The sequence below is a fragment of the Lathyrus oleraceus genome, chromosome 6 (assembly GCF_024323335.1).
Source record: "Lathyrus oleraceus cultivar Zhongwan6 chromosome 6, CAAS_Psat_ZW6_1.0, whole genome shotgun sequence".
Lineage (NCBI taxonomy): Eukaryota > Viridiplantae > Streptophyta > Magnoliopsida > Fabales > Fabaceae > Lathyrus > Lathyrus oleraceus.
Window position 1 is genome coordinate 105,104,981 of NC_066584.1, and position 72,089 is coordinate 105,177,069.

The 72,089-nt window shown below is 36.9% G+C and overlaps 2 protein-coding genes across 3 annotated transcripts; one reads left to right on the forward strand and one right to left on the reverse strand.

Annotated features, from left to right (window-relative positions):
* Positions 1 to 30,800: 30,800 nt before the first annotated feature.
* On the reverse strand, positions 30,801 to 31,519 carry LOC127094237 (uncharacterized). The gene is made up of 3 exons (XM_051033097.1): positions 31,324 to 31,519; positions 31,195 to 31,249; positions 30,801 to 31,077 (listed from the first exon to the last, which is right to left on the reverse strand). The coding sequence occupies exons 1-3, from the start codon at positions 31,517 to 31,519 to the stop codon at positions 30,801 to 30,803; spliced, it is 528 nt and encodes a 175-aa protein (XP_050889054.1).
* An 8,888-nt stretch (positions 31,520 to 40,407) lies between these two features.
* On the forward strand, positions 40,408 to 43,485 carry LOC127098654 (protein IQ-DOMAIN 2). Of its 2 annotated transcripts, none has more exons than XM_051037303.1 (6): positions 40,408 to 40,649; positions 40,768 to 40,882; positions 41,054 to 41,365; positions 41,851 to 42,072; positions 42,172 to 42,291; positions 42,471 to 43,485. In XM_051037303.1, the coding sequence occupies exons 2-6, from the start codon at positions 40,808 to 40,810 to the stop codon at positions 43,143 to 43,145; spliced, it is 1,404 nt and encodes a 467-aa protein (XP_050893260.1). In that variant the 5' UTR covers positions 40,408 to 40,649; positions 40,768 to 40,807; the 3' UTR covers positions 43,146 to 43,485. The 2 variants fall into 2 exon arrangements, with proteins under 2 accessions (XP_050893260.1, XP_050893261.1); XM_051037304.1 differs by having other exon boundaries at positions 40,439 to 40,649; positions 40,772 to 40,882.
* The last annotated feature ends 28,604 nt before the right edge of the window (positions 43,486 to 72,089 follow it).

Genomic DNA, 72,089 nt, shown 5'->3' on the forward strand with positions numbered 1-72,089 from the left:
TCTGTTTAAAATTCACAATGTCATACCTCTTACGGATATACACAGAAGCAGGAAAATACTCATTCAAGAATCCTGTTTCCATTTGTTGCCATGTAGTAATGCTTCCTGCAGGTAGGGAATAAAACCATTCCTCAGCATCCTCAGATAACGTGAATGGAAACATGACCAATCTCTTTGCCTCTTCAGAATGCCCATCAATTTTTAATGTAGTCATAGTAAGAAACCTCTGCAGATGCTTGTTTGCATCCTCATTGATCTTTCCTGCAAAAGGTTTGCTTTCTAACTGACGGATAGTTGAGGGGTGTAACTGGAAGTGAGCAACATTAACAGGTTGGTTAACAATGGTCAACCGCACTGCTGGATTATTATGTCTGCCATAGTCACCTAAAAGTCTTTCCGCTGGAGGTGGGTCTGCAGCCATGTTAACAGTGTCTGGATGGGAATTTGTGTCTGACTCAGATTTTTCGGAGTGAACAGAGGCTGGTGTTCTAGGTGTGGCCGGTTCTTCGGTGTTAGAGTTTGCCAGTTTCTTTCTTCTAGCTTCTTTGAGCTTTGCGCGCAATGTTCTCTCTGGTTCTGCGTCAAAATGAAAATTAGCTGAGGACTTACCTCGCATACACAGATTAGACAGAAATTAGTTATAATAACAATAAAAATAAAATTAACAGTAAATAAAATTTTGGATGCAGAGCAACAAAATTCTAATTGAAAATAAATTAATAAACTCTATTATCTTTGGCAGTCCCCCGCAACGGCGCCAAAAACTTGATGGGAAAATAGCAATTGTACTATTTTTCTCACTGTAGTAATAAAAGGGAAATTCCCCGTTTGTCGATCTCAAGGACTGCTTGACGATACAGAGTTTATAGATTGTTTCAATTAGACAAAAGCCTTTGGTTTTTGTGTTGTGAGTAATTATATTACCAATTGCAAAGAAATAAAATAAGTAAAAAGGTTGAACGAGATACAAATGAGAGAAGATTGCTAGGGTTCGGTGAATGAAACTTCTTGTAACAGATATAATTTATGAAGGCTTAGACAATATTCCTGTCCAATTAATTCCGGTCCTCAAGGGTATCTATTCCTAAGTCCTTAGTGAAAAGACCTTTGATTATGTAACCTAATTACTATGTCCATAAATAATCAAGTTCATACTCAAGCATTTCGAATATCAAGAATTTCCGGTCAGATAGAAAATCCCTAGTCCTAGGTTATTTTTACTATCTAAAGTTCTTATCCAGATCAATGAATAATCGCTGTCCAGCTTAAACTATTCATATTAATCATCATTCGTTGGTCCGACGAATAAAGCATAAAGAACGGTAATAAGAACAAATCAATGGAAAAGAAGAAATAATCAATGCATTCATAAACATCAAATCTGTCACATTCAGAATCAGGGTCACCCCCCTAGCAATGGGGGGGTTTAGCTACTCATAATCGAAATAAAAACAAAGATTAACATTGTTGTCATTACAGAATTTCGTGAGGAATCAATCTTCAATCGTCGGAAAACTCTTGAACATATGAATCCTTTGATAATCGTGGAGTCTCCAGCTCTCAAAACACGTCTTTTTCTCTCCAAATCGTCCAACCCCCGGAAAATCGTGTTCTCCCCTCTAAATAGCTATGCAGTTGGGCTTTTCCTGATTTTGGGGGCCATACGCGTATTGCCCAGTCTGATACGCGTATTGCCCAGTCTGGTACGCGTATTGCACGTAAGCCAACCTCTGATACGCGTATTGCCCAGTCTGGTACGCGTATTGCCCAGTTTGGTACGCGTATCACCAGAAGCTTGTATTTTTGCTTGATTTTCAACCCCTCTGGGCATTTGCGTATGATACGCGTATTGGGAAGGTCCATACGCGTATGAAGTAAGGCCATACGCGTATGGACAGTAGATTCTCCAAGAATTTGGTTTTTTCTTCCTTTTTCTTGCTCGGGCTTAATTTGACATCTGACGTTTGATCCCCTGAGCTTCCAGACTACTTTTTGACCTGCTAACATACCCAAAAGTGTAATATGTCCTCAAGAAATTCATAAGTAACAACATACTTCATATTATAGAATTGAGCTTATATCTAACTAAAAATGCTTCAGTTTACGCAGTTTACCTGACTTATTTACGGTTAAACAGTGGAATGTCTAGCATAAATGATGACTGATCAGGTGCAATGCCTCCAACTTTGCTGATGTGGTCTCTACCGGAGAGAGGGTGGAGAATTACCTGAAGACCTGCAAGATCCAAAATGGAGTTGGATCTTCATCAGGGGTAAAAAAGTCGTTCATTGGAGAGCATAAGCAGAGAGAGGGGGGAGTGAATTCTTTGACTTCCTATCAGAACAGAGGTGTTAGAAGGAACAATTTCCAGAATTATCATCAAGAATCGTATGTTACGGCTATAACTATTCCAACTGCAGCACCACTACAACAACAACAACCACAACTTCAACCAGCTCAGTACCAACAACAACAACAACCGGGTAACAGACCCGTCTATCAACAAAGGCAAAGGATGATGGACCGGCGTTTCGACACTCTTCCAATGTCGTACGCTCAGTTGCTTTCTAGTCTTCAACAACTACAACTTGTGCAATTGCGCACTCTGGCTCCTCCTGTTGGTAGACTTCCGGTGGGTTACGACGCTAACGCTAGGTGTAGCTTCCACTCTGGGGCACCTGGCCATAACATTGAGAACTGCAAAGCTTTTAAGCACGTAGTTCAGGACCTCATAGATTCAAAGGCCATCGACCTTGCACCAGCTCCGAATGTCGTTAACAATCCCATGCCACAACATGGTGGGGAAAATGTTAACATGGTTGAAGGAGAAGCCAAATCAGTTGGCCAGATATCAACAATCAATGAAGAGGGTGGGGATAGTGATTGTGACATCGACAACTGGGTGCGTCCGAGGATCCCGGGTGAAGTCATCAACAATTGGTCTTCTGAGGAGATTGTCCAAGTCACTTTTCTGAAGGAGTAATTTTCTTTGTTTATTCATGCATATCCAAGTCTTACGTTCCGCCAGGGCGTAATGACTCATTGTAGGGCTCATCTATGTGACACTTGCATTTTTTATCATAAATAAAGGACGTCTTTTTGCATTCAAATATTTCGTTCCCTGTCTTTCTATTTTTGCAGTTTTTCAAAATAAAAAAAATGGCAATGTTTTGTTTAGTTTCCACTTTTTTCTTTCACACTCATAAGCACATACCATCACTCATGCAGATGCACGTCACCGGATCCTATTGATAACGGTTCTGCTATGGCTCGCTTCGACTTTGAAAATCCAATCTTTCAAGCTGAAAAAGAGGGTGATGAAGACTGTGAACTCCCTGAAGAACTTGCCAGGTTCTTAAAACTGTAGGAAAAGGTCATTCAACCGTATCAAGAGCCTACTGAAGTGATTAATCTCGGCACCGAGGACGCCAAGAGAAAAATCAAGATAGGGGCTGCTTTGGGAGATGATGTGAAGAAAGGGCTGATTGAATTGCTGCAAGAATACGTTGACATCTTCACCTGGTCTTATCAGGACATGCCCGGGCTGGACACAGACATCGTGGTACACCGCTTGCCTCTCAAAGAAGGTTGTCTTCCGGTCAAGCAGAAGCTCAGAAGAACAAGACCAGAGATGGCTGTCAAGATAAAGGAAGAAGTGCAAAAGCAGTTGGATGCAGGGTTTCTAGCAGTCACCAATTATCCGCCATGGGTTGCAAACATCGTCCCAATACCTAAGAAGGATGGAAAGGTACGGATGTGTGTCGACTATCGGGATCTGAACAGAGCTAGCCCTAAAGATGATTTCCCATTACCTCACATCGACGTTTTGGTGGATAATACAGCTCAGTTCTCGGTATTCTCCTTCATGGATGGCTTTTCTGGCTATAACCAAATCAAGATGGCACCAGAGGACATGGAAAAGACAACTTTCATAACCCCATGGGGCACCTTCTGCTACAAGGTGATGCCGTTTGGTCTGAAAAATGCCGGAGCAACATATCAACGAGCTATGGTGACTCTGTTCCATGATATGATTCATCATGAAATCGAGGTTTATGTTGATGATATGATTGCCAAATCTCAGACAGAAGAAGAACATTTGGTGAATTTGCAGAAACTGTTTGAGCGTTTGAGGAAATTCAAGCTGAGGCTTAATCCGAACAAGTGTACTTTTGGGGTGAGATCGGGAAAATTGCTGGGTTTTATTGTTAGCGGAAAAGGGATTGAGGTGGATCCTGACAAAGTGAAAGCAATACAGGAAATGCCTAAGCCAAGAACAGAGAAGCAAGTCTGTAGTTTCTTAGGGAGGTTGAACTACATTGCAAGGTTCATCTCTCACCTAACAACCACGTGTGAGCCAATTTTCAAATTGCTGAGGAAAGATCAGGCTATCAGGTGGAATGAAGATTGTCAAAGGGCTTTCGAGAAGATAAAAGAGTATTTGCAGAATCCTCATATCCTTATGCCTCTAGTCCCAGGGAGACCGCTGATTATGTACTTGACAGTACTTGACAATTCTATGGGTTGTGTTCTCGGTCAACACGACGAGACAGGTAGGAAAGAACATGCCATCTACTACTTGAGTAAGAAGTTCACAGATTGAGAGTCGAGATACTCAATGCTTGAGAAGACATGTTGTGCACTTGCATGGGCTGCTAAGCGATTGAGACAATACATGCTGTCTCACACAACCCTACTGATCTCCAAGATGGATCCAGTCAAATACATATTCGAGAAGCCAGCTCTCACCGGAAGGGTGGCTCGTTGGCAAATGGTACTGACAGAGTACGATATCCAGTATACATCCCAGAAAGCCATCAAAGGGAGTATTCTGTCAGACTATCTTGCTCAGTAGCCGATTGATGATTATGAGCCGATGAAGTTTGATTTTCCAGATGAAGACATCATGTTCCTCAAGATGAAAGACTGTGAAGAGCCAGTTGTTGAGGAGGGACCTGATCCAAACGAAAAGTGGACTTTGTTGTTTGATGGGGCTGTCAATGCTAGAGGAAATGGAATTGGCGCTGTCATTACTACTCCGAAAGGTGCCCACATGCCTTTCACCGCTCGTTTGACTTTTGAGTGCACAAAAAATGAAGCTGAGTACGAGGCCTGTATCTTGGGTATTGAGCAAGCCATTGATCTGAGAATCAAGACTCTGGACATCTTCGGAGATTCAGCTCTGGTGATCAATCAAGTGAATGGTGATTGGAACACTCTCCAGCCCAATCTGGTCCCCTACAGAGATTACACGAGAAGACTGTTGACTTTCTTCACAACAGTAAAATTGTATCATATACCTCGTGATGAGAACCAGATGGCAGACGCACTTGCTACTCTATCCTCCATGATCAAGGTAATTCGTTGGAACCATGCTCCTAGGATCGATGTGATGCGCCTTGACAGGGCCGCGTATGTGTTTGCTGCTGAACTGGTAGTCGATGACAAGCCCTGGTATCATGATATCAAGTGCTTTCTGAAGAATCAAGAGTACCCTGCAGGGGCATCCAACAATGACAGAAAGACTTTGAGAAGATTGGCAGACAGCTTCTTCTTGAACAAAGATGATGTGCTGTATAAGAGGAACTTCGACATGGTTTTGCTCAGATGCGTGGACAGACACGAGGCGGACATGTTAATGCAGGAAGTTCATGAAGGTTCCTTCGGTACTCATGCCGGCGGACATGCAATGGCTAAGAAATTATTGAGAGCGAGTTATTATTGGATGACCATGGAATCAGATTGCTTCAAATATGCTCGGAAGTGTCATAAATGCCAGATTTATGCTGATAAGGTGCATGTGCCGCCAAATCCTCTGAATGTGATGACTTCGCCGTGGCCGTTTGCTATGTGGGGCATTGACATGATTGGAAAGATTGAGCCGACTGCTTCCAATGGGCATCGCTTCATCCTTGTTGCCATCGACTATTTCACCAAGTGGGTCGAAGCAGCATCGTTCGCGAATGTCACCAGACATGTGGTTGCCCGTTTCATCAAGAAAGAAATCATTTGTCGCTATGGGATTCCCGAAAGAATCATTACTGATAATGGTTCTAATCTCAACAACAAAATGATGAAGGAGTTGAAGGAGAATTGCGGTCCAAAACGCAGCGGAAATTACAAATTTCTCCTTTAGAGATCCTTACGAATGGTCATGATTAGTGATAGAATATTTACCTCTTGTGACGATTGAAACCTTTGGTGCAGATCTCTTGTGACGATCAAAACCTTTGATGCAGATCCACGAAGCGATCACGAACGTTGAACGATGACAACGTCTCTACTCAGTCCACACGAACGGGTTCCTTCAATCTCAGTGCTAGCTGGTACGAATGAAGGCTTTAAGTGAGAGAGAGAGAGAGAGAGAGAGAGAGAGAGAGAGAGAGAGAGAGAAAACGAAAATAATGCAACCGCAATGAATGCTTCTGCACAAGGGTTCTATTTATAGAACCACTTGTGTGGGCTTCAAGCTAAAAGGCCCACTTAAGTGTATTTTGGCCCATATCTTATAATATGCCCAAAATCACTTAAGCCCATGGTACCTTACCATTTTTCGTATTCTACTCAAGTACACCGTACCTTACGATGTTCTATAACTCACTTAAGGGCACCGTACCTTACGGTATTCCTTAGTTACTCTATCTCTCATCAATCCGTCCTTTGTGTGTGACCCTGTAGGTTTTCGCGGCGTTGGTAATTATATTAAATCATGTATTTAACATAATAAACAGTGAGCGGTATCTAGCAACACATCACTGCTACCCAAGACACGAAAATGTCATGTGATCTGACAAAACCTTCTGTGATAATAATTATGTGTATAATTACCCTTTTGCCCTTATGTCTATATTGAACACAAGGCATAGACCGTGTCATCCTTGTCCAGTTCAATATTGGGCCCATAGACATTTATCCTGTTATGCAGGATGGGCAAATTCCATCTAGGTCACTCATGTCCCTCAGCATGCTTCGTGGAGTACCCATCAACTGTCTTTATGGTTATCCAGTTACGGACAATGTTGGATCAACAATAAAGCACTTGACTCTACATCTAGGGTCCATAGTGGTTTCAGGTCGAAGAGTGGAATACACTATTATCACCATGAGAATAACTTATGACACTTTGCATAACTTTCTATATAGTATTCTCATAGCGGGTCAATCCGGTATAAATATTACTCCTAATATTCATACCTATGTTTAAGACTTGATAACTCTTTATCCATGATCCATGAGATGTGATCATCATTCTACAAATATAATAGTCTTAATGCTTTAATGTTATCCCACTTCACACTAAAGCTCGACTACGGATACTTTAGGAATAGTGTCCTTATGTTTAATGTGTTCTCATGATTAAGTCACACTTAATACATTAAACGAACTATCTATTCCAGGGACTTTATTAATCAACCATAATAAAGAGAATGCCTTTTATTATTAATAAATAATTCGATACAAGTACCAAAAAGTATTGGCCTTTAGGGCTTACACCAACAGGAGTTGTGTCAGAACTTCAACATTCAGCATTACAGTTCTTCCCCTTACCGCCCTAAGATGAACGGCGCTGTTGAGGCGACAAATAAGAACATAAAGAAGATTGTGCAGAAGATGGTCGTCACGTACAGAGATTGGCATGAGATGCTACCCTTTGCCTTGCATGGGTACCGTACTTCAGTACGTACGTCGATTGGGGCAACCCCTTATTCCCTTGTGTATGGTATGGAAGCAGTCCTACCTGTCGAAGTGGAGATTCCTTCTCTAAGAGTCCTGTTGGATGTCAAGTTAGACGAAGCCGAATGGATTCAGACAAGGTTCAATGAGTTGAGTATTATCGAAGAGAAACGAATGGCAGCCATTTGTCATGGGCAGTTGTATCAGAGTCGGATGAAGAGAGCCTTTGATCAGAAAGTGCATCCTCGTTGTTTCCAAGTCGGAGATTTAGTGTTGAAAAGGATCCTTCCTCCTCAGACAGATCACAGGGGCAAGTGGACTCCTAACTATGATGGACCGTATATTGTCACCAAGGTTTTGGATGGTGGGGCCTTAATGCTTGCAACTATGGATGGTGAAAACTTCACTTCCCATGTGAACTCAGACGCAGTTAAAAAATACTTCGCATAAAATAGACCCGCTGGACAGTAAAAAGAATAGTCCAGGCAAAAATGGGCATCCCGACGAACCAAGAAAATGAAAAGGTTCGGGCAAAAATTAGGGATTAAAAATGAAAAGATCGTACACCCGGTAAGTTGAAAACCTGAAAAGGCAACTTAGGCAAAAATGGGTATCCCGGTGGATTGAAAACCCGAAAAGGGCGATCCATGCAAAAGTTAGGGATTAAGCGAATGACTGCGTTCTGAGTTAGTTCTGAATCTCATCTCATGTCGATGACTGGAAATTTTCGAAAGGTAGGAAACAATCCAATCACCTTTTCAGAAAGCTGATCATCTGGAGGATCTTGAAGACGGGCAAGTCATAGCAGAATTGGAACCCAATAGAAATCCATTTCACATTGCCATTAGATTTTTTTGTTTTTATCTTTTGTGCGATTACCTCTTTCCAGGGATTGCTTCCTGATGCAAATGCCTATTCAGAGGCCATTCAATCAATAAAATCGTGTTATTCAGTATATCTCTGTTTTCATTTTCATTTTACTGTTTTGTTTGCAAAAATGACGTCCGAATTTTTGATAAACATTGCATCATGACACATAAGGGCTTTACAGGTACATGCTTAATAAATATTTAAAATTGCTGTAAATTTTAAGTGCTTTGGATCGTCTATTCAGAACAGATACCCTCAGGGCATTTCCTTAAAATCCCCTGCGGATGATCGTGAATATCTTCCCCAGTGAAGTCGCCAACAGACGAATCCGGTGTCTTATCCCTGCAGAGCTGATCAGAGTGTTGGATTCTTCAATCCCCAGCAGGTTCTCACCACTGTACTTCCCTAAGCGTTTGTTTCAGGACATACACTCCCCAATAGAGTTGACAGTGCCAGACTATATATTCCCAGCGGAGTTGACAGTGCCAGATTGTATCTTCCCAGCAGAAGTGGCTGCTCCTTAGAGTTCGAGGCCAGATCGATAATCCCAATGCCAGATCCATAGTTTCTTTCCTTGAAGCAGAACCTCGGTACTGTATCAGTGTTTGCTTCCCCTGCTGAGTCATCTCTCACAGATCGTGGTTGCCAGAACCACTATCGCTTTCCCCAACAGCAGGTTTTCAGTGTCATTCTCTCCCCATTCTGAATCTCGGCATTTCGTCATTGCTAGAACACCGTGTGGCGGGTCATTTCCCCACATAATTCTTTGTGTTGTGCATCTCCAGCAGCCTTGCCAGGGTCCAGAAGATGGTGATCATTTCCCCAGCAGATCCCCTTGCCTCAGCTTGGCATTCTACCCAGCATTTCGCATCCCTGCATGTAGAATCATATTGCATTGCATCCTTCCAAATCGCGTAGCATTTCCATTTTCATGGAGCATTACGCCATTGAAAAATTCAAACATACGCATGTAAGCATAAAACATTCTCGGTATCCCAAGTGATAAGCTAGAAGTTGTTTCCAGTACTCAGACTGAAGATTGTTCATGACTTACCTTTGTTATCCCCAGCAAGTGTCATTGGCCCATGCGTCGCCTCTATTATCTTACCCTATTTCTGCCGATACTGACAGGCATGAAGTTTTTCTGGTATTCAGACCGAAGTGGCATTCAGGCCAATTTTCCGGTATTCAGACCGAAGTGACATTCAGGCCAATTTCCGATATTCAGATCGAAGTGGCGTTCAGGCCAGTTTCCGGTATTCAGACCGAAGTGGCGTTCAGGCCAGTTTTCCGATGTTCAGATCGAAGAAGTTTCCGACGTTCAGGTCGATGCAACTTGTGGCATTCAGGTCAATTTTCCGATGTTCAGATCGAAGAAGTTTCCGACGTTCAGGTCGACGCAACTTGTGGCATTCAGGCCAGCCTCTCGGTGTTCAGACCGATATTAATAATCTCATATCTCCCGATGTTCAGATCGAAGTCATTTCCAGTATTCAGACTGATGAGCGGCATTCAGGCCATGGTTATTTCTGTGTTACCATTTATTTTGGGTATCCAAGTTAACATTCTTTTTCGGAATTCAAACTGACTCTCACCGTACCAGACGGATTCTTCTTTCAAGACCACCTCTTTGCCGATTCTGACAGACATTGTTACTTCACTTCACTTCAGTGCAAATTTTTGGGCTTTTATTGTATTCAATCCCTTGATACCTCGAAAGCACGAAAGCCGCTGCTATCTTCTTTCCAGGTCTCCAGTTGATTGAATAGGAGCAACTGTAATACCCCAAAATTTACCCTTCATTTTTTCTGGAAGCATACGCTTTACACCTCATGCATGCATTCATTTTTAGGTCATTTAACATTAGATACATTGCATTTCATCATGTCAATCAGAATTAGATCCAAGAAACTTTATTTTAAAAATAATAATAATAATAAAAAAAAAAAAAAAAAATTAATAATAAATAAATAAATAAAAGAAAAAATCTCAGACTTGGACCTCTCTCAAAAGCCCACTAAGCTACCAATATTAGGCTATAAATACTAGAGTTTCAGTGAAACATTCTTTGATTCGATTCCTATTACCCTGAGGAATAAGATAGTGAGAGAAGAGCTAACAAAGTTCAGGGCAGCCTCCAAACCCTGAAGGGAACTCAACTGCACAGAATCACCTCTGCCTCACATAAACCCTAAAGATTGTTTTGTAAACCTCACGGGTGCAACTCAATTTCAATCAAGCTCTCCAATTATCTTGGAAGGATCCCTGGGTTTCCCATTCCTCTAACCGCTGTTACTTCGGATCTTCATCCGCGTGGTACTTTTACATTTTTCCCGCATTTTACTGCTTTCCTAGCTGGAAGACCTCGATAGGAGGCAATGTTTTTGTGTGTTTTTTTTACAGGTTCCTTCGTCAAGGACTGCCTTTTTGCATGAGTTCACCAAACCCTAACCCTTCATTGATTTTTCTTCTCCTAAACACACGTTTACTCCTTCTACTACAGGTGAGTAAGTCTCCAAAGGTCGAGCATCCGGTAGATTGCGTAGTAACGTCGTTCGCCCCAAAACCCACTCCATAACCCCGTAGTTAGCCGAACTACGGCTTGCTCTGATTCTCATTCCAGATGAGATACGTAGGCATAAGACGCGATGTCTTAGCAAGCACACCTCCCCCCAACCCATAGGTCAGCCGAGCTACGAAGACTATGATTCTCATATTCAGATGAGATACGTATGCAGTGGATGCGACATCCGCGCGAGTCATTTTCATTTAACCCTTTTTTCGGTAAACAACACAAGATAAACTCACACCCTTTAGACAAGAACTACAAAAGTGGATCCCGTAGAGTACTACGGATGCGTAGGGGTGCTAATACCTTCCCTTCGCATAACCGACTCCCGAACCCAAGATTTGGTTACGAGACCCCGTCTTGTCCTTTCCTTTTTCAGGTTTACTTCGAGCGTTTCCTTTCCCTCCTTTGGGATGAATAACGCACGGTGGCGACTCTTCTGTCATTTTCTTTCGCCGGTTGTTTTTTTCGCACACTATATTTTTCAGGTTGCGACACACAGGCCAGTATGCTATTATGTAATGAATAACGGCTGCATTGAAGAGCAAAACGCATTCCTCGAAAGGCCATGCGAAGGCATTAAAAACCATCTAAAGCCTTCGTTTATTAGATGAAAGGTGGAATATGATGTATCTAACAAGATTCTAGTAGATGGTGGGGAGGCAATTAACTTAATGTTGCACTTCATGTTAAAAAGGATTAGTAAATTCGACACTGACCTGAGACCACATAATATGGTTTAATCGAATTATGAAGGAAAAATTGGCCATACTTTGGGAGTAATTCAGGTTGACCTAATAGTTGGGTCTATTACAAGGCCAACTATGTTCATGGTCATAGCATCAAGGTCCAATTATAATCCACTCTTGGGTTGTGAGTGGATTCATGGGATTTGAGCGGTACCATCTTCGCTCCATCAAAGGATTTCGATCTTGAGAGATGACGGCATAGTGGAAAACATTGAGGAAAACCTAAGTTATTTTATGGTTGAGGTTAACCATGTGGATAAGCGCCATTTTGACAGAAATTTGGCAAACATTGCACCTTACAGCCCTGCTGATTTCCTATACATGCCTTTTGATAAGGCATTTTATTTTCTAAATCTTCACCCAACCCATGGTTTCAACTGGGATAGAGAGATCATGGGGGAATTAAATGAAGTTGAATGGGTTCCAAGACTCTGACCTACTGGTTGGGGAGACGAAGATAGTGATTATGTCTGAATCCGACACACTAGAAAAGATTTCGGCTTTCATAGCCGAAAACAAGTTAAAAGCATTCTTAGAGGCTGAAGTAAAGTACATGGTTGTCGAAGCCAATGACACTGAAGTACACCTTGAAGGGATTATAGTGGATTTTGAACTAGAGTCTCTTGATAAACAACATGTTGATGTGACTAGCCAGAGGCTCGACGTCATATATCATGACGAGCCTTTGGGTTTTGAGAAGGATCTCGTAGCACCTAACATCAAAATACTGGCGTAGGATCCCCTAGAAGAAATTGACTTGGGAGATGGAGTAAGCAAAAGGCCAACGTATATCAGCGTCAACCTTAGCCCAGAACTCAAGGTCTAAGCAATCCAACTTTTGAAAGAGTACAAAGACTGTTTTGCTTGGGATTACGATGAGATGCCCAGATTGAGTAGGGATTTTGTGGAGTTAAAACTGCCTATAAAGTCTGGGAGAAAGCCAGTCAAGCAAACTCCAAGGTGTTTTACACTAGAAATCCTGTCGAAAATCAAAGAAGAAATCGAAAGGCTTCTTAAATGTAAGTTCATCCGCACAACAAGGTACGTCAAATGGATTGCAAATATTATTCCTGTTATAAAAAATAACAGAACTTTGAGGGTTTGCATTGACTTCGGAGATTTGAATGCAACAACCCCAGAGGATGAATCCCAATGTCAGTGCCAGAAATGCTTGTCGATTTAGTAGCAGGTTTTGAGTATCTTAGTATACTTGATCGCTATTCTGGATATAATTAGATTTTCATTGCTGACGAAGATGTCCATAAAACATCATTTTGTTGCCCAGGAGCCTTGGGAACCTATGAATGGGTGGTCATGTGATCGGTCACCATTTACACGTAGTTTTCATCATCTATCCAGCATTGAATCTTCATGAATCGGTAACATTTTGCTCTTTATTTTAGTGATTTCTTTAGTTTATTGTATTTTATGAATTTCCGCTTGTTTTATGTTGCATTAGTAGCTTTTCTCTTTTTTTGTCGCATTCTATGCGTTTCTGTGTAGTATTGTTTGGTTTCGAGGTCAAATAACAAGTCTGAAAGCTGCGTACCGGAAGAATGAAGGTCAAAGACGTAATGAAAAGCGAAAAATAGACGAAAACAGGGGGCTGACACGGGTGCCCGTGTCAGCTGACACGACCCGTGTCAGCATGGGAGGCAGGATAGACTTACAGTGGAGCCAACACAGGCAGCAGTGTCACCTGACATGACCCGTGTTGGCCATTTCGCCCCATTTGCTGATTTTTCTTGTTTTAAATCCTTTGTAAGTCCAGAGGGCAGTTTGGGCATTTCGCAATGTTTTTAGTTGTTTGGAAGCTATTTAGTTTGAATTTGGGCACAGAGAAAAGGGACTTTTGGGATCGTAGAAGAAAAGAGACGGAAAGAAGAAGCGACTTTGCAAAGTGTTTAGAGGAAAAGAGATCTTCAAGATCGGAAGAGATTGAAGATCAACCTTCATCAACAACAAATTGTAATGTCTCTATTTTGTAATTTACTATCTTTGAATATTATGAGAGGCTAAACCCCCCAATGCTAGGGGGTGTCCCTGAATTGCTACTGTATGAATCTTTTATCTATGTTCTTATAATCATCGATGTTTTATCAATTCAAATTATTATACAACGCTCGTAATGCTTTATTTTATTGGACAAATGAAATGATGATCTCTGGTTAAGGTTTAGGTCGGATAAACCGCCTTATCGTTTATTGTATAATAAAACCCGTGTTTAATCACTTAGGAATGAGGATCAAACAGTGGTCACCGTTAATTCTTGATCAATTACATATTTCATAACAGCAATTTGAATAACTAAGGAATTAGGATTGAAATTGACTGTTAATGGTTTTCGACTAAGGAATTAGAGAGAACAACTCTTGAGAAACGGTTTTGAATTATTACAACATAGATGTTATAAAATATGGAAGAAGTTTATTACACAGCAATTCATACATCTGGCCCTAGCATGCTTTCTCATACCGGTTAAACAGTTTTTATATGCTTTATATTTTTATTTCTTATTATTTGTGAAAACAATCATCAAACCCCATATGAACTTTTGTTCAATTGAGTTATTATAGATATTGGTACTTACTACGCAGTCCTCGAGATCGATACTCAGGATAACTCCCTTTTTATTACTACATTGGTGCAAATAGTACACTTGCTATTTTACCGATCATCATGCCCTTTGGTTTAAAAAAATGTTGGGGAAACTTATCAAAGAGCAATGAATTCTATTTTTCATGATTTCATTGATACTTTTATGAAGAGTTACATTGACGATATTGTTATTAAGTCTGTATCAGGAAAAAGTCAACATTACCATCTCCAATAGTCATTCAAAAGAATGAGGAAACATGGTCTGAAGATGAATCATCTAAAGTGTGCGTTTTGTGTGTAGGCGAGGGATTTTTTAGGCTTTGTGGTCCATAAAAAGGGGATTGAAGTCAACCAAAATAAGACCAAGGCCATAATGGAAGCGAAAGCCCCATCAACGAAGAAGGAACTACAGTCTTTGCTGGGAAAGATTAACTTCTTAAGGAGGTTCATCTCGAACTTAAGTGGCAAAACCCAAGCCTTTTCACCTCTTCTTCGACTGAAAAAGGAAGGTTTTGAATGGGGACAAGCACAACAGGAAGCATTCGATAAAATCAAATATTATCTTGTTTGTCCTCCAATTTTATCACCTCCTTGTAGAAGAAAAAGTATGAGGTTATATATTTATGCATCTGATGAAACTATAGGGAGAATGCTTGCTCAAGAGGATGAAAGTGGCATATAAAGAGCCATTTATTATCTTAGTCGAGTCCTTAATGATGCAAAAACTAGGTATTGTATGGTTGAAAAATTATGTTTGTGTTTGTACTTCTCTTGCAGTAAATTGAAGTACTATATAAAGCTTGTTGACATGTATGTTTTGTCTCATTTTGACATAATAAAACATATGCTTTCTAAGCCAACCTTACATAGTAGAATTTGGAAATGGGCACCTGCTTTAATTGAGTATTCTTTGACCTACATGTCTTTGAAGGCTATGAAAGGGCAAGTAGTTATAGATTTTATCGTTGATCATGTTATGGTCAAAACGCTCCAAGCCTTTGTAGTACTTGAACCTTGGAAATTAAATTTTGTTGGTTCTAGTCATAAATAAGGAACTGGGATTGGAGTTCTAATCATTTCTCCTAACAAAATTCCAATAAAATTCAAGTACCAGATAGAGGGTTATTGCTCGAACAATGAGGTTGAATATGATGCTTTGATAGCTGGCCTCGAAATCTTGTTGGAATTGGGGGCAACTAGAGTCGAAATAAGTGGTGACTTTAAATTGGTGTTCAAACAGATAACTAGGGAATACAAATGTGTCAAATAAAATTTGATCATGTATTTCGTGATAGCAAATATATTGTTGCGTAAGTTTGACTACATGAACATTAGACACATCCCTCGACTCAAAAATCAAGAGGCTGATGATTTGGCCCAAATTGCTTCTGGGTACAAAGTGTCGAAAGAAAAATTGGAGGATTTAATTGAAGTTCGAGGAAGAGTAATGACAACCAAGTTATCTCCATCAGGTTTAGAAATGACAAAGTTGGGATATGCAGACGGAGAAAATTTCGAAATATTGGCCATAGATAATTTGACTAACATAGATTGGAGAAAGCCAATAGTAGATTATCTGGAGAACCCAACAACATTTGTAGAGCAAAAAGTTAGGTATCATGCTTTAAGTTAAACTCTTATAGGAAACGAATTATTCAAAAAGACACCTGAAGGAATTTTGCTCAAGTGCCTTAGTGAAAGTGAGGCATATTTGGCTCTGGCAAATGCCCATAGTGGGGCATGTGGGGCTCATCAAGTTGGCCACAAAATGAAGTGGTTGTTGTTTCTACAAGGAATGTATTGGCCTACAATGTTAAAGAACTGCATTGAGTTCGCTAAAGGGTGCTAAGAGTGCCAGATACATGCAAGCATTCAACATGTTCTGCAAGTGAACTACATTCCATAGTAAAGCCTTGGCCCTTTAGAGACTGGGCACTAGATTTGGTTGGTGAAATTCAACCAGCCTCATCTAAAGGTCAGAGGTACATTTTAATGGGTATTGATTACTTTACTAAATGGATCGAAGCCATACCTTTAGTGAATATTGATCAAGAAACAATGATTGAATTTATCCAAAGGCACATAATTTATAGGTTTGGAATCCCTGAGACCATTACAAATGATCAAGGGTCAGTGTTCACTGGTCAAAAGATGCAAGAATTTGCTAAAGAAATAGGGATTAAACTGCTAACCTCTATGCCTTATTAGGCACAGGATAATGGTCAAGTCGAAGCAGCAAACAAGGTAGTGATTGGGTTAATAAAGAAGCATGTGGGGGAAATTCAAACAATTGGCATAAGACTTTAGATCAAGTTATTTGGGCTTGTCGAACGTCTCATAAGGAGGCCATGAATGATACACCCTTTTGTTTGGCTTATGGGCATCACGTAGTTTTACCAGTCAAAATGTATCTTTAATCAACTAGAGTTCAGAGGCAATCCGAGATTCCGTCTGAGTCTTAATGGAATATGATGATTGTTGAACTAGTTGACTTAGATGAAGAAATAGATCTTTAGAGACTTGATCAAGTAGAAACCCAAGTTTCCATTATGCGGCTTGAGTTTCCATTTTATTCTCAATTTTGGTCGAAGCATCTTGCTTGCGCAAGAGATCCACAAATAATTGATCAAGGAGAAACCCAAGTTCCACTATAAAATTTGCAGCTTCTGGCGAAATGCTTAAAATGTCAACCTTTTTCAGCAGATCCTTGATTCCATAACTGACATTTATGTTGCTCTCCAGCAATTGTATCAGGTTGGCATTGAAAGTTTGCTCTTTGATTCGTTAGAGAAGTTGGTCAGCAGGTTCGACAGTAGAGTGACTACCTGAAGCAGTTGAAGAACTAGAGCATTTCTCAGTAGAGCTTGCTTGTGCGTTCATCATAACTTTTAAATATTCAGCTAGTTTATTCTTCTTCAAATTATCTAGTTCTTCTTGAGTAAGAGGAGTCTTGGTGACATTCAAAGAGGTTCTAAGTTTCTTAACAATCCCAACAGGTGGTTTAGTATCAGTTACATTATCCATTGGGGTTTTATCTTTGTGAGGACCTTCTTCAGTCTGAATCTCTTCATCGACGTTGGGCATAGTTTCATCTTCGTCATTCTGCCCATCTTCGTCGTGATTGGGAATTTTCGGAGAAGAGTCACCTGGTTTTGTTTGTCCATACTCTTCTGGGTCTGGGATTTCCATGTCATTATATTTTGTAGCTTCACTGTCACTTTCAGAAGCAGTTGAGTGAGATTTTTAAGGAGAGTTAGGGTTTGGAAGTTTGTCTTGTTGAACTTCGACAAGTTGGTTAACTTCGCTTGTAGATTCTTTGTTTGACCCTTTATTGGATATAGGATGAACAGAAGGAGTACTGGTACTTTTAGGAACTTCATGCTTGATGCTGGAAGTTTCAGTACCAAGTTGATTGTCCTGCAAAGAGAGAAAGAAACTAAAGCATTAATATCAGTTGAACATAAAAGTCTGATGAAAAATAAGTAAGGCAAAGTTGAAATACCTTGTGTCCCACTGCAGTAGAACTAGACTTATCACTTTCAGCATGCTCAGACGCAATAATGGTTGGTTTAGGACCAACATCAATGTCTTTTTGAGCAGTTGATTTTGTTGGCTTTGATGGTGCATTGGATATCTATGGGGGAGTAGAGTCAGATGCTTTCGACTTCTTCTTCTTACCAGGCTTAGAAGCATCTGGCGATAGATCTTCAGGATCTAATTCGACTAGTATGAGTTTTCGTTTCTTGGGTGTTGGGGGGTTTTCGAACAACCTGAAAATAGAAAAGGTATTAGCATAGTGTAAATTAAATGTGAAGATAATAAAGCCTTAAAAAATGTGAATAATACCTTTGTTGTGGTCTTTGTGAGACTGGTCTCTTCATTTTGGTCACCACTTTTGGTTGAAGTATCAACTTTCTTCGCTGCAGCAGTTTCCTTTGCAGTGTTGGTTTTTTAATAGCTGAGAAGAGAAATAGGTGAACCAAAAAGATCAAATTCAGGGGAACATATAAAATAAAATTTTAAAAGAAACAGGTCGAAGGATCCTTTCATTCTACACCTTCAAGTATTGGAGTAAGGATATGAACATGTTCTATATCAACATGAAGGAAACCTTTGAAACTGTCCAGAGTGAGCTTAGTTGGAACCACCCGTTTGGTAAATTTTTGGGAATATTGTCGAAGAAATTTTATTGAATCCTCACAGACGAACCATTTTAGAAATGGAGGTCCAAATGCCAAGCCAAGATCAGCGTTTGGCAATCATGGGAATTTTAGTGGTTGGGGTCTAAAAGCTAACTCATACTTGTTTTCGGGCTTGCCGCACGAAGGGGTTTTTAAGTTAGGTAGTTTTTGTATAAACTTGTCTTTAACAAAAATAATGCCTCATGGATGGTTCGACTGAGGTCATCAGGCCTGTAGGAAGTTTCAAAGTATTTATGGAATGCTCGAATCTCCTTGATATGAGTTGTTATACCTTTCTTGTGTTGGTCCTATATAGAAGCAAAAGCATCAGTTATATGTTGAATGGATGTCCAAGATTTCGTTGGTGTAGTACTTTTTCCACCAAATGTCAAATTCTCGTGTACATTAAAATGATGGTCGAAAAGAGATGGGAGTGATTTTAGCAACTTCGGCATGCATATATAGTTTTTTGTCATATCCATCCTCAGTGAACCACGTGTTTTAAAGACAAAGAGTGTTTTTTCTGTCATAGAGGGATTTGGGCATTGATTGGATGAGGCCAAATTATCGAGAGACAGGAGTGGGCTGATAGCTAACCAAGGTTATCTGGTCCTTCGACGGTCTGAGTCTGGAGGCAATCAACCTAGGAGTGAGAAATGCCTCCCATATGGCCAAGGATTTTGCTTCCTGATTGGTCTAAGGGGAAGGTGAAGGTATCCATAAAATGAGTGAATTTATAGCATTTTGCGAACATAATCACATATCTAGAAAAAGAAGCTTGTAAGTTTGATCCTTCATCTTTTGGGGTCAGATGAACCAGACATGTCCCTTCGACTTGCATGTTCTTAATCTCTTCGTCTTCTTCATTAATGGTATTATGGGTTGGGAGTGAAGGCTCAAAAGTGGCATCTAACCACAATTGGAGTAACCATTATGGGCCAGCCAATAACATGTTTGTTTGTGGTTGATAAGTCTTCCGAATTTTGATAACTTCTCCCAAAGACTCATAAAGCAAACCCATTATTAGTTGACTCATACAAATGTTGTGTCCAACATGCAGTTGGTTTGCCATAGTTAAAAATATCTTCACCACTTGGAGAGACTTGGAGCAGAAAATACAGTATGACAACCAAAGTTCCAGGAAGGAAATATGCTCTTCGTCAGAAACTTCATTAGTTTTAGTGTTGTGATGGTCAGATCTATAGTGAGTAAATATGGCCCTGTTGGTATCAAAGTTGATGATATTTTCGTTCATATCGTTTGGGTCAAAGGCTTCTCTAGTTGGTTGAAAACTAGTGATAGCACCAATGTTGAAATGGGTAGAAGTCAACATTCCGCAGGGGAAATGGAAAGTATTGTGAGTACTATCCCAAAAATATAAAGAGACTATTAACATGTTTTGACTATATCCTGGCCCTACTTTCGACAGCTGAATCATGTCATAAATACCCATTTATTTCCAAAATTAGGCTTTCTCTTTCTCAACCTTGGTAAGCCAAGTGACGTAGGGTTCAGGGTCTTTTGACAAGAGTAAAGAGAGAAACTCTCAAAGAGTGTCACTCATATAGTTTAGATTGATAGGCTTTTCTATTTTTAACGCTATCTTGATCATCAATTTTTAGCTTACTGGCTAAGGGTTTTGTACAATGATAAGTAGGAAAAAACTTTTTGAGTTTTTTAGCATCAACATTAGGGTCAGGCAAATGACCCATATACATATGAGTTTTACCAGTAATAGTGAGAGGAATCAATACCTGAGATTGATATATTTTTCGCTTTTCTTCAAGGAGAGGAGGTTCAGGAACGTATTCTTGATTTCCTACCAGTGATAGTTTTGCAATATGGGTTACAGATGATAAGAAATCCTTATGTTGCTTGCCAACTTTGTTGTTCTTAGTTTTTGAAGACACCATTGTTGAAGATTTTAACTTTGGAAGAGGAAAAGCTTGTGTGAGTTATTTTTGAGAAAGAATCGCAAAAGAATCAGAGGTTAAGGGCTCAAGAATGGAAAAAAATGCAAATGAGGAAGATGAAGAATATTTATAGAGGGATAAAAAGTTGTTCACATTTCCTTTGTAGTGACAAGTGGAGCGAGTAGTGGGACGCATGTATGTTTTTCATTGGTTGAGCATGCGGTTTCCCTTTAAGTTACTACATTATTCCCATAATATAGGGATAATAATGGTATTTACAGTTCACACGTCTTCGATGAGACATTTTGGAAAAGTGATCATGATGACCATGATGTCACATCCTAAGTATTGTCGCATCAAAGCTTTCAAAAAATGTCCCTTTCTCCATTTGGTCGAAAAAGACATTTTTGGGGGGCAATTTGTTAGCTGTAATTTCGATGCTCAAAAAGATATAAGAAGTCAAGTATGAAACTTAAGGAAATATTTGGAAAATCCAAGGTGACTTCGATGGGAAGTTAGACAAAGCCTTTCGACTGGAATTTGGCAAAGAAGTTGCCATACTATCAAAATAGAGTTATAATAGGACTTAGAAGTTTCTGAAATGATTTGAAGATGAGTTCGACGGAGATAATTCAAAACGAGGCTAATAACCATATTTTGGCCTTATCTGTTCCTTCAAAGGACGCTGTAGCGGTACAAAAATTGAGATTAAGCTATTGATTAACTTAACTCACAAAGCAAGAGTCGTCACCGCTATTTTATTATTTCCAAAGGAAAAGGGAAAAAGTACGAACAAAACTCAAAGAAGTTTTAAAACAAAACTAATAAAAAGAGATAAGGGTTCGGGGGTTGGTTATGCAGGAGGAATGTATTAGCACCCTAAACATCTATAGTACTCTATAAGAACCTTTTTGAAAATGTGTATAATTTACTTTTAAAAAGGTGTTGTTTGCAAAAGATTGGAGAGATGGGAAAAGTAATATATTTTTTTAATTTTTGTGTTTTCCAAGACTTTTGGAGTCTCATGCCTACGTACCAACAAATTGCAATGGAGGATCAAAACCTCGTAGTTCGTGGTAAAAATAACCAAAATGTTTGTTTATATTCATTTTTAATGAAAAGGAATTTTGTCATTTTTAGGAGAATACTCAACCAGCCCCCCTTAAGTATGAGAATTTTGCATCATCATCAGAAGGGATCCAACTTGGATAGAGATCAACAAGTATGCCACTAGCTCTCTTAGACGGAAAAGATTTATCATTAATGTTATGGGAGTAGGAGAATTATATCTCAACTATGGAAACAACTCATGTCTATACTTTGAGAAAAGGTTTTAAAAGGAAAAGGGCACAAAGGGAACAAAAAATGATTTAAATGATTTATACATTTTTAAGTCTTTTTGAAAATGGTTTGAATATGCTTAAGATGGATTAGCATTTATTAGGAAAAAAAGTTTTGAAAATCTCTTGACAAAAGTCAAGGTTTATTGATAAAATGGTTCGAGTTTAAAACAAGAAGGTTTTGAAAAAAGAGAGAAGATTTTGAAAATTAAAGAAGGAGAGGAGAAGAAGAGACTATCCTAGAACATGGAGTAAAAGTTAGGGAGTAAATATCTAACCAAGAGATATTAAACTTTATGATATAAGTCAAACAATAATTCTCTCCTCTGGATTAAGCCTCGAGCAAACCACATAAGCAAAGAATAGTCATGCATCATATGAAATCAAAACAACCAAGCCAAGTATTCACAAAGAAGTCCAAAGTTAAAGGTGTCAGATGAATCCCAAGGTCTCAAAACACGAGCTTCCAAAGCAAAGGTCAATATCATAGTTCTAAGTCCATAGCTCCACAACAATGCTAAGGATGGTAACCACAAGTCCACGAATCAGGAGAACCAAGTTTCTTTTTAGGTTTTTTCTTTATTAATGTCTTTAAAAGAAAATGAATGTCTAAATGGACAAAGAATAAATAACACAAGTATAAATAATATGATATGAGATGCTAAAAAATAAAAAGCATAAAATAAATGACAAAAGAATGAAGAGCATAAGATAAATAAAACTAAAGTAAAAGCAATGCAAATATATGTTAATAAATGTTAGTGATTAAAACTAGAGATGGTTTTGTCATCTTTTGGAGAACATTCAATTATTCACCCACAAGTTTGAAAATATGAACCTCTACATCACTTATGAGAAGAGCTCCAACTTGGATAAAAATCAACAAGTATGCCACTAGCTCTCATAAATGGAAAGGAGGTAATATTTTCACACAATACTACAGGGAGTATGAGTCTTACAATCTCACTTATAAAAATGACTTACTTTAGGGACATATTTAACGCCATTTTAAGCAATCGTAATTGGACTTATATAGAAGTCATAACTATATGAGGTCGGTCAATAATAATGTTTATGTTAATACATGCTAGAGACATAATATGTAAATGATTCTCCTAAAGTCATGCCACACAAAAAGAAAAGAGAATGGATCAAGCACAAAGGCTAGGAGAATGGTTCATTACTTTAATTCATACTTCATATCACTTAGGACAAACTTATGCATCAATACAAAGTACCTTAAATGATCCATGATCAATTAGGAGGTAGATTTGAAATGATGAAAGTTCATCAAGTACCAATCCATACATCATAAACAAGATGGACATAAGTCATCCAATTGATCAAGAGAAAAAGAAAGAGATGAAGAATAATAGGACAAGAGAGATCATACCCAAATTGGGTCAAAGGTTTGATCAAGTCATCATCAAAATCAATCATCCATTTTGGTGGATTAGGGTTTTCACCCCATCAACACCCAAGATCCATTGAATTTAATGAGACCTATGATCAAAACAACCATGATTCAAGGCCAACAGAAGTCTACAAAGGTTAAACAAATATAAAATGAAATAAAATAAAATAAAATGCAACAAAATTATTTTTAAAATGAATTTTTAAAATAGAAATAAAGTGGAATATCCATAAAGTCCTTCAAAACACCAAATAAATGGCCAATAAAATCATGGAAAGTTGGAAATAAAATAAGAAGCATATAATAAATTTTACATAATTTAAAAATGCATAAAAGTATTTTTAAACCAATTAAAACAAAGGAGAAAAGAGAAATTCCAAAAAAAATATAAAGTCAATAAAATAAAATATGAAAAAATAAAAATAAGATGGAGAAAAATGAATTTTCTATGAATTAAAAAAATGAAATTAAAAATAAAAATAGAAAAAAAAATCAAAAAAAACACAGAGCGTTGGATCTGACATCATTAATTAACGTGGCAGATCCAACAATCATTAGGCTGGGATGCACGATGGAATTTAGCCAGAATAAAACACGAGATCTAATTCAAATTGGACCAATCAAAACATTCCAATTATCGAACGTGTCTCCATACTCATATGACTTGAGATAAACCGACCGTCTTCTTTGATGGTCCCTCACCGGAGTTTCATCGTTTGGTAAATTCATAACACGAGACCGCCACCAATGTGATCGCCTCCTCATCATGAATTCAACCTTGTGTCCAAATTCATTTATCTAAACTGAGCACGGGGAATTTCAGAGAAGTTTCAGAAACAAGCAAGCAATGAAAAATTAAATTAAATGATGAACACGATCAATCAACACCAGATAAGTTAGGGGAAAACATCATGGAGTGTATGACTATATTGTGGTAACTTGTTTGAGTTCAAATGGTGCTCAAAACTACCTTTTCTAAATGGTGATCAGAAGTTGATGAAGCTCGATCTGGTTAGAGCACTTCAGGAGGTCTCAGAGCTTAGGAATTATTGCAAAAGCTTTAAAGGAGGCCAAAGATGCTAATGAAATCAAGAAATTGGATTGAAACAAGCTGGAATTTAAAACATGATAGTTGGATTTTTCTGGAAAATTTCAGATTTAAATAGGGGTTTCTTTGCTCTCAAAAGCTTGGAAATAAATTCAGTAGATTCCTCTATTTATAGAGAGTGTGTTTGGATCCAAATACGTGTGGAATCAGGCTTAATTCGTGCAAAACAAATTTGATCATGAAGTGAAAAAATGTGACTTGCAATCCATCAAAACTCAACCAAATGATGTGTTTCAAGGGCCAATTAACTTCTAGAGACTTGGTTAAACATGCTTAAGTCCAACACACGTGTTGATTTGACTTGGAATTGAGATTAGTGAAGTTCAAATTTTAGACCATGGTGATTTCTTTAGTTCCAAGTCACCATGTTCAACTTAACGGGGCATCTTGCTCAATAGGCTTTTTAATCCCATTCATTTTGCAATGTATTCACATCATAAAAAATAATACAATATACCAAGAAAGGTTTTATTTGGATTCTTGAGCACAAAGTTATGTCATGTTGAAGTTGACATGAAAAACTGGTCATGTAACTTAGAAAATTCTAGGTCTTAAATGCCTGAAAATGACCTGTAATGTTTCAATGAATTCCATGGCCTTCCAAACATAATTTGACCTTGATCCTTGAAGCAAACTTGTAGAGGGAATCAATCACAAATGTTATTTTGGAAAAATAATCAGCCTCAAATGATGAATATTGAAGAAGTTGTGATCCTTGAAAATTGGGAAAAAGTCACTTGAAAATAGGCCAAATTTCACTAAGTCCACAAATGACCTATAATGTCTTCAAATGTTTGATGATCCTCCAAGCACAATTGGCTCTTGTAATTTAAATATAAGTTCTGAATGATTATGTGAAGAGTCATATGCAAAAAGAAGCATTCAAAAATGTTGAGAATTGAAGGAGTTGTGATCCTTGGAACTTTGACTTCAAATGTTGACTTTTTGGTCAAACCTCTTGGAATAAACCTGTGCACTTGGACTTTTCTTGCATTACAAGGTATATGTTTGATCATATGAACTCAAAATAAGGTTTCCTTGAATGTCTCTTGTTTATAATGCTCAAAGATTGAGGTAGCTTATTGAAGAAGGCATGAAAATAAACACATGAATCTTTGACTTTCTTTGAGAAGTTAGCAACAAATCTTTGAGACACCTTTGAACAAAATGAGATTGAAAGGTTCCTTAGAATTTTAGAGATCATGCCTTGAAATATAGCCCCTTGAGAATCAATGGTTGACCACACTTTGACTTGAGGAATCAACATAAACCCTAGCTGAGGAGCCATGCTTGATGCTCTTGATGGAAAAACCCTACCCTGCACAATAAAATTAAAGAAAACAAAACATATTTTTTCTATTTTGATTAGTGGTTAGATAAGTAATGAACATATAAACACAAAGGTAAAACACCAACAAATAGGTGCTTGATGATCCTTGCAAAAGGCAAACCCAAAGATGAGAGGGAGAGAGACCAAAAGGTGATCTTGTTTGTATGCAAGGATGCAAATGGTATGTGGGATCTTAGGGTTAAAAATTACGGTATGACAGACACGTAGAGTCCTATGAAAGGTGAAACACATGCAAGCGAGAACGTGTCATTTTTTTGGAGAAAAGACTGTTTGATACCGTTACTGTCGAAGTAGTATAAATAGGAGTCTTAACATTAGGATTCAGTGTGTTCAACATTGTACTAAACTCGAAATCACTCAATGTATCTAGTGTTATTGAGAAAAGAGTTTCTGGGAATATGTACATATGAAACACCATATTTTCGTTCAATGTCAATCTATTTACATTAAAGTCATTTTCATTCCATTTACATTCTTGTTGAAATTATTTTCCTTCTTTATACTTTTCACAAGTATTTTTTGCATTACTTTTAAATTCAACATTATCGTCGAAGAACGTACTAGTAAGAAAAATTTTCAACAAAAAACTATACAAATATGTCTTAGGATCAATCTAGTCGATCTTGTAAATAACCAAAATATCAAATTTGGAAGACTAGCGCTTGTTTACCAAAATCCAAGGTAAACAGGCGCCCTATATGTTGGATTTTTATTTCAATAAAATATTCATAATTGATCAGCTCATTCGAAATTCCGGAGATGCATCTTCGAAAGTTTGGGTGGGATTTCGAAATGTTCATCCACCTTTGCATATCAGATATCTCCAAAGATGTATCTCCGAAATAATTTGATAAAACACATAGCTACATGACCACACAACCATTGTTGTTTTTCTTTGGAAACCCTCACAAAATATTCTTCCATTCTCGATCCATTTTTTCACTCCAAATCTTTAATCTTGTGGTTCATCACACCAAAAGTAGCAAAAGAAGTTAGAATTCCAAGTAAAGATTATTTATTTTAAGCTACATTGCTCACATTAATCATGTTTTTCTCTGAAAAAATGAGTGTTTTTCGGAAATATATCTCTGGAAAATTTATAAATTATTTCGGAAATGCATTTCGATATCAGTATGTGTTCATTTTTCAGCTCTATTTTCAGCAGTGGCGCTAATTTACTGTTTTACGGTAATTGTTTTCATTAGGTATGGTGCAACCCAATATTTTCCCCCAACAAGTTATGTCTCTGAACGTTCAAGGTGTTATTGTGAAGGAGGTATATGTAGGCAACCAATTTAAAAATGAGCAAGAGTTTGAATCTCGTGACCAAATGCTTCAATGGATTCATATGGAGCCTTTCAAACAGGGATTTAGTGTGGTTGTCGGAAGGTCCAATAATGGTTCGGATAGAAGATGTACTTTTGTATAATGACGTGCGAAAGAAGTGTGAAATATAGACCTCCATTCCCAGAATTTTAAAAGAGACGACACGTGTTCAAGAAAATATGAGTGTCCCTTTAAGGTGTGTGGTTACATGTTGGCAAACAAAAATAGGAGATTTAATGTCATATGTGGTTTGAGTAACCATGATTTATATGATAAGTTAGCCGGCTATCCAGTTGTGTGTTGGTTCATGCCGGAAGAGGAGGAATACACTACTGACATGACATTTAATTTGAATCAACCGAAAAAATATTCTTGCAACATTGAAGCGGAAAAGACCCGAAAATATATCAAATATCAAGCAAGTGCCTAATATTCAGCACCGAACTAACAAGACGCTTATGGGGGGTAGAAGTGAAATGCAATAACTCTTGAAACTGTTGGATAATAACAGTTACGTACCGAACATGCGATTATGGAGTTATTCTTAGAGATATATTTTAGACTCATCTTGATTCCATAAAGTTGTTCAACACGTTTCCTATGGTGCTCATACTTGATTTAATGTACAAGACCAACAAGTATAGACTTCCATTGTTGGAGATGGTTGGTGTTACCTTAACTGAGAAGGCATATTCTATCGGGTTTGAATTTCTAGAGAGGGAGAAGGAGGAGAATGTTACTTGGGCCTTAAAGGTGTGTCGGGTAATGTTGAATGACCAAGATGAGATTCCTAAAATGAAGCCAATTTTGTTATGCATTTCAGGAATGTTTGTGAAAAATATCATGATTTGTTGATATATGTTGAAAGCACAATTCTTGATCAGGTGAAGGAGAATATTGTTTGTGCTTGGAATGATAAGGTTAGACACCTTGGAAATATAATAACTAATTGAGTTGAGTATACCCATGCTACATTGAAGAATTGGTTGGGAAATAATAAGGGCAATTTATGTAGAGATTTGGACTCCGTGAACCAAATGATTCAGAACCAGCATAATGAGATACAAACATCATTTGGTTGGAGCGTCACAGTTTTGGAACACAGATTTAAAGATAACAATCTTTATTCTCAGTTGGTCGGCAATATACCTCGAGCGGGTTTGAATTATATTTTTCACGAGGATAAATAAGCTAATAATGTAGGCTCCGGTAGTGCAAAGTGTGGATGCACAATTGTGAAAACATATGGTCTCCCATGTGCTTGTGGTATTGCAAAAAGGGTGAAACTTGGTAGCCCGATAAAATTGGATGAGGTTTTTACTCATTGAAAGAGGCTTAGGTTTGATGATGATGGTGACATGAAATATGGTAAATCAAATATCTCTATTTTGACCAAATGGGAACTGATACAAGAGAGATTTTTGAAAGTCGGTGACAACATGAAACTCCATATCAAAGAATAATTGAAGAAGATTGTTTATCCGAAAACCACCGACTTGAAACCACCCTCTATACCGGTAAAAACAAAAGATGCTCTAAAGAATCTCAAGCCTACAATGAGTGACAACTCAACAGTGCGGTCTCCTTCATATTTTGAACATGTTCACACAAAAATTCGGACTCACCAACTCTAAAATCTCCCAAAAAGTGTTTCCAAAGGAGCTCGCATTAGCAAACCATATCCTACGCCACCTCCACCAAAGATTTCATTCATTGATGAGATGTCAGTTTTTATGCATAAATACATCAAGTGGGTCCTTAATGTTGAGGGGGTGATAATTATGGATATCGATTTGTTTCGGCTTTACTCGGTAAGGGAGAAGATAATCATACACTTGTCCGCCATCAACTTATATAAGGCTATGTTTGGATAATTTAAAACTAATGGGGCAGAACGGAATGGAATGAAGCGGGGTGGAACGGAACAGAACATAAACTCCATTCCACTGTTTAGATATTTTACAACAGAGCGGAACTAATATTCCATTCCAGTGTTTGGAAATTGGACGGAGCGGAAAGACATCATAATTTTTTATTCCATTTTTACCCTTAAACACTTAACACTTAAGATAAAAAAATGCTACAATATTGATATATCCAACATTCATACAATAAAACAATATATATAATCATACAAAAATATCAACTTAACATTTCAAAGAAAGTGAAACATATTGTCATAAATTTGAAATATATAAACTTAATAAACAAAATACTTAACAAGTGCATAAGTTTTTCATACCATACTTAATAAACAAAATCAAGTCTTGCTAAAATTAAAAGATAAATATAGGTCAATTGAAGATAATGATTTCAAGTCTTGCCAGAATAAAAGACAAATATAAGTCCATTATAGATAATGACTCTCTTCTTTAAGTATTCCATAGAATCTGTAAAAATACATAAAATAAATTACGTTAAATTTCATTCGTTAAAGATAAAAAAAAATACATAAAAGTGATAAATAAATATGTTACCATTAACAAAAAGGATAGTCTGGAACAATGAGATGTAACATTTCCTTGTGCTTATCGATTGGAATTCCATTAAAAACTTTCAATGCGTCAACATTCTTAACAAGGTACATGTACACAAGAGGCAAAGAACTTTTTTCAACGTCAATCTCGACCAATTCAGCCTAAATATCTTCACCATTAGCATTCTTACTCTGTTTGACCAACTCCATTGTGTTCATTTCAAACACATCAACCAATTTTTTAAAAGTTTTGTAAATTTCAATCATGCTTGTATCATCTTTAATAACCTTCTTTACTCGCTTCTTAGTCCTAGATGATGATGCGTCATGAGAATTGGTAACAAAAGGTCTTGTAGGAGAATTGTTGGAAAGGTGTTCATCATCATTGAATCCCTCCAAAATAACTTCATTAGTTTCAACTAGGTGGTATATTTCTTCGATGGTTGTGCCATAACTTTTTTCAACATATACAGCCTTTTTTGCTCTCATTTCAGCAAATGTATCTTCATGCTCTCCTGTTGCTCAATCTTTTCCAAAATGTTTGGCCAATTTATCATAAAATAACATTGGCTTATTTTTCCATTCAGCAGCTTCGGGTTTTGCCTACACCATAACAAACGAACCAAGGAATCACTAAATGAAATCAAATAAGAATAATTTGGTAAAACGATTATAGTAAATAATATCTATATTAGCTTGTTCCAAACTTCATCTTCAGCAATCCACATATTTGTCGTTGAATCTCATCCAAACCCACTCAGACCATTCTAGAAAAGGTCGTAACAAGAATTGAATTTTGTTTTGATGTATTTCATGTGATCTTTTATCTTTTCTTTAGAAATTGGTTTTTTTGGAAAGTGAATCTTCAATTCTTTAAGAATGTTATCCATAGCACTTGTTGTCATACTATTACCATTTTTATTTCCCAATGTTTTTTTATGCAAATATGCATCAATCAAAAGTTCATCCATAGCAATTGTCCAATTGCATGTTTCTAGACTTTTGAGTTTTCTTGGTCTCTTTAAATTTGCTTCCATGTCTATTACTAAGAAACACAATAAAATATATAACATTTTATGTGAAAATTCAAATGTACAAATTCAAAACACTAAAATTCAATCCGCATATTACAAATAAAAAATTTCACCCACAAATTACAAATACAAAGTTCAATCCAAATAAAATTCTTCAAAACATCGTTCATAAGAGTAACAATTTATTAAGAATAATTTTAATAATCTAGCCACATAGAACCAGCAACATTATCTTTAATTGGTTCTCCACTAATCATATCATCATTTTCTTCTCTTTGATGTTGATGACCCTCTTGAAAACCTCTTTCGTTTTCAAACTCGTCTTGCACATCATCTATTAGAGTTTGATTGGGGTCTTCACCCATCAAATAATTGTGTAAAATGCAACAAGCAATAGTGATTTTATTTTGAGTTTTAATACCAAATGTAGGCTTTATTGCACTTTGTAAAATTGGAAATCTTTTCTTCAACGCTCTAAATGCACATTCAATCGTCATTCATAGTGAGGAATGTCGATGGTTGAATAACTCGCGAGGGTGTCGAGATGGATTTCTAGAGTATTCTTGTAAGTGATATCATTCTCCCCTATACGGTGTGATGAGATATGCTTTTAAAGGAAATCCTGCATCACCAAGATAATATTTTCCTAAAAAAATTATTAGTTTATTAATTTGTCTAATCTAAATACTTATACAAATATTTTTTATTATTTTTTATTACCTTGTGGAACTTTCAGAGGGTATGCATGTGTCAATGAACTCTTAACTATTCTTGAGTCAGATGTCATTCCTTCCCATCCAACCAAGACATATGTGAATTTCGAATCAAATGAGCATGCAACCAATACATTTTGTGTGGGATAATCTTTTCTACCACGGTATCTAGGTGCGAGTTCTATTGGAACTTTAACATGCATATGTGTGTAGTCAATTGCTCCAATACAATCTTGATATTCAATTTATATATTAAAAGTGTATAACAAAACTAATCAATATTTGTATAAGACATAGTTTTTATTTACCTTAAAATACGGGTAGAATCTATGATTGTTAAGTATCTACGGAGGCACTTGTGTTCCATTAGGTTGTTTACAAAAAAATCCGTCCACCTCTATCAAAGCATCTAGCACTCTATGAAAATGACGAATAACAGTTTCACCAGAGAGTCTAAAAAAGAAGGACATCACACGATTTCTGACATTATGTCCAACTATGTGAAGAAATTTTGCTACTTGTTCCTCGACTGACGCTCTCCGTGTATGTGCAAGTCCACCTTGGTCTTATAATAAGGTGCACAAGTTTAAGAAAGCTTTGGGACCCATACAGATGATAACATAACACCGTTCACTTCCTACAATATGTTTCATCAACTCATTTCTAACTTTCTCTCTTTGCTTTGTGATTCTATAAGGTACTTGAGATCTTCTACACTTATTTTTTAGCAAACATATTAGAACAATAATAATAGATACTTGAAGAATCATCATTTGAACCAATTTCATATACTTGATTCTTATGTCTTCGTTAGTCATCTATAAAAAATTAAACAATAAAATTTATTTTAATTATAAGTCCATAATTAAATAAATAAAATTAAAATATTTATAACAAATCAAATACATCATATTAAAATCAGAACAAATCAATTAAGATTTTTTTATAACAAATCAAATACATAATTTCAAACCCAAATCAAAATAAGAATCTTTATAACAAATCAATAATTTATATTACTAATAATTTTTTCTTATTATGTTACATAATATTATTAGCACTACAATCAATAATTTATATTACTAAAATTATTTATAGCAAATCAACAATTTATATTACTAATAATTATTTTCTATACAACGTAATCCTATTTTTATAACACTAAGAATCCAATTTTTATTGCAGGTATTTTATTGTATGCTACAAAAATGTTATAGCACTGCAAATTCAATTTTTATAGCACTGCTAATCTAATTTTGGTTGCAAATCCAATTTTTATAGCGGGTATTATATAGCACTGCAAGTCCAATTTTTATAGTACTAACTAGCATTATAAATCATGAAGAAAAGCAACCCATGAACAGTAACGATAGAAAAAGACACACAACAATAGGAAAAAGAAACAAGAAGCACACAAGAGTGTCATACCTAATTTCTAAAAATTGAAATACTCATGAACATGAAAATAAATCAATATAACACACATATAAATAGGTGAAAAAATAAGAAGAAATATGACATACCTTGTTAGGGAAGAAGAAGAAGAAGGTCTGGGAAGGAGAAGAGTTACAATGAATGAATAGAAAAATATCATGTGAAATGAAGAATGAAGAATAAGAACGGTTAATAAAATTGAAAATTTTTAGGATAAAATTGTAATTGTGTTATTAATTGATTCCATTCCATACACTCCAATTTGGGGGGAATGAAAAATGAGTTTAAAAAGTGGTATTGGATGGAATTGGTTTCATCACACTCCATTCCGTTCCATTCAGTTTTTGCAAAACCAAACAATGGAATATAACTCAACTCCACTCCAATTCATTACATTCCATCCTCTTCCATCAATCTAATCAGACCCTAAGAGTTGAGTACTCATAAAGAATCATACAGATGATTGTACGAAAAGAAAGAACACTTCGATGAAGTTTATCAATCTCTTGTTCCTTGTCTTAATGGATCGACACCAGAGGCAAAATGAATGTGCTTCCCTGAAATGGATCACTTCAGTGGCGGAGCCAGATAAAAAAATTTGGGATGACCGCTAACGTAAAATAAAGATTATAAATAAAATGTAAATAGTATTTTAAATAAAACATTAAAGTTAAAATAAATACAAAGTTAATTACTAAAAATTTAAATTACATGACTTAAAACTACCTTAAAGTAATGTTTTACGCGTTCCGAGTGACTTGAAATCGTCAATAATTGACTCCGAACTAATGCTTGCACTAATCTCCCTTTCAATATATATTGTCATGTTATCTCCAAGAAATCCATCATCCATCTTGTTTCTCAACTTAGTCTTAATAATTTTCATTGCTGAAAAAGACCTCTCAGTTGGGACCATAGAAACGGGAAGAGTCATGATAAGACGAAGTAGTCTATCAATCAAGAAGTAAGTTTCAGCCTGTCCAAATGCAATCAAACATGAACGTAGTTCTTGAATAGTTGATAAATTATTCAAGTTTGATGCTTGACGAGCAACAAATAGAAAATGTTGGAGTTGAAATTGCAAATTATTCTTCTCTTGATCACTAAAATCCATAGGATAATATTTTTCAACTAAAGAACAAATAGTATCAATGCTAAAAGCTTTATATCCATCCTTAGGAGATAAAGAACAAGAAAGAGTTAACAAGTCCATTGCCTGCTCACTGAATCTGCTATTCAACTCTTGTAACTGTTTGTCAATGATAGTGAAAAAGATTTCAACTTTAAAATAATGTTGAATTGTGACTTGATTCTCTTCAAGACGGGAGCGTCCAAATCTTGTTGTTGAATGAACATCATTAAGACCAGGAATCTCAATACCATGCTTTTCACAAAAAGATACCACTTTAGTAAATAATATATCTCAACAATTTTCTCTCAAACCTTGAATAAGATGTTTTGTTGAACGAACCAAGTTTATAGCATTAACTACATCTTGATTTTTTTTTGTAAGGCTTGACAAAGCATATCTGTTATTCCCATGATTTCTTTCATCAAGTGCAAAATAAATATAAAATCAAATGCCTTCAAGTAATTGTAACAACTATCTGCATCCCCACGTGTAGCATAACTCCCTCTATCTTTTGCAATTTTTTAAAAACTAAACAAGTTGCTTCATACATGTTTAACAAGCTAGAAATTGAATCGTAATGTGATCCCCAACGAGTATCTCCAGCTCGTTTCAATGTACCAACTTGATTTTCACCTTTACCAGTTACAATCTCATCAATCTCTAACAAATAAGCAATTTTTTCTAATTGGGCAGCTTGTAACTCATCATGACGCTTTGTAGAAGAACAAACAACATTCATAACAAAGATCAGCTTCTCAAAAAATTTATGAACATGTTTGACTTCTCTTGATGATGTAACTAATGCAAGTTGCAATCGATGAGCAAAATAATGAACATAGTATGCATAAGAACAATCCTTCATAAAGAGGGCTTGTAAACCATTCCATTCCCCTCTCATATTGCTAGCACCATCATACCCTTGGCCACGAATGTTAGAAACATCAAGGTTATGTCGAGAAAGTATATCACATATAAGAGTTAAAGATGTGGTGTCTTTAACATGTGCCACATCAAAAAATCTCTCTTGTATTAAACCAACTTTATCAATAAATCTTAATACAAGAGCCATTTGTTCCTTTTTTGACTCATCACTAGCTTCATCAACAACGGTACAAATTTTGGAATCATCAATTTCCTCACGAATACTCTTTTTCACCCTACTAGAAAGAATTTGCAAGAGCTCTTTTTGAATTTGATGTGAAGTATACTTGCAATTTTAATCCGTTTTCAAATACCGGTAACTTCACTATTAGAAATTAGCAGCAACAATGATTAAATAAACCTTATTACAGTGTATAACTATATTTGTAAATTATAGTGTTATGAATTGGCTTAATAAACCTCATATAGATTATTTTAACACATCAAGAAAGAAGAACCCTAAAAATCTCAAAAACACAAATCAAGCAATCACTTTAATTTGTTACTTTTTATCAAAGAAGAATGAATAAAGTTTTTTATCTGTTAGATGCCGATCACTTTAATCTGTTCCGATTCCGGTGCCGGTAGCAAACCCATATGAGAAAGAAAGAAAAGGTAAGAGCTTTTTACCTTATCTGTATTTTAACCTAACTTTGAATGAAAAAGAAAAAATAAAAATTAATTTTAATTTAAAATAAGTATGTTTTAGTAATTTAATATATATGAATTAAAAAAAAATAAAAAGTTGAGGGGTGACCGTGGCCTTCCCACGTCCCCCCTCAATTCTGCCACTGGGTCACTTCATAGCATGTGTGTATGATAAGGTGTGTATTGATTTTACACGATACGGTTTTTCAGAAACCTTTCTCCCATTGCGTACCGCCCCACCTCAAAATCCAAATGATTGTATTATGTGTGTTTGGTGGCTTTCAAAATCACGACATTTTATTCATGTTTATTTAAAATTGGGATGCCTTATACCACTAACATCACCGAAGTGGACGAATCATTCAACAACAAAAGTCGAGACTTGACCGGACCATTTTATGGAAAGGATGTAAGAGTTCCAAAAATTGAGCAATATTGAAAGAGAATCAAATGCACAAAAGTCAAAGGGGCACCGCCCATAGACTTAGCCGGATACAAATGTTTCATTCATTTAATTTTTGTGTTTATCTGAAAAAATAAGTGTATGTAATTGTGTCTTAATATTAATAAAAATTAATTTATTCAATTTTGTCATATTGTGTTTTAATACATTTTTTATTTTTACCATAACAACATTTGTTCATTTGTCAAAAAAAAAAGTTATGTTTCAAAGGTTGTTTTCAAACCTTTTCAGGAGAGGTTCCTGAGATGCATCTCGGGAACAAGATGATAGGGTGCGGAAAAGGAGATATATCTCCGGAAAAAGCATGTCAGGTTTTGAATGGTCCATAACTGTCTACAGTTTTTATAAATTAATGTGTCCTTGTTTCTTATTTCACACAAACTGAAAATATCTCAAATGTCACAAATAAATATCAACTAGTATATCGCAAATGTCTCATTCTCCAACAGAATTCCCGAGGCGAAACTTAAAGCACACCGAGTACACATCTCTTGCATATATTAAAGGCGAAATCCATTATCTCCTACCTTATAAAGACAATCGAGGAATTGTGAAGCTTGAGTACCGTTCACCGTCTATTGACAACGAAGCGAAGATTGAGTTCATCAACTTTGAGCTCAAGACGGATATAAATGTAAGGGCTGTATGGAATATATTTTTCCGTTTTGAAACAAAAATTCCGCTCGAGTTGAAAGCGATGATTCCAAGATCGGTCAAAGATATTCTTAAGATGTTGAAGCGTCCACCTGGATATTGAAGTGTAATGTTGCATTTTATGTTTAAATTATCTATGTAATGCTTATTTTATATTATGAATGTTAATTTTATTTTGTCAAATTATATGTTTTTGGTGTCTGCTTCTGATTCTGGTGTGCAAACGTTTCGGACATGTATATACGGAAATATATCGAAGATGTATCTCCGAAATTAAATAAACCCAACTTATAGGGCGTCACTCAGAATGACCTATGTTGAGTGTGTATTGGGTACGTCTAGAAATGCATCTCCGAAAATTGGGGACATTTTCGTATTTTTCATGGTACATAAGAAACATATAGGATGCATTAAAAAATTCTCGCTACTCTATTCTAATATGTTTCAGTTTAGTGTACAACAACATATAAATGAATTGAGATCTTTGCCTGAGACTCGTACTCCTACTCATATACCACACTGAAACATTAGGTACGAAATAATTATAATATCCTAAATATAAAAGGTTTAATTATATTTTTTTAGTTTTTCTATTTTAATGTTTTAATTTTTATTTTTATTTTTATTTTTGACTTTTTTTAGTCATTTTCCAATTTTATGTACGTGGCACCTCCTTTTGTGATGTGACTCTAATAAATTAATGTCTATGTGGCGGCACATCACAAAATTACTATTATGTCATTTTTTTAAATTGTAATATTATTTTAATAACTAATAATTAATAAATCAAATAATATTTATTGAATAATTTAGAGTGCCACTTTCCTCAACACGACCATGAGAACCAAAAAGGTGTCAATAGAGAAGAAGTAGCATCTCGGTTCCTAAGAGGATTGTCTGACATGTCTATATCGAAATGATATTTTATGTGAGGTATAAGTTATTATATAATTATTTAAATATTATTATATTATATGTAATATTTTGTTAATTGAATTAAATGATATTTTATGTTTGATATTTTCATATCAGGTGTATTGAAGGTACTCATCCATTTTATCGAGTTGAAGAAATTCTCTCGGGTGAATATGCTTAAGGAGGTTGCTAGTGTTGTTAGTAATGTTGGTATGTTATACCTAGTGGTTTTTTTGTTCATCATGCTAGAAAGTCCATTAATTTCTACTTTTTACAGAAATATGGTACAAGGAGACTTCTTTCCATTCAGAGAGATGACAATCATGTTGGATGATGTGTCATGTTTGTTTCATATCCCTATTCCTAGAGATTTCTTCTTTTCTCCCTTGATTAGTATTGACTTAATGTCCATGAGTACAAATACATATTTGGAAGATACACAATCAAGTGTCTTATAGGAGATGAGTCAGAACAAGGGTGCATATTTGTCTCTATTTTGGTTGCAAGAGGAATGTAAGGTATTGGTGGCACATGAAATATATATGGAGGTAACCATACGTTATATGATACATTTGGTTGGTTGTACCTTCTTGGAAGATAAGTTTCATTATTACATTGGTGTGAAGTGTATGCCCATGTTTACCGACCTTAGGTACCATAAATAGGTTTGGGATGTGCTTCAATGAAAAAACTTTAATAGTTTTTAGGATATGATACTACATTTGATACGAGGCACCTTTATGATATATGATTTTGTTATAGGTATGCAAAATTTAAAATTGTATTTAATTATATATATGTAAAATAACGTGGTATTAAATATTTTATCATTATGTTGTGCTAAATTTACGAGCATATTCTCACTATCTATGATAGGAAGGATCAGGGGCTTATAACTAATGGCACCCCTAAAGCGACAACATGGATGGGAAAACATTCTATTTTTGGTGGTATTTAGAAGCACAAACCTAAGATCGACGCATTTACTCTTGATGGTATCATCAAGATACCATACACTGACCATCAGGTGCACCTGTTTGATAATGAAATGAATAATCCAAAAAGAGGGGGAGGATGACGAAACTAATGGTCACATGAGCTTAGAGACGAAGATCAGGGGTTGGGTGAAAAAAAAGAAAGTCTCACTTTGCACAAAGAGCAAAAATTTGTTTGAAAGATCAAATGACCTTAATCTTTATATAGTACTCCATATGACCTTATTTATAAACAAAAGTCTTCTAATTTTTTTGACTTTAAATATAAGCAAGTATCAACAAATTTAGACACATATACTATCTTTATTCCAAAATTATACCTACATTAATTATTTAATATTGTTAGTGGATGACTATTTAACTAAGGGTAGATTAGTAATTATGTTATTTCTTTTAGATAAAATAAAGAAAATTAAATACACTTAACTATCATTTAGTAAATGTGAAATTGTCTTTGTTGCTTATAATCAATGTCGCAGTAAGAGAATAAGATGACTAAATCAACAATTCAAAATGAAAGAAAATGAAAAGACAAAAAAGCAGCGATTAAGATTCACCTTGAAAATGCAACTAACACTTGAGTGCACTTAAGTATCCTATGAAGAAACGCTACACCAAAACCTAGAGACCTAGGGTCACGTGTCCAAGAAATCATGTAAGACATCTCAATTATGAGACTAATATTTAATGTGCATGTTCCATATGTCATTCACGCTGACTGACTAACCTCTTCTGCTTCTCCAAGCAACAACGTCGATACATGGAACCTGAATAAATTCTCTAAGAGGCTTCTCACTATTACACCACGTGAAGCCTTAGGGGCAACTGTCCAGTGTCAGTCAAAAGCTTAATAAAAGAAGGCTCACATCTGATCCAGGTCCGGAGCATCCTATTCAACCCCATATATAAGGAAGCTCACATAAAGATAAATGTATGATTCAAATGCATTTTCACTCTTACATTACTTTTCATTCTCTTATTTACTTAAACGCTGAATTGTTAACCTTGCAAGTCAATCCTCTCATTACTGCATTAGAAGCTCAAATTCACCTTAGCAACTAATCATTCACCGATCAACTATGATTTTACAATGAAACAATACCTATAAACACGCAGTAGATGCAAACAAAAACCAATTAAAACAATGACTTAAATAGAGTAGTCTAGCGGATGCAGTCATTTTTGCCACAATATATATATATATATATATATATATATATATATATATATATATATATATATATATATATATATATATATATATATATATATATATATATATATATATATATATAAAAGTCCGCTAAATTGAAAATTCGAAAGGATGACTTAGGCAAAAATGGACATCCAGATGGACAAAATCAGGATTTGTAAATCAAAAAATGGACTCACATCTGAATCATATATATATATATATATATATATATATATATATATATATATATATATATATATATATATATATATATATATATATATATATAGGTTTGAAATTGTTTATTACCTTCGATGGGGTGTTTATTCTTTCTTCTTAGTGTTGTTATCCACACTCAATGCAGCAAATCATGGTCCATGTTATAAAGTGTCCAGATAAAATCAGGATTTGGATCTTCTCCAATTTTGATGGCTCAACCCTTCCTTGATTTTGTAATTCAGTGGTTGATAGATCCGCACAAAAATGCAAATAAAAAAAATGAATGAATGGCCAACAATTGAGCATGATGGAAGCAAGAGAGAAAGTGAAGGAGAGGATCCGAACCCATAAAACCACATGTCCAAATAACATAGCTATTCATCAAAAGAAGTGAGACATGGGAAGCATTAGCAAAGAGAGAATAGAATAGCAACAAGAAAACATATAAAACAAATGCAAATCGCAACTATCACCAACCACCGCCGTGAGTGGGACCAACATTGTAGACACACACTGCCGTTAACAACAACCGCTTTTCTCGTGATTATTGAAAGGGTCCCACATTGGTCACGACTAACCACCTAGTTAGGTGGTCCCTCTCTCTTTCTCTCTCCTCTTATCATTCATAGAATAAAAAATTCTAACCGAATAGAAACCTCTCTGTCCCTTCCCAAGATCTAATCGCATTGCATTTCCCTCCTTTACATTGCACACTCCAATCTTCTTTTTGAGATCTCTCTCTTTCCTTTCACTTCAGGTACTTCCATTTTCCCTTTTTCCCCACTGTTTTTGAATCTTCAGCTTATTACTATTTTGGTTTATGATGGATTATTATAAAGATCTTGTAATTTACATTTACTTGTTTTCATTATAAGTAAGGGTCAAAGAATTGAATGAGGAATTAATGCAAATAAAATGGGGAAGAAGCCAAATTGGTTTTCCAATGTGAAGAAAGCTCTTAGTCCTGACTCAAAAGAAAACAAACACCAGGTTTGAATTTCAATTTTGAATTATTTCACTTTGTCAACTACTATATAGACATATGTTCCAGAGAATTTATCAAACAACTTATTTTCATAAGCTCTTCCAGAATTAGGTTATGAAAATGACTTATAATTTATACAAACAATTCAACAATTTGAGTTATAACTTATTTTGCAGAATTCAAGCGGATCAAAGAAGAAATGGTTTGGGAAGAAAAAACTACACACTTCAGACTCATACCCAGAAACTGATCAAGCACCTCCTTTTCCTCCACCTGAGGAGGAGAATACTTTAACTCATGTTGAGAGTGAAAACAGTCATGATCATGTTGAAGTTGTAACAGATGTGGATGCTGATGTATCTGTTCATGATGTCATGACAGAAACCGCTGAGGTTCAAGTTCAAGTCACTCCAATTGTTCGGATTGTCGGTATACCAAATAACGAAGTCGCGGCAATCAAGATTCAAACCACTTTTCGGGGATACTTGGTATTTATCTTGCAACTTCTATATATATCTACATAAATTAGCCTCCGTTTTGATAAACAACATACACGCGTATCATATAGTGCTTATGTATAAGTTATTTGTATGACAAAAGATAAAACAAAAGTCAATTTGTTTCTATATAAGCCATAAGTTGTTTTTATAAACGATCTTGGAGAGCTTATGAGAATAAGCTGAAAATCTATTATGGATGTGTCATAAATTGTTTCCATAAACTTTGTCAAACAGTCTCTAGAGTGTTTACGTTAGTAGATAATTTCAAATTAGTCAATCAAAACAAACCCTTATTCCATTCATCTTTTTTTCACCCTGAAAGTGAAAACCTCACTTACAAAATCCATGCTTCACTTTGTCCTCTCTAATAATGACAAGTTATGTTGTCAACTTGTCATTAGTGTTAATCAACAATTACTGCAAAAGAAAGCTTATTAGTTTCTACAAATTACTAATTTCAAGCTATCTTTCAGGCAAGAAGAGCATTCCGGGCTTTAAGGGGACTGTTCAGATTGAGATCGCTAATGGAAGGGCCCGTGGTAAAACGTCAAGCCATTAGTACCCTCCGTTCTATGCAGACTTTAGCACATGTGCAATCTGAGATTCGTTCGAGGCGGATCAGGATGTTAGAGGAGACCCAAGCTCTGCAAAAACAGCTCTTACAGAAGCACACAAAAGAGCTAGAGATCATACAGGTCTCTGAAGTATCAAATTCCCTGATACACTTTAGAATAATATGTATTTGAAATTTAGCTTATGGAATGCTTTTAACTTGTTTCGAATTCTCATAACAGATTGGGGAGGAATGGGATGAAAGCATACAATCAAGAGAACAAGTTGAAGCCAAATTATTAAGCAAATACGAGGCTACTATGAGAAGAGAAAGAGCAATGGCTTATTCATTCACTCATCAGGTTTTCTATTTCTCTTAAGAACTGTAACTGCTTTGTGAAATTACTAGATATATCTGGCGAACTCGGTGATTTACTTGTTTAATTTTTCTGTTAACATAATTTTCTATTTGAGTTTCGTGATCTTTTGAACAAATTAGGCAGAATTTGATCTAAGATAAATATATACTTGTATTTGACAGAAAAACGGGAGGAATTCATCGAAATCTATAAATCCAATGTTCATGGATCCAACCAATCCTGCTTGGGGATGGAGCTGGTTGGAACGTTGGATGGCAGCCAACCAAAGTCCGGTAGAAAAAGAGAAAAACAACAATCCATCTCTAAAAAGTTCAGTTCGCAGCACTACCAGTTCTGAAATAAGCAAATCATTTGCTCGTTTCCAGCTCAATACCGAAACTCATTCTCCAACAGCCAGTCAAATTCCGGGTTCGCCAAACTTCCTATCCAATTCAAAGCCTCCTAAGCCAGTGGTCAGTAAGAAACTGAATAAGGCAAGCCCGAAGGAGAGTTTTATTCTCGACGATGACACCAAAAGCATGATGAGTATGCAGTCGGAGCGAGTCCAAAGGAGGCACTCCATTGCTGGATCAATAGTGAGGGATGATGAAAGCCTTGCAAGCTCTCCATCAGTTCCAAGTTACATGGTGTCAACTAAATCTGCAAAAGCTAAATCCAGGTTGCAAAGTCCATTAGCTGCAGAGAATGGAACACCGGATAAAGTGTCCATTGGAAATGCAAAGAAGCGGCTTACTTTCCCGGCTTCGCCTGGCAGACCAAGGCGGCATTCAGGTCCACCAAAGGTGGAAAGCAGCTTAAATGCAGAAATTACTGTTGGCAATGGTGTGGCTGGTTGATAATATAACCACAGGAAAAGAATGCAGAGTACTCCATTAATGTTGAAATTATATTTCCATTATTTATTTATTTATTTATCATGTTTATGTGTAGCTTATCATTTCTTTGAGGCTGTTGATTTGGGGGTAAAGACTGTTTCCTTACTGTGTTTATCTGTTTGTATTTTCTGTATTTATTTGCTCACACATATTGTTCCAGATGGTATTATGACAGCAGAGCAAGTCAACTGTCAGAATTTCTTTGGGAATTTTTTCATTACAAACTATTATTATTGTGTTTTTCTTGATTCGTGTAATATTTAATAAGCATGTATATTTAATTTAATTTTCTCCTTTCTTATTTGGGATTCTTATTTAATTGTCTCATTTCTTTTATTTTAAGATATAGTATATAGAACGTCACTCTTATACTTCTTTCATTTAGTTTATTTATAATCGATAGAATCGCTCACTCAAATTTTAACAATCTCTCATCCTATACTTAAATGTCGTTACAAGTCAAAGAAACACATTATTTTGACTACATTGTCATAAAGACTTTTTTATATAAGCATATATTTCTCATCCCTTTAGATCCGTCATGTAAAAACACACAAAAATAAATGATGGAAACGGACATATATAATAATTAAGAATACAAGATTAAAATTTTGTCTTTAAAATTTTGTCTCGTACATAATAATTAAGAATACAAGATTAAAATTTTGTCTCACTCCGCATTAAAAGTGATGGCATGATGGGACGAGTATGCAGCATTCATATTTTAATTCTAAAAATATAAAATTTATGTTAATATATATGTTCACAAAAACTATAATGAACAGTACTGACACATTAGAATGCTGAATTTAAAATTTTGATGTGTCTCGCATTAAAATGCAGATAAAACACACATATATTTCATACGGTTTTACCACATCTAATAAAGATCTTTTATCCCAAATTCATTCCTGCTCTATCACCAAAATAAATAAATAGCTTTTAATCCACTTTTATCCTATAATTCTTCTTAATTTTATTGTCCAATAAATTTATTTTAATACAATGTAATATATTATTGAAATATTGGATGACTTCGATTTTGGAAGGTGTGTCTTTTGTGCCAACTTGCATGGCCAATTTTATTGTATAATTTGACATTTATGCTAAACATATTTGTGTTAAATAGGTTTGATTTAAATATATTTTTAATTTCTCTATTTAATCCTCTCATTTTAAAATTCAAGTTGTTATGTTCTTGGTTTCATACATAATTGTAATTTGAATAAAATCATCGATTAAGTTCAAAATTGATGATTTTTGACATGGAAGTTCTTTTGTAAAGGAACCAAAGGTGATGAGCATCCTAAGTCCAAGTACCATTGGTCCTTGAATCTCTCTTCATCTTTTGTTGTAATAATCAGTAACGTCTATTCTATGTTTCGTCAGCTTTGCATAAGTTTATTAATTCTTCTGATTTTCTGGACAATCACTAGAATAATGACCATACTTCTAACAATTGTAACACTGGATGTGACTTTTGTCTAGCTTTTGACCACCGCCTCTTCCTCTATCTGCAACACCACCTCTTTGGTGGCCTTGGTTCCAAGGTTTTCTCGGATTCGACCAGTTTCCTTCTTGTTGATTTCAACCAGTTGATTTGTTGTAGCCTCCTCTTCCTTTGTTGCCATTCCAGCTTCCTTTGCTTTTTCTTTCTTTTGCTGATTGAGCCTACAAAGCCATATCACTCTTCGACTTTCCTGGAGCTCTTTCAGTCATTCTTTACTCATGAGATTCAAGCGTCCCTTGAAGCTCTTCCTTTGTCAGTTTTGACAAATCTTTCGACTCTTCTATGACTACTACCACGTGGTCGAACTTTGGAGCCAACGACCTCAAGATCTTTCCAATAACAGATCTTGATGTCAACACTTCTCCACATACCTTCATTTAATTCACCAATTTAGTAACCTTGGTGAAGAAATTAGTTATGCTTTCATTGTCTTTCATCTGAAGCAATTCATACGTTCTTTTGTGAGTTTGTAACCTCACCTCTTTCACCTTCTATATGCCTCCAAATGATTTCTCCAGAATTTCCCATATTTCTTTCGCTGACTCTGCATCACTAACCTTTTCAAAGTCATCTGCATCAACATATTGATGGATTATAAAGAGAGCTTTATAATCTTTCTTCTTCAATTCTTTATGTGCAGTCTTTTCTTGATCTCTCGCGTCTTCTGCAAGCGTTGCTACTCCTTCCTTCACAAGATCCCAAAGATCTTGATAAAAGAACGCAATATTTATCTACTTGCACCAATTCTCATAATTGTTGTTCTTGAGAATCAGAAGATTTGCTAGAAAATGCTCATTTGGATGATTCGTTGCCATGGTGATTTTCTTCCCATGAATCGATTAAATCGGAGCTCTAATACCAGATATTAGAAATCTCCTAAAATCTATGGAGAATTTCAATCAATCTTGATGAACAAGATTGTTAGCACCCACACAATGACAGTAACAAAAAAGAATAATGGAGAAAGAAAGAATGTAAAGAACGATGAAGGAGAAGAAGAATTAAAATTCTGCAGAGTTTCTCTCTGTCCACAAACTGTGGAAAACTTCTTATTCACTTTACAACTACAAAATACTGTGAATTACAATGTTATGAATACTTTATTCCGTTTATTACAAAAATAAGAGTTATTCCCTTTATTTATAAATTTAGGTTAATTTGGACCTCAAGCCAAAGCCTAAAACTATAAAAGCTCAAAATAACTAAAATTACTAAAAATAGGCATAAGTCGAAATCCTATGTGAAGCAACATCCTTCGACACTTTGGCACACTAACACAATTCAACATATTAGGTGGTTTGACACTTCCTTGTTCTATCAAACAACTTGCTTCGACATAAGGAGTTACAATTCAACATGGTGAAGTATCAGTAATTAACTAAGGAAAAACTATGAAATGAAGCTAATCTACCTCTTATGTCATCAAAGCAAAATATCAATTTTGATTGCACTAAAGTACTTGCAATCAAGAGTGCAGTGAAAGACCTTGCAATATCCACTGTTACTTATTCAACCTCCTCTTGACTATGGATTGACACTTAAATATTAAATAGATATAGCCAAGGTTTTCTAGACCCCGCTTATTTGCAATCAATATTCTTAGTAATCTCAAACATAAGAAAACCGAATATTCATATTTAGCTATTATGAAGCAAACAATATATCTAATAATAAATCTTATATATAGTCCACTTTTTGTCCATCACATCAAATATATGGAAAAAAAATCATAGAACTGAAGTTCAACACAAACATATTATAATATTATAAATTATTATTTTTATTATTATAAATTATTTTATAATATTTTGTACCATAATCTACGTCGTTTTATAATATCAATGAATCATTAATATTAATTTTTCTATTATACTCTTAAATATTTATTATTTTCTCTTCTTTCAAATATATCAATTTATCTTTTTAATACCATTAATGAAATACACTTTATATAAAGCACTTTCTAATTTCTCTTTTTCATAACACAATTATACATTTTCTAACATATGTAAAAAGTCAAAAACCACTTATAATAAAAAATAGAGAGTATATGACAATTATCATTATTAATTACATTTAATTAAAAATAAAATAAATCATTTACTCAAAATTAAAAGGTTGGACTTTTGACAGATTTGGTCTCATTTTTTTGTGTGAAATGTGTCTTGAAAACCTGCTGCAGTGCAAGACGAAACATTAGCTTGTTAGAATGAACAAGTAGAACACCAACGTCCTCGCAAAACAAAGTGGTCAAATTGTTTTGGGATGACTATCATGCTATCATGAATATACTGAATCAATTGATGAATCAAACAATAGGATTTACTTGTTAGAGAGAAAAACCCTGAATTCTAATGAAACTAAATGTGGAGAAATCATTGGCATAATAATAATGAAGAAAAATGTATAGTCTATATATACAAATTGATTTTGCGGAACATGGATTATTTGTGAAGGTTGTGATTTGCAATTTGAGAAGGTTCCTCTGAGTGTATGTGAAACCTATTGATAACTTGGGATTGTTAAACCGATGAGATATAAATAATATGTTTTTGATTCGCTTACCCGGTGGAGAGGAGGATGATTGCGAGTGGAGGTTATTTACGGTGGATTGAGGCAAACAAACATTGTGAATCCGTGGTGAATTCACACACTAAGCAACCATAGTGTCAAACACTGAATCCATACACGGAGAATCGATGAACAAGAAACTTAAGGTTGATCGTAGAGTTAGAACAAATCAGATTGGTGAACCCTAAGTTTCTTATGTCTCTCTCAAAAATATCATGTTACAAAGATCTATTTTAAATTTTAAAAACTCAATAAACAACATTAAGAATAAAAATTTAAATGATAAAATTAAATTTTAGTTATATTTTATCTAAAGACAATCAAATTTTATCTTTCAACACTTGTTCAAATATAAAAATATTATAAGGTATAAATCATTTATGAATACTTATTATTAAAAAACAAAACTTAATATCTTCGAAACAAAATTAGAGAAGGAATATTTTGGAGACGGGTACTTTCGTCACTAAGATATGTTTTCGATGTTCAAAATTTAATTTTGGTCTCAAGTTGTTATTTTCCGTCTCAATTTTTGTCTCGGTGAGAAACCAACAATTATCTGTCTCTAAATTCCGTCGTTATATCATATTTTTCTAGTGGTGATGTGAGACTTAATATATAGTTGTCTCTCTATGTGAATGTGAAGTAATATGAATGATGAATTTCATCAAAAAAAATTATAGGGAAGAATCATGGAGCAATGACTATGAAGATGGACAACATGTTTGTTATCAACCTGACAAAGAATCCTATAGCACATGAAAAAAGTAAGCATATCGAAATGAGATTCCATTATCTAAAAGAACAAGTAGTGAATGGAAGATTGAGCCTAGAACACTACAAATCAGAGAATCGGATTGCAGACATAATGACGAAGGTTGTGCATGTCAAATTGTTTAAGAGATTAAGAACAATGATGAATGCATTGTAGATAGCTTAGACACAATGAATTATGTGGTGTATTAAAAATATTTTTTTTTATAATAAGTAAGATTGTATTCGATAGTGACGGAGTCTGTATGAAGTTGTCAAAGAAGTTTACTTCGACAAAGTCTAAGAATGTGTATACTCAAAATAGTCGAATCAGCTAGAATTCAACAGAGTTGAAGTTAGTATGTTCATGTATCAGTTGAGTTAGTTATTTTGAGATTACTTGGAGTGCAAATAATCTCACTATAGATAAAATGAGACTTTATGTAGTTAAAACTTAACTCATCACTCTATAATAACTTTTTGTATTACAATTTCAGTGGAATTACACAGTGCAATACATTATTCATCTTCCTCCAAAATTATGTATTCTCTAAAACTTGAATTTATCTTTACCATCTCTTCAAATCTAAGTGCAGAGTAAAATCATATAGCAACCAATGTATGGTTGATTCACTCAAGCAAATGGTGAAGAACAAGAGGCGTGATCAATCAGAAAGATTTATTCTTGTTCGTCGAGAATGATTCAGATTATCTCTAAGGTTGAGGTTTAATTCCAACAAGTTATGGGTCTGACATGGGTTCCGTTGAAGATGGTGACAAACCCTCAAGTGGTTGTTCTAGCGAAAGTACTAGTGAGTCTTCTAAAAATGATGAATGGGTGGATTATTGTGTTCCCATTACGACAGTCGTAGTAGTTTATCCTTCTTCTTTTTTTGTTTAGCCTCTTTTGGATTTAGATATAGTTTCTCGAGATGAACGGATAACTCGTTACTTCATGAAATATTTTAGGACGGTTTGGCCAGGACCCTACGGACATAGAGATTTGGGATCATATTAGTTTTCGAAACCATTATGTAGTTCTTGGCCGTCATTATCTTTTCATGACATTCGTACAAACATGGTTTGACGAGATCATGTTGTGTGTAGCTTATCATTTCTTTGAGGATGTTGATCTGAGGTAAAAATTGTTTCCTTATTGTGTTTATCTATTTGTATTTTCATGTATTTATTTGTTCACATTTGTTCTAGATGGTATTATGGCATAAGAACAAGTCATTTATCAGAAATTCTTTGAGTTTTCTCATTAGAAACTATTATTATTGTGTTTTCTTGATTCATGTAATATTTAATTTAATTAATAAGCACGCATATTTATTTTAATTGTCTCATTTCTTATTTGGAGTTTTTATTTAATTGTCTCGTTTGTTTTATTTTATGTTACATTGTTGTCATACCCCAAAATTTGCCCATCAATAGTTCAAGACATTTTTCAGGGGCATTCCGACTCATTTTATGGCACTGATCTTAAAGGGACAAAGGCCCAGCTCACGAATGGCCCAATCCAGAAAATGGCCCAAACTGGCCTGTTCGCTACACGCTCGCCTAGCGAACGTTCGCTACACGCTCGCCTAGCGAAGCAAACGTTCGCTACCAGCTCGCCTAGCGAAGCTGACAGACAACAAAAAATTTCGGGCTTCGTTCTGAGCCCATTAGGTCATGAAAAAGGGCATTATAAATACCAGCACTTCAGTAATGAAAAGGGAACGAAAAAAGGAGAGAGGAGAACTCTAGCAAGCAAACCCTAGCGCTCACAGACGGAAAACCCTAAAGGAAGCCCTGAAGGAAAAGCCGGCGGCGGCAAGGTCACTTCCGCTCAATTCGATCCGATCAGCCAATTCAAGGTTATAATTCGATTACAAACAGGTTGGCATTGCTATTACTACCCTATGTTCTTAATTTGCACATGGTATCATGATTGAATTTATGAAACTATCTTAAGTTTTACATATGAATTTAAGTATGCATGAACCGTTGAATGTCTAACCACATAATCTCTGTAATGAATGCTATAAAGTGTGAAGCTTGCTGCCATTATATCGTTATTAAAACCGGAATCCGCAGCCGCTCGCTAGCACATCGCTAAGCGAGCATGCAGCGAGTATTCGCTAAGCCTTCGCTAGGCGAGGCAGGCGCGAACCTGACAGTAGCCAACTTTTCTGTTCTGACTTTTCATTCATGTTTTATCATAGCCATGCATTGTTTATTTGATCCTATTACTGTTGCGATTTCTTTTGCGGTGTAATCCTCGATTGCACCCTGATTTGGTATGCTAACCCGTTTGTTGAATTTTGCAAAGGTTCATATGTCCCAGAAAAAAAAAGACCGCCGTTAGGTCTTCCACTTTATTTGTGGGATACCCTTGTGGAGGCTCACCCTAAATTGCTTAATTAATTTTAATGTGTTAATTTTAATAATTAATTTTAATGTGTTAATTTTAATAATTAATTTTAATGTATTAATTTTAATGTATTATTTTTAATGTATTGATTTTAATGTGGAGATTCATCCTAATTACCTAATTAACTTTAAAATATGACCTTTAAATATGTGATCTTGGACCTCTCTTTTGCCTTACGATATTACGGTATTATGGTCATGTCCCGCGAATGTGGGGATACACTTAGCAATGGCCCTTCGATTAAATCATCATAAAATAAATCATAGTCCCTCGGGTGTTGCCTTCGAATATATGATTTTGTCCCTCGATGACCCTTCGGTGTAGCCTACGGTTAAATGATGATCGTCCCTCCGAATGCTAAGGTATCCCTACAACTGTTGCCTTCAATGACCTATCGATGACCCTACGATGACCCTTTTACATCCAAAGGATAAAACTACTTACTTCTCAATAGTAAGGACAGTTTTACCCTCACAAGGATAGGAAATGCCCATAACGACCTTAGGAAGGTATAACTCTCAATTACTAGATCATAACCTAAAACATTTTCCCCCCTCACACTTTGCAAGTCCTAGAAAATCACCACTTGGTATACATTCATACTAGAATCATTACCAAGTTATATTTTTCTAAACTGTTTTCCAAAATCAAACGAGATAAATACTTTGTATACATTCATACGAGAATCATTACAAAGTTAAACTCTCTTTTCGAAACATTTTTAAACAATTCACCAACACTTTTCAGACAGAAATATAAGTGATCCAGCAATTAAGAGCCCATGGATAACCATGGATACAAAGGGTGCTAACACCTTCCCTTTGTATAATGTACCTCCCGAACCCAAAATCTTTTGAGGTCTTTCCTGTTCTTTTCCACCTTTCCTTATTGGATAAAAGAAAAGTCGGTGGCGACTCTTGCTATCCGCGACATTGCGATAAAAAGCAATATACCCCAAGTCAGTTCACCGTATGACAGAACTGGCGACTCTGCTGGGGAATAATTACAAGAGAGGTTACCTTAAAAAACAAGATCACTTATTTAAAATTGTCTGATTTACTTTTAAGGGATTGCTTGGGTATTCTTGAGTGAAAGATCCTACACCCGGATCTAGTGTACCTTAGGTAAGTAGCAATAGATCATCGCGACTATCCGGCGTATACTGGAATGGTCAAAATGATGGCTACGGTTAATGTGACACTTTGGTTGTCCTGATGTTCCTCATGTTACTTGAGGAAAAATTTGGCTTCCGCGTGGTGTCATCAAAGCATTAACCGGACCTTTAGAACCCTAATTGACTCATCCTGGCCATTAGAAAGTAGTGAGATAACTGACTTCGGTTCCGACTGGGGTTGGTTGAGACTCGATACTACACTCTTTGAGATTGGACTTTAGGGAAGCTTCGGTCAACCACTTGGTGTTGCACTGAAGTGGACTTAAGGAAAGGTCGATGATTTGAGATCCTTTTAGAACCCGGTTACTATTCTAGGACAGGTTGAACCAACCAAACTTCAGTGGGGAGGGTACTTACCTATGGAACTCATGCAAGCCTCAAAACTTAGGAATGATTGTGGTGCGACTTGCTTGTGCTTGTTATTTACATAACATCATAACATCATAACATCATAACATTATAACATCATAACATCATGACATCATGACATCATGACATCGTACTAACCATTTCAAGGACTTAGGGATTTAACTTTGCTCTGTTTTGTAAGGCTATGGCTCCCAGGAAGACCATCCGGATTAATCTTGTAGCAATCTCTCCGCAACTCAAGAATTTAGTGTCAGAACTTCCCGATCATGCTCAGTTCATCCAGAAACATGGCTCTCTTCTCAATTTGGTTACCACTGGTTTCAAGGAAGATATGATGAGAGTTTTATTCCAGTTCTTCGACCCTAAACATCATTGCTTCACATTCCCAGATTATCAGTTGGTACCTACACTGGAAGAATTCTCCAGACTGCTTGGGATACCTATCCTTGATCAAATACCTTTCAGTGGTTTAGAAAGGATTCCGAAGTCTGAAGAAGTTGCCGCAGCTTTACACATGGCAAAGTCCGACATTGAAACCAATTGGGTAACAAGAAGTGGAGTTAAGGGTTTACTTGCCAAATTTCTGATAAATAAGGCCCGAGAGTTCTTAAAAGTTATGAATGTCCGTGCTTTCGAAGACATCCTGGCGTTGCTAATCTATGGCTTGGTGTTATTCCCTAATCCAGACCAATTCATAGACATGAATGCTATTAAGATATTTCTCACTCACAACCCTGTACCTACCTTGCTGGGAGACATTTTGCATTCCCTCCACACTCGTACCATGAAGAAGCAAGGGACTCTCATGTGCTGCATACCTTTGTTGTCTAGGTGGTTTATTTCGCACCTTCCTCAATCAGTCTTGAAGAACGAGCAGAATTTGAAATGGTCTCAAAGGATAATGTCGCTCTCCCACCCAGACATCTGTTGGTGTCCTCAGTTCAAGGAAAATGTTACCATCATTGACCGTTGTGGCGAGTTCCCTAATGTACCACTCCTAGGAATAAGAGGGGGTATTACTTATAATCCTGCTTTAGCTCTGCGACAGTTTGGTTATGCTCGGAGAGATGGTCCACATGAAATGATCATCGAAGGCATTGTGTTCGACTATGACAACGATTCCCAAGGCCTCCGTCAAAGATTTGTACGAGCTTGGGGCATGGTGAAGAGAGGTACGTTAGGACAGAAAAATTTTATTCCTATGGAACCTTATCTCAGATGGGTACGCGCCAGAGCTCGTGAACTTGTCATGCCATATCTTGCAATCGGACCTCAGATTGTCGAACCTGAAGCTGAAGGAGGTGCTCCTCAGATCATTCCTTATCCAGATATGCCTACCAATGTTGAGGAACTAAAGAGATCCTGGATCCAGTTGAGAGAAGAAAGGGATACTTTCGAGACTCAGTTCGTCGCAGAAAGGAAGAAAGTGTTAGAACTTACCAGTCAGCTTAATGAGGAACGAAGACTCAATGCGTATCTTTGCCCAAAAAGAAGTCGCCCCTGGGAGACTTGAGCTTTCATTGTATTTTTATTATTATTCCTTTTGTAATGAACATTGATCAAAGAAATTAGCAATAAACATTTCTCTCTTGTTGGTGATTTACGCAAAGTTAAATTCCAAAAGTCCTTGAAAACATTTCATGCATTGCATAACATAACATAACACTGCATAACAGGTATTCTACAAGTTCAATGTTCTCACGGTCTTCATTACAAACAGAAAAATGGATCTCGAACAAACTGTCAAAGATCTCCAGACTCAGAATGCTCAATTCAAGGAGATGATGCTAAGCTTATCCAAGGGGCAGGAGGAACTGAAGGCTCTTTTGCTCGAAAAGAAGAAAGACAAGAAAGCTGTGAGTTTCATTAACCCGGGAAGAAGGCGTAGAGGACAGGCCGCAGGAGTCAAGTTTGGAACCCCGAATGGTCCAGAAGAGGAGGCAGAGAATGATTCAGAAGAGGAGAATGTCGATCTCTTCAACCCTGAGGACGACGATGAAGATTATGAAAATGAACAGTACTCTCCAAGAGATGATAAGTACAAGTTGCTGGAAGAACGTATGCTAGCTATGGAGGGTCAGAAGGCGCCCGGTCTGGATTTCGAAAGTTTGGGTCTGGTCTCCGATGTGACCATTCCTCGCAAATTCAAAATCCCCACTTTCACTAAGTACGATGGTGCGTCCTGTCCTCAGATGCATCTGAGAGCTTATGTGAGAAAGATTCAGCCGCATACCACTGACAGGAAGCTATGGATCCATTTCTTCCAAGAGAGCCTGTCTGGCACACAGTTGGAATGGTATTATCAGCTCGAGAGCTCTGACATCCGCACCTGGACTGATTTAGCAACAACTTTCTATAAACATTACCAGTATAACTCTGAACTAGCACCTACCCGGCTACAGTTGCAGAATATGACTATGGGATCTAAAGAAAGCTTTAAAGAATATGCTCAAAAGTGGAGAGATTTGGCTGGCAGAGTCAAACCCCCTATGACTGACAGAGAATTGGTGGACATGTTCATGGGCACACTGACCGGCCCATTCTACAGCCATCTACTGGGAAGTTCTTCATCAGGTTTCACTGAACTTATATTAACAGGTGAACGTGTTGAAAGCGGCATCCGAAGTGGAAAGATACAGGCGGCTACCTCTGCAAGCACCAAAAGGTCCTATCAGGGGAGGAACGAATCAAATGCTGTGTACGGTCAAAAGGGTCGTAACAAGAAAAACCGTGACCACGACATTGGAGCAGTTACGATTGCAGCACCACCATCTCAAAACTTCCAGCCCAAACAAGACAGGCCAAGAAGACAGTTCACCAGGATCAATATGACCTTGGCACAGGCACTGCAGGGAATGCTAAAGGCAAATTTGATCACCCTCAGAGATCCTCCTACGAATCCCAACACTACTTCTTCTCGTTATAACCCTAATGCCAGGTGTGCATATCACTCCGATAGCCCCGGGCATGATACAAACGATTGCTGGTCATTGAAGAATAAGATTCAGGATATGATCGAAGCTGGAGAAATTGAGTTTGAGCCTCCGGAGACTCCTAATGTCATCACTGCTCCTATGCCTAACCATGACAAGACTGTTAATGCTATGGATGACGATTCTCACATTTCCAATGTGGCGGACTTAATATCTCCTCTCCCGATCATAAAGAGGAATTTATTGCAAGCTGGTTTATTTCCAGGTTGTGCTGAAGATTGCAATCTCTGCATACTCCGGCCTGAGGACTGTTTGAAATTGAAGAGTGGTATTCAACGGCTGATGGACGATCGTACAGTTCTCTTCGAAAGGATTCCTAAGGCGGAAAACCCTATTGAAGAAATATCTGTGATTGCTAGGTCCAAAGTTCCAGTGAAGATTACCGCTACCAGGGCGCCTGTGAAGATTACTGCTGAGCCCAGGGTTGCTCCCCTAATCATCACTGCACCTGGCCCGATCCCGTATTCCTCAAGCAAAGCTATTCCGTGGAATTATGGCGGTGATGTTTACGTCCATGGCGTGAAGCAAGTGGATAATGCTGCTAACACTAGTGGCATTGTTGGGACTAGTAAAATCACTCGAAGCGGAAGGATCTTCTCTCCAGAAATCTCACCTCCTGTCCTTGAAACTCGAGGAAAGGAACCAGTCAATCCTTCTCAGTCAGAGACACCGGTCGAAGTTATTCCCGAAGATGTTGCCAAACAAGAAATGGAAGAAGTGCTGAAAATCATCCGCAAGAGTGATTTCGATGTGGTAGAACAGTTGGGCCATACCCCGTCTAAGATCTCAATGTTATCCTTGCTGTTATCTTCTGAATCTCATGCCAACGCATTGGTAAAATTCTTGAAGACTGCTCACGTGCCTCAGGAAACATCTGTCGGTCAGTTCGAAAATTATGTTGCTCACTTGGCTGTTGACAATGGCCTAGGCTTTTCCGATGCTGATCTGACACCAGCAGGAAAGAATCACAATAAAGCCCTGCATATCTCCATTGAGTGCAGGGGAATCACTTTGTCTCATGTGTTGATCGATAATGGCTCTTCCTTGAATGTGCTGCCGACAGCTGTGCTGGATAAGCTGGATTGTAAAAGCATTGAACTGAAACCTAGTGACATTGTGGTACGTGCTTACGATGGTGCGAAGAGTGTTGCCCATGGCGAAGTAGTCCTCCCTATCAAGATAGGACCTCAAGTCTTCAATACTACCTTTCATGAAATGAACATTCGTCCTGCCTATTCCTGCTTGCTGGGACGCCCTTGGATTCATGGGGCAGGCGCTGTAGCCTCGTCTCTCCATCAAAAGTTGAGGTATCCCACAAAGGGCAAAATTGTCACCGTGTGTGGAGAAGAAGAGTACATTGTCAGTAGTGTGCATACCTTCAGATACGTCGAGGTGGATGGTGAATTCATTGAGACTCCTTGTCAGTCATTTGAAGTAGTTCCTCTGACCAATCCTGTCCTTAAGCCAACTTCCTGTGTACCCAAGGTTATTCGTGCTCCTCCTGCTATGATTTCTCTGAAGGACGCTCAAGCCGCGGTTGAAGATGGTGGTCGTACTGGCTGGGGTCAATTGATCGACGTACCGTACAAGTCTGACAAATTTGGCCTGGGGTTCAGCTCTGACAAGAGTCAAATTAATGCTGTAGAAGATGCTGACAGCGATTGCGACCTGGATAGCTGGATTTTCCCAACAATTGGTGACGGACTCAATAATTGGAAGGCTGAAGACACTATCCCGATTTCCTTTAGTCAGGAGTAATTGTTATTGTCTATTTTAGTGTTGCAAATTTTTGTTTTTTTTTTACAATTGAACTTCTCCAAGCGTTGTGTCTATGCCCGGGGCACAATAGCTAATTTGTTAAGGGTTTTGTCATCTTCATAAGCATATTCATATTCAATAAATCAATGGACTTTTTGCATTCAAATATTGCGCTCTTTATCTTTTCTATCATCTTCCAAACGAGCTATGTTTTCTTACACACACTCACGTAACGAATTGCAGATCCATACCCACTCTGGATCCTGTTGACAATAGTTCTACTACTGTTCATTATGACTTTGAAAATCCGATCTACCAAGCCGAGGATGGAAGTGAGGAAGATTGTGAAGTACCTGGAGAACTTGCCAGACTGTTACTGCAGGAAGAAAGGACTATACAGCCATACGAGGAGTCAGTTGAGACTGTAAATCTGGGCACTGAAGTAAACAAGAAAGAAGTCAAAATAGGAGCGGGCTTGGAAAACAGTGTCAAGAGAAGGTTGATTCAGATGTTGCATGACTATGTAGAGATTTTTGCTTGGTCTTATGAAGACATGCCAGGACTGGATACCGATATAGTAGTGCATCGACTGCCAACGAGGGAAGAATGCCGTCCTGTTAAGCAAAAGGTTCGTCGCATGCGTCCTGAAATGTCTGAGAAAATCAAAGCCGAGGTGATGAAACAATTTGATGCAGGTTTTCTGGCTGTTACTTCTTATCCTCAATGGGTTGCTAATGTGGTACCAGTGCCAAAGAAGGATGGTAAGGTGCGAATGTGTGTAGATTACCGAGACCGGAATAAAGCGAGTCCCAAGGATGACTTTCCACTCCCGCACATTGATGTTCTGGTAGATAACACCGCTCAACACAAGGTGTTCTCATTCATGGATGGATTCTCAGGTTACAACCAGATTAAGATGGCACCTGAGGACATGGAGAAAACTACGTTTGTGACGCACTGGGGCACGTTCTGTTATAAAGTAATGCCATTTGGTTTAAAGAATGCAGGGGCAACGTACCAGCGTGCTATGGTGGTTTTGTTCCATGATATGATCCATCATGAAATAGAAGTATATGTGGATGACATGATAGCCAGATCTCATACTGAGGAGGAACATCTCGATCATTTATACAAACTGTTCGAGAGGTTGAAGAAATACAAGTTGAGGTTGAACCCGAACAAATGCACCTTTGGAGTAAGATCCGGCAAACTCTTGGGCTTTATTGTCAGTGGTAAAGGGATTGAGGTTGACCCAACCAAGGTGAGAGCTATTCAAGAAATGCCAGTTCCCAGTACAGATAAAGAAGTCAGAGGTTTCTTGGGACGCTTGAATTACATTGCCCGATTTATCTCCCATTTGACCGCCACCTGCAAACCCCTCTTCAAGCTACTGAGGAAAAATCAAGAGATCTGGGTAAGGGGGTTGGTTATGCAATGGGAAGGTTAGAAAGCGAACAAAAATTGAGAAGTTTTATCAAATCAAAAACTAATAAAAATGTCAGAGATCTGGGTAAGGGGGTTGGTTATGCAATGGGAAGGTTTTAAGCACCCAAAACATCCTTAGTACTCTAAGGGAGCCCTTTTTGCAAAGTTGTATGGTAGGTTGGTATTTGTGAAAATATTTGTGCAAACATGATTGGGGAGATGAGAAAAGAATATACAAATTATTTACAATTTTTGTGTTTGAATGGATAAACCCATTGCCTACGTACCATCACAAAAGGTAGGATCAAAACCTCGTAGTTCGGGGTAAAAATCTCAAAATATGGGTGAATTGATTTGATCAAAAGCCTTAAGGTCTTTTGTTATCAACGGGAGAAAACTCAACCTAAACCAACAATCCACCATGTGAGGAGAGCTTCAACATACTAATGAGGGATCCACCCTATAATAAGTATGGAAGACTTATAGTCCAATCACTAAGGATAAGGTGAGGTTTACATCAACCACTATGATAACTCAAACCTATGGCTAATGTTTATGAAAAAGGTTTTAGCAAAGATGGTCATTGGAACCACAAAAAACAACTTGAAGTGAGTTGTATTTACAAGTTAGGAGTATTTATAAAAATGAAGTCAAAGTTGACTTAAGGTTCATTCAACATAAGTATTAATGAAAAGAGTTTGAAAAAAATCAAAGGCATATGGCCTAGGTTTCAAGTTTTAAAAAACAATGTCAATGTTTGCACAAAATAAGTTTGGCTTGGGTTAGAGTGGAGTGAAGAAGAGAAGGGCTAGTCCTAAACATGCAAAGATGAGAGAAGAGATTAAAACCCTTGGAGTTCCTTTCTTGAGATCATAAAGATGATTCAAGATGCTCCTTTCCTCTGGACTTAGCAAGCAATAAGCAATCAAAAACAATTAAATATTCAAGCTCCTAGGATCTCCATTGAGCTTGTCTTTCTTAACTTGGCTATTCATGACAATGGTCCTTCTTACTATCTCAAGTTTGGAATCCCTATCACACAAGAACAAACAATCAAAAGGTTCACAATGCAATAAGAGGAATGGACAAAGAATGAGTTTAGAATTAGGGGTCCTTTCAAGTCAACTTCAAGATTTAAGCATTCTAAAGGCATGAGGCCTAGTTGCTCTTCAATCAATTTTAGCATTCTAAAGGCATGAGGCATAGTTGCTCTTGAACTCCATTAAGCATAGGTGAGGTCCTAATTCTAAGTCCTTTCTCCTTTTTGCATTGTGTTCACACAAACAATCACAAAAGAAAACAAGCACAAAGCAACAATATATTTACACAATAATGTGCTCAAGTGAGCAAAAGGCAAATAGCATAAACATAAAATATGAGCTCAAATGAGCAAAGGGAAAAGGCAATATGAATAAATTAATAAGAAATTAAATTGCATTAAAGTAAATTGCTAGAATTAAATGCTTGAATTAAAGTTAGTGTTAGTAGTTAATGTTAGTATGCCATAAGGAAATTCAACGCTATGTTAAGCAATCGTAAGTGGACTAATGTAGTAGTCACACCTATCTGAGGTCGGTCAATAAAACTATAGGCAAATAAACACAAGTTAGAGATCATGACTAGTAAGCCAAGCTCTTATAACTTGTCATGCCAAAAGAAAAGAAGAATGACCTTGTATGGATTTTAGGTTTTTTGCTTGACCAAGAAGCAACCTATCTTGGACACAAAGCAATTTACTTGATCTTTGATCAAGTTGAATTTGATTTGGATCAAAGAAGGTTAAGCCTCTCATATGTCAAGGCTAACCACAAATCATTAACTCATTGGTCAAAATAAAAAGAAGAAGATGAAGAAGAAAATGAAATGGACAAAATGAGAATCCAAATGACATAATCAAAACACAATGATCAAATGTGAATGAAATCAACATCAATCAATGGTAAACAGAAGTGAAATGAAGATTAGTAGTCATGAAAGGTCAAACATATTTTTGGTATTTTTTGGAATTAAAATAATACATAAAATAAAATGAATAAAGCATGGTCAAACTTCAAATTCAGTTCAAATCAACTTGGATAAGTCCAATTGAATCATCATGAGTCTAACATGGTCAAACAATGTTTGACAAATTTTCTCAACATTTTTTGAAACCAGAAACTATTTTTAAATAATTAAAAATGAAGGAAAATAACACAAATGGACTAAAATCTCAAATCAATTAAGAAATTGATTAGAATATTTTTCATAGACTTATCATCATCCATATGTATTAAGAAAATATTTTTGGAATTTTTGAATATCAAAAAGTATTTAAAATGAATTAAAAACTATTAAAAACAAAATAATTCACAAAAAATATTAAATGGAATCACAAAAATAATTAAAAATCAGATTATGAAACTAGATTTTAAAAGAAAATTTTTGCAATTGGTCCCATATTTTTGTGATTCCAAATAAAAGAGTTATGAATTTTTAAAAATAAATGGAATAAAAGGAAAATAAAACAGAAATTGAAAATTATGGAAAATCAGGAAGCGTTGGATCCACATTCATTAATTGACGTGGACAATCCATTGGCTCGGAGATGCGCGCTCATGGTGAACATTAGTCAAGCGCGTTGCAAAACGTTTTAAAAAAAGTCAAATGAAACAAGTGCTCAGATTAGATCATGGCAGTTGGATCCAAAGGCCAAGGAGATTCCACGTGGGGACGGTGGTGAAAACCACCGTTTTCTCCGGTGAGCAAACAGAAACCGGCCACCAGTTGCAGGTTTTGCAACCTCAACCAAACTACACGTGCCTTATACCAAATTAAAGTTGGGGTGATGTACATCACCCCTGTAACCTTGGATTTCTCTCAAGATCTCTATGGAAGGAGAAATTTGAGATGGAAAATCCAGGTGTTCAATCTGAAATGCATCAATTCACAAAATTAAAGCCACCATTGGCTTGCCTCTCACACGAGGACTTCAGAGAATCAAGCAAACACAAGCAGATCACAAAATATGGTGAGATATGGATCAAAACAGTTGAGATGTAAACCTTTGAAGTGCAACTTTGATGAGCACAATCCAACCAAATTCTTGCTTGCAATTTGTTCTTGAGGTATGGTATGAGTGCAAGGCTAAGGAATAAGTGTTGAATATCAACTGATTTTGTTGAAATTCAAACTTGAAAAGAGAAATGAAAATTCAAAATTCCTTTGGTATGGTTGGGTTTCTAATTCTGCAGAGCTTCAGGTTGATTCAAGGATGAGATTTGAATGAAGTGAGGCATGTATTTATAGCTGAAGCTGATGCCAAGAGGTGAAGAATCCGTGTGCATGGAGCTTTGGGTCCTCCATGCATGGGCCTGTACAGGCGCATGTGAGGCCCAAAAGCTGGTGGATTTGCAAGCTGATAGCATAATGAATTGATTTGGACGTGTGGTTTGAATGGAAAATGCTTGTGCATGAAGTTTCATCATGAATTCCATAATTGGGCATAAATGTTCTCCTCTTCGAAAGTCACTCTTAGAAAATCCAAACATAGGTATGTGAGTAATGGTTGGAAAGGTATTGACATAAGGAACAAAATCTATGTTGGACAAAAATCCATTTGGAGTTTGTAAATTAATGAAAATTAGTCATGAAGTTTGATGTACAAAACATGCCTTTGAAAAATTTGCCAAAAGTGGCCAACTTCAAGCCCTTCTGTTTCAATTATGAAAGCCTCAAATGAAAACACCTCCAACATCAAAGTTGTATATCTTTTCATTATGATCAATTTAGACTTAAATTTTGCATCATTTGGATTTTTTATGAGAAAGTTATGGGCACTTGAAGTTGGACTTTTTCAAGATTCAATGGCTTTGGTCCAAAGTGACCTATAATGTTTTGTATTATCAGATGTGTTTCTTTTAGGATTATGAAATTTTGTACAACATAAAATTTTAATTAGACATCTCAAACTTTCCAATTCAATTGGTTTAACCTCAAAATCATAAAAAATGAAAGAGTTAGGTCCTTGGGAAGTTGACCCAAAATTAGGGTTTCAATCAAAATGACCTATAATGTTTTGAAATGAATGATGACCTTCCAAGTTTCAAATGTATTTTTAATTAACATGAAAGATGTTCATATGGCTCTTAAGAACATTATTTATTTTGGGTTCATCTTCATTTGACAAACACATCAAAAGTTAGGCCTCAGTGGATTTCAATTTAGTTAGATGACTTAACTGGTCAACTTCTCAAGTCCAAACTTCAAATCTTAGTGAATGAATGATTGAGGACACTCACATAGGCTCATATATGCATAAAATTATGAATTAAAGAACTTCCCTTGATTGAATTTGATCATAGGTTATGGTTGCTTCATGAGCAAGGCACAGTCAATGCATAGTTGAATTAGGGTTTCCTTGGGAAACAATCCTCAAGCCCCTTGGTTTATCTTGATCAAATTGAAAAATTGAGATACTTGGGAGACATATATGATGATTGAGAGCTTTGGGAACCATTGTCGTGCTTGCTTTCATCTTCATCTAGCCATTTCATTGAGCATAGGGGGCTCATAGGAGCAAAGGATCTCATGATTGCTTAAGCTTCAAAACAAACAAGTTAGTGACATATTTTTGTGCTTTTGGTTAGTAATAAAAATAAGAAAAGCAATAATATACAATTCAAGCATACTTGGTGGTCTCAAATCACTCATACAAGTCCCAACCCAAGAGTAAAGGAGCCAAGAGGTTATGATCCTTGAGGCAAATGCAATGAGCAATGATGTGATGCCATGAGGGATCTTATGGTCAAAATTAGGGTCTTACAGATTCCCCTATTTAAGGTCATTCTAGCCGGAGATATGAAGGTTAAAATCTTTGTCTCGACGAGGTAGAATGGGCTTAAATAATAACAAAGAGACGGATTTTGGTCCCTAAGAGACCTCATGATGCAGATGTATGCATGCAAAAGTTAATACTCTGTGGGGATATATAGCCACAAAGACAAAGAAATCAGGAGAAACTGAAAATCCAGAGGAGTAATACACTCATCAGGAAGACAGAGACTCTGGGGAGAAATAAGGGTAAAATGCGTGAGCAGGTCACGAATTAAACTTGCTGGGAGACACGAAGGGATTCCATGAAAATAAATCAATGGAAAGACTCGAGCTGACGCAAAGATGCATGTATTGGGGAATATGCCAATACAACACACTATCCACAAGGGATACTTCGGATAAAAATTCGGGCTCGAATGGGGAATATCCAATAAGGAATTCAAGTGAGGAAGAAAAATGAGATATTACCGGTTACTGGATAATAAACTCAAAGAGAGACATGTTATCAAAACACCGGTATAAGGGTGAGAGAAGAACACGCTCAGGAAGGAAGAATATCTAAGACCGGTATAAGGGTGAGAGATATCAATCATCCAAAACATCTGAGAAAGACCTAAAAAGGCATATCTCAATTCAGGAAAATCTGAATCCACAGGGGACAAAAAGTAATAATAGAGAGCAGAAGGAAGGAACACTAGGGATACCGGTTACTGGGCATATAATAGGTGACTAACCAGACGTGAATTGGGAACATATCCAAGACACTCATCATCCGAAGGGAGGGCTGAAAAAGCAAACTCGACTTACAGGATGGACATTCGATTCCACAAGGAAATGCGAATCTTACTCAACTGGGGAAGAAAATATACTTCGACTGAAGAGCGCATGAGATATATTATCTATTACCATCAGAACGTAGATAATATACTCGCATGGAAGATTATCCACAACCGGTTACTGGGTTAATAAAGGATAAATCGACCGAAAAGAAAGGACATCAGGATACCTGTTACTGGGTATAAAATGATGACCAATCCAAAGGAGAAACAATCATTACCAAACAAGGGTAAATGAAAGATGACTCGTCAGGGATACATTGACAAAAGCAATGATCCCAAAAATATATCACTGGTTACTGGGTGGTATACTCACAAATGAAGGAATCTCAGTACCGAATATTGGATAAAGATAACCAACAAATAGGGGATTACATCTACCGGTTACTGGGTAGAAAACAACAAAAGTAGGACTTACAACTACCGATTACTGGGTAGAAGGCCACAACATCCACTGGGGAGAGGATGAACAATTACTGTTTACTGAGCAATTGATCATCTGAACCATAGGGAACCGCAGGGGAAATAACAAGAATGGAGTCAATCCAGGAACAAACCGGAAAGACACAATGAAACAAGACTCAACCCAATGAGGATATAACTCAGGGGAGTAATTCCATCCCAATACATATTTAGGGAGGAAACTGAAATAATAATCATCCACGAGGACATAACTCAGTGGGGAATAATGAAGGAAAAATAAACACTTTCTGCCTACAAGGCTGACTCTATACGGAGAGATCAGACACAAAAATCTACTTGGGGAAGAATATTTCACCCATAGCAGAATATAACAAGCAAATATATATGGCCAAGAATGCAACATTAATATCTGAACATTATAATTATGCATGTATATGCTTGGTTTATGTATGATTAATGCTGACAAACAGACATATCTAACACAAACAGGTCCAAGAATCAACTGACAGACATCCGGTATAACATTTCCAAAGAGAAGGCCAGGCCCACAGGAGGAAATCCAATCTGGTGGGGAGCATCAAATACCAGGAAACACCAATCACTGTTGGGGACAAAGACCACTGTTGGGGATCGGAGACCACTGTTGGGGATCAGCAAAAGGTCACAGCCATCAACTGCTGGGGATCCTCCAACAGTTCTCGGGAACATGCAGAGACATTGATAAGATCTGTCAGAGAAGAACTCTATAGGGGATCTTATCAGGCAATAATATGAAGTTCTGTGGGGAACAACCACCAAACAGAAACACGTCAATCAAGCACTCTCTTCTAAACATTAAAGAGACATCTCTGCTACCGGGAGAAGGAACAAATCATTCTGCTGGGGAAGGAAACAACACAATTTCCTCACAATCCCTCAATATTGGAAAATGTCTTCCAATGGAGGGGGCACCAACGTCAAGATAGGATTAGGCAAAGTCAGATGGGGAACATACAAAGTCATTGCCAGGGATTTGCTGTTGAACAAACGAAGAATCCATCATAAAGGACACTCTACTGGGGAGCTCAACACGGATAAGATCTATCATAGAAGAAACTCTACTGGGGAACTTATCAAGGAAATGATATGAAACTCTGTGGGGAACAACCACCAAACAGAAGTTTCAACAATCAAAGCAAACTTTTTCTTGTTTGCTGGATAGATATCTTTGTTAGGAGGAGAGAGAACCACTGCTCCGCTGGGGAAGGATACAACATCTTCACCACCAGCTCTGCTAGGAGGGAACTTTCCAATAAGGAGGGGAAAACAAATTACCAGGCTCAGATCAAGCAACTCCACTGAGGAATAGACCGTAGGAGATCATACTGGGGATAATATGTTGTGGACAAACCCTGCTGAGGATGAGTTGTAAGCCAACCTGCTGAGGATTTCCACTCATGTCGGGAATTCCTGCTCACTCTACGGGAGATTTCCATTCATGCTGAGGGAAAGACCAACTTCCTCGAAAATAGATAGCATATCAATTTTTATCAACCTGTAAGGGATTTTAGGTCAGTCCACACAAGGGATGACAACCATATAATCGATAAAACACAAATGCTAGACTCGGACTTCTTGGGGGTCTGAGGATGTTTGAGATAGAGGTATACATCTCTAAAAAAATATCAAGGCCAAAAGCTCCAGGCCTCTGGGGAATTGATGGTGTATCACCTTCCTCTGCGCTCGCTGAGGAGACAACCTGAAAGATGATGAAAAGTAATACAAATATGCTAGGAATATGAACAAATGTCTTACCTTTTTGGAGATCATACTCTCCTTGAGAGAGCACTAAAGACATTCCATTTATCCTTTCAGTCATTGTGAATGTTCACTTTGTTTAAAAGCAATTTATAAAAACTTTATTTGTTTAAAACAATGATATTTATCAATTAAAACATACAAACATTTGTTAAACAGAAACAAATAAGAGTGCAAAGAATTGGATAAAGGCTCAAATTTATTTGATAGAATGATAGTCCGCAAATGGCAAGACTCCATGGATCTTTACAAAGTTTGAAATTGGTGATATATATTGGAAAAAGGGCTACATTGAACATAATGACCATTTCTCCACCAACTCTGAATCCAATGTATTTGAAGCTTCAGTTGACGATGACTGAGCGAGAATTTTTGACAGAAGACAGCTTGTAGAACAAAGTCTTATCAGGATGCAGTTACTTGCCAAATCCCTAATTTTTGCCTAGATTGTCCCAGGGTGAGGTACTCAATCTAGCGGGATATATATTCATTTTTTATGTCTCTAACTTTTTCCTGGACCGCCCTTTCAGGTTTTCAATCCATCGAGACGCTCATTTTTGCCTAAGTCGCCCTTTCGGTTTTTCAACTTAGCGAGCTATTCTATTTTTATTTTAGGCAAAGTATTTCTTGACTGCATCTGAATTCACAGGACGAGTGAAATCCTCCCCATCCATAGTTGTAAGTATCAAAGCACCGCCTGAAAAGGCTCTCTTAACAACATATGGACCTTCATAGTTTGGAGTCCACTTGCCCCTGGAATTGGGCGCGAAAGACGAAACTTTCTTAAGCACGAGGTCACCTTCTCGGAACACACGAGGCTTGACCTTTTTATCAAAGGCTTTCTTCATCCTTTGCTGATACAACTGACCATGGCACATGGCAGTTAATCTTTTCTCTTCAATCAAATTCAGTTGGTCATAATGACTCTGAACCCATTCAGCCTCAGTCAACTTGGCTTCCATCAAGACTCTCATTGATGGGATCTCAACCTCCACGGGGAGCACAACCTCCATGCCATAAACAAGAGAGAAAGGGGTTGCCCCTATTGAAGTGCGGACAGATGTACGATAACCATGCAAATCAAATGGTAGCACCTCATGCCAATCTTTGTATGTAACAACCATCTTCTGGATAATCTTCTTGATGTTCTTGTTAGCGGCTTCAACATCCCCATTCATCTTGGGTCTATAGGGAGAAAAATTATGATGTGCAATCTTGAACTCGCTACACAACTCTTTCATCATTTTGTTGTTCAAGTTAGATCCATTATCAGTAATGATCTTATCTGGCACACCATAACGGCATATAAGCTGGTTCTTGATAAACTTCACAACCACTTTGTCGCATTACGCGAAAAACCGGCGGGAAAAGACACAAAGCCGCCACCGTGCGTTATTTATCCCAAAGGAGGGAAAGGAAACGCTCGAAGTAAACTTGGAAAGGAATGGTCTCACGACCAGAGATTGATGGGATCGGGAGTTGGTTATGCGAAGGGAAGGTATTAGCACCCCTACGCATCTGTCGTACTCGACGGGATCCACGCTCAAAAAGAATATAAGAAAGGTTGCTAAATAACTGCTCAAAACTGCACAAAACTGGAGAGAAACACGGGAAAGACGAAAGAAGGTGACTCGGCAGGATATCGCATCCTGGGCCTACGTAGTTTGTCAGACACAAACATCAGAGTCGACGTAGTTCGGGGAATATAGGAAACGTGCTCGCTAGGATATCGCATCCTATGCATACGTATCTTCTCTAACCAGAGGAAGAATCAGAGCACTCGTAGCTCGGCTAACGCACGCCACAAAAAATGCTAAACAGAGACGCTGAGACGTCAGAGCAAACACCCAAACTGGAAACGGAATGCCAATCGATGGGCTTACATCCGACTCCACAAAAGAAACGCAAACAGGAAATCGACGGCCAATCGCTGGACTTACTTCAGACTCCAAACAAGCAAACACACACAGGAAACCGACTACCAATCACTGGACTTACGTCAGACTCCAAACAAGCAAACACACAAATAGGATACGGAATGCTAATCGCTGGTCTTACATCCATCTCCTAACAAACACAACACAAAAGGGCTGAAAAGGAAAAGGGCACCCGGAGAGATCAGCTCATCTCCTGCCTACGTACCTCATCTGGTATGAGGATCAGGGTGACGTAGTTCCCCTTAACAGGGAAGAAACTTCTATCCTAACCAGAGACTAGGGAGATAACAGACTACTAGGGAGACTACGACTCGAGCCTAGAAGTTGTCATGCATACGATCCCTATGTTGAGGTCTCTAATCCTAACTCGCACGGGAAGCAAGCTAACCTAAACATCAATCAAGTAAGCAAACACAAGCACAAGAGAGCAAGCACACACACTATATGCAAACAAATGGCTCATACAAGGCTGGGCTTTAGTTAAGGGGTCATGTCAACCTCGACAGACAAGCCAACTGGAAATGGTGTTTTGTGCTCTTAACCCTAACATTGAGAGTTAGGGTGAAGCAGATGAAATAGGAAATGAGGGCAAGACCTCATAGCTCTTATCCCTGGCCTGGGAGAGCTTGAAACAATGAAAGTGTGGGAGTCCAGAATGAGGAACTCTACTCCACATGACTGACTCGATATACAATGATCTTGGGTGTGTAGTCAAAATGCATCAGCACGTAGTGCGAGCAAGATGAATGACTCAACTGAATAGCAGGGGATGGATTTCACATCCCTTCTATCTGCCAATGCCTCTTCACTTAGGAGGTCTTTGAATGTACAAGGCATAAAGATAAACAAGCACAAACATTGCCTCTTAAGGAGGGCTTCAGACAGGTGCCTGCCAAAATAACATGACAGGTCTTCCAGACTACATGGAGAATAGGAAGTTACCTAGGTGGTATGCCAACCACAAGCAAAGCAAAGCAACTCAAATAATGAGTTAAAGCGGCTAAAGTACCTGTAAGAAAAGCTAAACCAGTCAATACTTACATCCAGACAAATCAAACAATCAACAACAGTCAGCCGACCAATCATCAGACAACAATGGTGCGAGGCATAGGATGCAAGCAAACTAAATTGATTCACCATCCAAAAGACCTACAAAATAGCAAGGTTAGTCAACGAAAATAACTTGTATCTCAAGTGATGAGATCATATCAACCAATGTGGCTAATTGCTTGGAACCTGAAACACAAAGTCCAAAGGCTAGGGTCAAAGGTGGGGCAAAAAGTCAAAACAGAAACTAAAACTCAACATGAATCACATTTACTCTATCAAGAACATGTCCTAAAAAGTATCAAGTCAAAAGCATTAAGCAAAATAATTTTATGAGCAAGACATGGCAAGACACACAATATGATCATCAATTGGACATACAAAGTGAGAAAATGCACATTTAATCAGAAATGACTCAAACAATTCTGGAAATTTTCATGAGCATACAACATGTCCAATACAATCATCATGCAAAAAATCATAAACATAGGAGCTCATTTGATATGGATATGAAAATGCACAAGTTGAACATCCAATTGTGTGGCACACATTGTCACACCAAAAGTTTATGTGCATAAAACAGAGATAGAACATGAGAAAAATGCACAATCAAGCCTCAAAGGTCAATCATCATGTTAAGAATCATCATACAAAATTTCATGGCAATTGGATCATTATTGAGCATTTCACTTCAATTTGAATGAGGCATGGTACAAATGCATACATGTTCAATTAGACTAACACAATTGAAATTCCAGCCAGGCACAATTCCAGAAATCCACATCAAAAAATTCTAGACATTCTCATGAACAAGTAGAAAAAAGCTTGGAATTAATTGGACTATTATACTATTTTTTGTGATTTTTTGAAGATCATGCATAAAAATGAAATAAAATTGAAAAGCATGGAAAATGAATGTTGAAATGACTTGGAAATGGAAGTTGCCTAGCCAGGATTCGAAGTGAGGATGCGTTAGGATGCAAAACTACGTCGTTTCACTCGGATGAATAAAAATGAAAAAAATGAAAGAAGCGCTCAGCTGGAATCGAATGGGGGAGCTCGCTGGCGAAACGACGTCGTTTCATGCTCAAACCCTAAATGCCACAGGCGGCGGCGCTACAAGACATACACGGCCAGGCTAGGGCAGAAACAACCGTCTTCTTCATGAAGACGGTTGATGAACAGTAACCTCAGATATTTTTTTCCAGAATTCATGAAATTATATACCAAATGAAAGCTCTCAATGTGTACAATCCAAATCCACTAATATTTTGACCTAATTCCTAATAAAAAATGCAAATCGAAGAAGAACATGTTCATGCATCAAGACTTTAAATCACTATATCTCCATGAATACTTGTCCATTTTTCAAGAATTTTATATCAGAAGAATCAGCATGCAAAGGACTACAAGATTATATGCATATAAACATGAATTAAGAGATGCGAAAATGTGACCTCTTGAAGCTCCAACAATGGCAGTAGTAGGTTCAAGGTTTGGGAAGCATCCAAATTCACTCCTGTATCACTGTTATGAAGCTTGAAGTTGAAATTGAGGCCTGGAGATGCCTGGATCTAGCTCAATCAACAATTTCCATCTTCATGTTCTTGCTTGGAGTATGCACAAATTCTGCTCGAATTCAACGATCCAATGCTTGATCTACACTAAATCAATACCAGAGAACAAGAATATGGAAGAAAAATCAAGTGTTCTTTGAAGAATTTTTGAATTATGGTGGAGAGAAAATTTTGGAGGGAAAAAAGTTCTAGATCTAGAAATGATGAATCATGAGAATTCTGTTATGATTAGCTATTTATATGACATGTTAATCCATTTCCTAATCATGCTTAGGCTTGGCTAATTAAATTTTAATGAGAAAAGAGGTGTTATGCAAAATTTGGTTTTTTCACCCCATGCATGCAATCCCACGTGAACAATAACAATGGCCATGCAATTTCACTTAAAATCCTCCTATGAACATGTTGGAATGGTTAAAAAGCTCATGTGATGCACCAATTTTGAATTCATGATTTTCCCTCCAAAAATCACATGAATAAGCAAATGATTATATGATGAATTTTCATGCAAAGTGATAAATGTTTTGGAAAGTTCATGTCATGAGAAGAATTATGCAAAAAGGAGCACTCAATTTGGAATCATGAGTCAAAAGTTATGTCCTTTTGAAGTTCCATGCACACTTGGCAATGATTTGACCAAATCTTCTTAACCATTCATCAGATGCTCATGATCTTGGACTTTTTGGAAATGGGAGAGAAAGATCTTCGACTTTCATGTTGGACAAAATTTCATTTGAAGCTTCTTTGATGTTGGAAAGTAAAGTTGAAGTTGGTCCAAAAACTTGCCATTTTTGGAAACTTGAAATTACATGTCACTTTCCATTTTGGGAAACTTTTGATCTGGCTTCAAAATCTTCAAGGTATGAGTTTGATATGTTGAATAAACCTCTTTGGGACATGAATGAAGTGTCTCAAACCATTTCTCCACCTCCTAGCCCTCAGTTGACTTGCAGTTGGTCAAGTTGCTTCAAAATGAACCCTTGGATCATATAAGCTCTCTAGAACAACCATGTGGCTTTCAACTCAAGGAAAACCTTGCCTCTTGCACTAGTGAATCCTCTTGATGCCAGTTCTTGTTGATATGATGCAATGCACTATGCAATGTTAATGTAATGTTAATGACCTAAAAATAAAATGAATGCATGAATGAGGGGTGCAAATTTGAGGTGCTACAGCTTCCCCTATTCAATCAATTGGGAATATGAATGGGTGAGAGCAATGACTGTCAGACCTTCAAAGTGCACAGGGATTGAATACCAAAAGAACCTGGAATTTGCACTCTGCGGGAGACGAAGTGAAGGAAGCGATGCTCATTTACTGATGGCGGCTTCCACTGGAGAGGCTTGATATACGCGGATATCAAGGAAAGCGGGGCACATTTACCAGATGGCGGCTTTCACTGAGGAGGCTTGATATGCGTGGATATCAAGGAAAGCGGGGCACATTTACTAGATGGCGGCTTTCACTGGAAGGGCTTGATATGCGCGGATATCAAGGAAAGCGA

Bases quoted from the DNA above. Each gene is read 5' to 3' on its own strand.
- LOC127094237 (XM_051033097.1), bottom strand. From the start codon at position 31,519: ATGCATGTTAAAGTTCCAATAGAACTCGCACCTAGATACCGTGGTAGA. The intron at 31,250-31,323 runs GTAATAAAAAAT...TAATTTTTTTAG, and splicing joins CCCTCTGAAAGTTCCACAAG to GAAAATATTATCTTGGTGAT. The intron at 31,078-31,194 runs GTATAGGGGAGA...ATGTGCATTTAG, and splicing joins AAAGCATATCTCATCACACC to AGCGTTGAAGAAAAGATTTC.
- LOC127098654 (XM_051037303.1), top strand. From the start codon at position 40,808: ATGGGGAAGAAGCCAAATTGGTTTTCCAATGTGAAGAAAGCTCTTAGT. The intron at 40,883-41,053 runs GTTTGAATTTCA...CTTATTTTGCAG, and splicing joins CAAAAGAAAACAAACACCAG to AATTCAAGCGGATCAAAGAA. The intron at 42,073-42,171 runs GTCTCTGAAGTA...TTCTCATAACAG, and splicing joins AAGAGCTAGAGATCATACAG to ATTGGGGAGGAATGGGATGA.